Below are 72089 nucleotides of genomic sequence, written 5' to 3' on the forward strand. Positions count from 1 at the left end.
TGGAATTCCATCACCTCCACTAGCTTTGTTTGTAGTGATGCTTCCTAAGGGCCACTTGACTTCACATTCCAGGATGTCTGGCTCTAGGTGAGTGATCACACCATCATGGCTATCTGGGTTATGTAGATCTTTTTTGTACAGTTCTTCTGTGTATTCTTGCCACCTCTTCTTAATATCTTCTGCTTCTGTTATGTCCAATACCATTTCTGTCCTTTATCGTGCCCATCTTTGCAAGAAATATTCCCTTGGTATCTCTAATTTTCTTGAAGAGATCTTGAGTCTTTCCCATTCTCTTGTTTTCCTCTATTTCTTTGTTTTGATTACTGTGTTATCTAGAAGTGGATTGTTTATTTACAAATATTTGAGGATTTTCCAGAAATCTTTCTGTTATTAGTAGGTAATTTAAATTCCATTATTCATATTTTGTGTGACTTGAATCCTTTCAAATTCATTGACACTTGTTTTGTGGACTATAACATAGCCTATCCTGGTAAATACTCTTATGTACACTTGAAATACATATTCTATGTTCACTTGTGTGAAGTCGCTCAGTCGTGTCCGACTCTTTGCGATCCCATGGACTGTAGCCCGCCAGGCTCCTCTATCCATGGGATTCTCCAAGCAAGAATACTGGAGTGGGTTGCCATTTCCTTCTCCAGGGGATCTTCCCAACCCAGGGATCAAACCCGGGTCTCCTGTATTGCAAGCAGACACTTTATCCTCTGAGCCACCAGGGAAGACTTCACATTCCTCTGAGCCACCAGGGAAGCCTTCACATCCTGGTAAATATTCTATGTACACTTGAAAAGAATGTGTATTTTGTTATTATTTGGTAGAGTGTTCTATAAATGTCAACCAGGTCAATTTGGTTGATTATGTTGTTTGCTCTACTATAGCCTTGCTGATTTTATGCCTACTCACTCTATCAATTATTAAGAGGAGAGTATTGAGATATCTGACTAGAACTGTGGATTTGTCTATTTCTCCTTGCAAGTTTATCAGTTTTTGATTCATGTATTTTGTAGCTCCTATATTAGAGGCACAAACATTAGAATTATGTCTCTTCATTCACTGATTTTCCAGAGAAGGCAATGGCACCCCACTCCAGTACTCTTGCCTGGAAAATCCCATGGACCAAGGAGCCTGGTAGGCTGCAGTCCATGGGATCGCTAAGAGTTGGACACAACTGAGCGATTTCACTTTCACTTTTCACTTTCATGCATTGGAGAAGGAAATGGCACCTCACCCCAGGGTTCTTGCCTGGAGAATCCCAGGGACAGGTGAGCCTGGTGGGCTGCCGTCTATGGGGTCACACAGAGTCGGACACGAGTGAAGCGACTTAGCAGAGCAGCAGCAGCAGCATGCATTGATTCCTTTGTCATTACAAAATCACTTTCTTTATTCCTGGTATCTTTGCTCTGAAACTTACTTTGTCCAATATTAATATAGCTCCTGCAGCTTTCTTTTGACTAGTGTTATCATGATACATCTTTTTTTTACATACTTTTAAGCTATTTGTATCTTTGTATTAAGAATATTTCTTGTAGGCAGCATACGATTGGGTCTTGCTTTTTTACCCAGTCTGATCATCTTTACCCTGAAACTGGGGTCTTTAGATCATGTACATTTAACATGATTAGGTTTGAGTCTGTCATCTTGCTATTTTTTTTCATTCCTCCACTCTTCTTTGTTCTTTTTCCACCTTCTTTTGAATCAATGAATATTATTTTTATTTATTTATCTCCTTTGTTGGCTTCTTGGGCTTCCCTGGTGGCTCAGAGGTTAAAGCGTCTGCCTCCAATGTGGGAGACCCGGGTTTGATCCCTGGGTTGGGAAGATCCCCTGGAGAAGGAAATGGCAACCCACTCCAGTATTCTTGCCTGGAGAATCCCATGGACTGAGGAGCCTGGTGGGCTGCAGTCCATGGGGTCACAAAGAGTCGCACACGACTGAGCTATACCTCTTTGTTGTGTTATTTTAGTGGTTGCTTAAAGGTTGACAGTGTACATCTATAACTTATCAGTCTACCTTCAAGTGTTATTATACCACTTTACAAAAAGTATAAGAAGCTTAAATTAATATCGATCCATTTCTCTCTTCCTGGACTACTCTTGTTACACATTCTACTTGTATCTCATAAAACATGTTATTATTTTTGTTTAAACAGTTACTTTTTCAAAAAATATTTATTTGGCTTTGTTGGGTCTTTATGGTGGAATGCGGGATCTTTAGTTGTAGCACGTGGGATCTTAGTTCCCTGAACAGGGATCAAACTCTAATCCCTGTCCTCAGCATTGGAAGTGAAGTCGCTCAGTCGTGTCTGACTCTTTGTGACCCCATGGACTGTAGCCTAACAGGTTCCACCATCCATGGGGTTTTCCAGGCAAGGATACTGGAGTGGGTTGCCATTTCCTTCTCCAAGAGATCTTCTGGACCCAGGTTTTGAACCTGGGTCTCCCACATGGGCAGACGCTTTACCATCTGAGCCACCTGGGAAGATCAGCATTGGAAGGCAGATTCTTAATCACTGGACCATCAGGGAAGTCCAAAACATTTACTTTTTAGTACTTCATTTTTTAGAGCAGTTTCAGGGTCACAGCAAAGTTGAGTGGAAGGTACAGAGTTCCCATGATACATTTGTTACAATCAACATACCTACATTGACACATCAGTATTATCCAAAGTCCATAGATTACATTAGGATTTATTCTTGGAGCTGTACATTCGATGAGTTTTAACATAAGTATTCACCATAATAGTATTATACAGAATAGTTTCACTGCCCTAAAAATCCTCTGTGGCCTGTTTATGCATCCCTCCCTCCCTCCTAACCCTGGCACCCACTGATCTTTTTACTGTCTCTTAGTTTTACCTTTTCTAGAATGCTATATAATTGGAATTATACAGTATGTAGCATTTTCAGGGAATTATACAGAATGTAGCATTTTCAGATTGGCTTTTTCCACTTAGTAATATACATTTGAGGTTTTTCCATGTCTTTTCATGGCTTGATAGCTCATTCCATTTTGGTGCTGAATAATATTTCATTGTCTGGATGTATCACTATCCATTCTCCCACTGAAGGACATCTTTGTTGCTTCCAAGATTTAGCAATTATGAACAAAACAATATAAACATCTAAGTGCAGGTTTTTGTGCAGACATAAGTTTTCAACTCATTTTGATAGATATCAAGGAGCGTGGTTGCTAGTCAATTATGTTTTAAAACAGCTATACTGAAATATAATTTACATACCATAAATTCACTCATTTTAAGTGTACAATTAAATGAATTTTAGTACATTTAAAACTTTGTGCTATTATCATCACAACTTGATTTTAATATATTTCCATCACCCCAAAATATCTCTCATGCCCAGTAACTGTCACTCCCTGCTCCCAACCCCCAGGTAACAATCACTGATCTACTTGTCTCTAAAGTTGTGTTTCCTGACCATTTCACATAAATGGGATCACACAATATATTATCTTTTTGTCTTTGGCTTCTTCTACTTAGCATAATGTTCTTGAGTGTCATCCACAATGTAGCATGTATTAATACTTCATCCCTTTTTATTGCTAAATTGTATTTTTTCTTTTAAAATCAGATTTATACAGGTATAATTTATATGCCATTAAATAAGCTCATTTTATAGTTTGATGACTTTTGACAAATGTATGCACCATGTAATTACTACCACAATCAAGACATACATTTCCATTACCCCCAAATAGTTCCTTTGTATCTCTTTGCAGTCAATCCCAACCACTCCCAGTGGACCACTGTTCTGCTTGCTATCACTAAAGATTAATTATACTTTTCTAGAACCTCATATAAATGGAATCATAGAGCATTTACTCTTTTGTATCCACTTCTTTTGCTCAGCATATTTTTTAGATTTATTAATGTGGGGCATAATAGTAGTGTCTTCCTTTTTATTGCTTAGTAGCAAGAATATGCAATTTGTTTCCAGTTTGGGGCCATTATGGATAAAGCTGCTATGAATATTTGTGTATAAGTCTTACTGACAGAAATAATAAACAATAATAGGAGTAGAAAAGAGTTTTATTTGAGCCAGACTGAGACCTGTAGCCCAGAAGACAGCTCTCAGATAACCCTGAGGAACTGCTCCAGATAAGCATGGTTTTCAGCACAATTTTGTATCTTGCCAGAACAAAGAACATCAGAGAAGTCATGGATACATTCTTTTAAGGCTTTCAAAAACAAACCAAAAAAACAGATCAGCATGTACACCCTGAGTCAGTACTGGCCTTAGCACCTGGAAAAGACATCTTATCTTGAAAGGATTATCAGTATCGGCATCTCTACAAGGGAGGAATTTAATTTTTATTTTTAACAGGGACATTTTTTTACTTCTGGTCAATGCGTCCTTTTCTTTAATAATTAAGGCAGAGTTACAATGTATGCTTGATAGGCCACAAACAGGCTGTGTGTATAAAATTCAAGTTAACTCAGGTATAAACCAGAATCACTTCCCCCCACACCTCAGTGCTTGAACATTTCTTTCATCAGTCTGTTTTTAAACATATATTTTCATTTCTCTAGAGGGATACCTAAGAGTGGAATTGTTGGGTCATTGGGTAGGTGTATGTTTAACTTTGAATATTTAACATCTTGAGAAACTATCAAACAGCACACCCAAGTGGTTGTACCATTTAAGATGCTAATGTATGACAGTCTCAGTGACTCCACACCTTCACCATCACTTAGTCTTGTCTTAAGTCTTTATTTATTTATTTGATTGTGCTGGGTCATACTTTCGACACTTGGGATCTTTGTTCTTCATTGCAGCATGTGGGAGCTTCAGTTGCAGTATGTGAACTCTTAGTCGTGGCATTTGGGTTCCAGCTATTGAAACCAGGCCCCTTGCATTGGGAATGTGACATCTTAGCAACTGGACTACCAGGGAAGCTCCTATTGTCTTTAAAAAAAAAAAAATTTTTTTTGGAGGGGAGCTATGGTGGGTCTTCCTTGCTGCATGTGGATTTTCTCTAATTGCAGCAAGCGGGGGCTACTCATCCTTTTGGTATCCAGGCTGTTCACTGGAGTGGCTTTTCTTGTTGCAGAGCACAGGCTTTAGGCACATGAACTCAATAGTTGTGTCTTGCAGGCTCTAGAGCACTGGCTCAGTAGCTGTGGTGCATGGGCCTATTGACTTCACGGCATATGGGATCTTTCCAGACCAGGGATCAAACCAGCATCCCTTGCATTGGCAGGTGGATTCTTAGCCACTGGATGACCAGGGAAGTCCCATATTGTCTTTTTAATTTAGCAGTTCAGGTGGGTATATATAGTGGTATTTCATGGGGGTTTCCACTTGCATTTCCCTAATGCCCAATGATTTGAACAGCATTTCATTTACTTAATTGCTATTGATATAGCCTTCCTGTATAGTACGTGTTCAAATCTTTTAGATTCAAGGGATTAAAAGTGATAGAGTGCCTGAAGAACTATGGACAGAGGTGCATAACACTGTACAAGAAGCAGTGATCAAAACCATCTCCAAGAAAAAGAAATGCAATAAAGCAAAATGGTTGTCTGAGGAGGCCTTACAAATAGCTGAGAAAAGAAAAGTAAGAGGCAAAGGAGAAAAGGAAAGATATACCCATCTGAATGCAGAACTCCAAACAATAGCAAGGAGAGATAAGAAATGTTCTAAAGTAAATAATACAAAGAAGTAGAGGAAAACAATAGAATGGGAAAGACTAGACATCTTTTCAAGAAAGTCAGATATATCAAGGGAACATTTCATGCAAATGTGGGAACAATAAAGGACAGAAATGGCATGGACTGAACAGAAGCAGAAGATATAAAGAGGTAGCAAGAATACACAGAACTATGCAAAAAAGAGCTTAATGACCCAGATAACCATGATGGTGTGATCATTCACCTATAGCCAGACATCCTGGAGTGTGAAGTCAAGCATCACTATGCTTGATGCTTCTGAAGCATTAGGAACCATCATTATGAACAAAGCTAGTGGAGGTGATGGAATTCCAGCTGAGCTAATTCAAATTCTGAAAGATGATGATGCTAAACTGCTGCACTCAATATGCCAGCAAATTTGAAAGAGCAGTGGCCACAGGACTGGAAAAGGTCAGTTTTCATTCCAATCCCAAAGAAAAGCAATGCCAAAGAATGTTCATACTACCACACAATTGCACTCATTTCACATGCTACCAAGGTCATGCCCAAAATCATCCAAACTAGGCTTCAACAGTACGTGAACTGAGAATTTCCAGATATACATGGTAGATTAAGAAAATATAGAGGAACCAGAGATCAAATTGCCAACATCCACTGGATCATAGAAAAAGCCAAGGAATTCCAGAAAATCATCTACTTCTGCTTCACTGAATACGCTAAAGCCTTTGACAGTGTGAATCACAACCAACTGTGGAAAATTCTTAAAGAGATGGGAATACCAGACCACTTGACCTGCCTCCTGAGAAGCCTGTATGGAGGTCAAGAAGCAGCACTTAGAACCAGACATGGAACAATAGACTGGTTACAAATGGGGAAAGGAGTAAGTCAAGGCTGTATAGTGTCTCCCTGCTTATTTAACTTATATGCAGAGTATATCGTGAGAAATGCTGGGCAGGATGAAGCACAAGCTGGAATCAGGATTGCCAGGAGAAATATCAACAACCTCAGATATGCAGATGACACCACCCTTTTGGCAGAAAGCAAAGAGAAACTAAAGAGCTTCTTGATGAAGGTGAAAGAGGACAGTGACAAAGCTGGCTTAAAATTCAACTTTCAAAAAACAAAGACCTTGGCATCTGGCCCCATCACTTCATGACAAATAGATGAGGAAACAATGGAAACAGTGACAGACTTTATCTTCTAGGGCTCCAAAATCACTATGGATGGTAACTGTAGCCATGAAATGAAAAGCTGCTTGCTCCATGAAAGAAAAGCTATGACCAACCTAGACAGCATATTAAAAAGCAGAGCCACCACTTTGCTGACAAAGGTCCATCTAGTTAAAGCTATGGTTTTTCCAGTAATTATGAATGGTTGTGAGAGTTGGACCATAAGGAGTGCTGAGTGCCAAAGAATTGATGCTTTTGAACTGTGGTGTTGGAGAAGACACTGGAGATCCAACCAGTCAGTCCTAAAGGAAATCAGTCCTGAATACTCATTGGAAGGAGTGATGTTGAAGCTGAAACTCTAATACTTTGGCCACCTGATGCGAAGAACTGACTCATTTAAAAAGACCCTAATGCTGGGAAAGATTGAAGGCAGGAGGAAAAGGGGATGACAGAGGATGAGATGCTTGGATGGTATCACCGACTCAATGGACATGAGTTTGAATAAACTCCGAGAGTTGGTGATGGACAGGGATGCCTGGTGGGCTGCAGTCCATGGGGTCACAAAGAGTTGGACAGGACTGAGTGACCGAACTGACTGACTGATAAGTTTCAAGCAAAGGTGATCGTTGAAACAATAATATAGATTAGTTACCTGAAAGAAGGAAAGGTAGAGAAAAAGAGAAGAGAGTTCAACATTGGGCCTCAAGGGTGCAGGTAAAAGGAAGTACAGGAGTCAATAAAAAGGATTTAGAACAGAACATGGAAAATAGCTTTAAAAGTTATAAGAAATATACGCAATAGTGTCAAATAGGAAAAAGAGCTTAAGGAAAACAGGGAGCAGCAGTGGCAGAGCTTCCGTTGTTGTTGTTCAGTCGTGTCCTACTCTGTGATCCCATGGACTGCAGCACGCCAGGCTTCTCTGTCCACCATCTCCTGGAGCTTGCTCAAACTCATGTTTGTTGAGTCAGTGATGCCATCCAATCATCTCATCCTGTCGCCCCCTTCTCCTCCTGCCTTCAAACTTTCCCAGCATCAAGGACTTTTCCAATGAGTTGGCTCTTCCCATCAGGTGGCCAAAGTACTGGAGCTTCAGCTTTAACATCAGTCCTTCCAATGAATATTCAGGATTGATTTCCTTTAGGATTGACTGGTTTGATCTCCTTGCAGTCCAAAGGACTCTCAAGAATCTTCTCAAACACCACAGTTCAAAAGCATCAATTCTTTGGTGCTCAGCCCTCTTTATGGTCCAAATCTCACATCCATACATGACTACTGGGAAAACCATAGCTTTGACTAGATGGACCTTTATTGGCAAAGTAATGTCTCTGCTTTTTAATACACTGTCTAGGTTTGTCATAGCTTTTCTTCCAAGGAGCAAGCAGCTTTTCATTTCACGGGTGTAGTCACCATCTGCACTGATTTTGGAGCCCAAGAAAATAAAGTCACTTTTTCTGTTTTTCCCCCACATATTTGCCATGAAATGATGGGACCAGATGCCATGTTCTTCGTTTTTTGAATGTCAAATTTTAAGCCAGCTTTGTCACTCTCCTCTTTCACCTTCATCAAGAGGCTCTTTAGTTCCTCTTTGCTTTCTGCCATAAGGGTGGTGTCATCTGCATATCTGAGGTTGTTGATATTTCTCCTGGCAATCTTGATTCCAGCTTGTGCTTCATCCTGCCCAGCACTTCTCATGATGTACACTGCATATGCTTCCCTGGTGGCTCAGATGGTAAAGCATCTGCCTGCAATGCAGAAGACCCAGGTTCGATTCCTGGGTCGGGAAGATCCCCTGGAGAAGGAAATGGCAATCCACTCCAGCACTCTTGCCTGGAAAATCTCATGGACAGAGGAGCCTGATAGGCTACAGTCCATGGGGTCACAAAGAGTTGGACATGACTGAGCGACTTCACTTTCACTTTTCACTCTGCATGTAAGTTAAGTAAGCAGGGTGACACTATACAGCCTTGATGTACTCCTTTCCCAATTTGGAACCAGTCAGTTGTTCCATGTCTGGTTCTAAGTGCTGCTTCTTGACCTGCATATAGGTTTTGCAGGAGGCAGGTCAGGTGGTCTGGTATTCCCATCTCTTTCAGAATTTTCCACAGTTTATTGTGATCCACACAGTCAAAGGCTTTGGCATAGTCAATAAAGCAGAAATAGATGTTTTCCTGGAACTCTCTTGCTTTTTTGATGACCCAGCAGATGTTGGCAATTTGATCTCTGGTTCCGTTGCTTTTTCTAAAACCAGCTTGAACATCTGGAATTTCACAGTTAACGTATTGCTGAAGCCTGGCTTGCAGAATTTTGAGCATTACTTTACTAGCATGTGAAATGAGTGCAATTGTGTGGTAGTTTGAGCATTCTTTGGCATTGCCTTTCTTTGGGATTGGGATGAAAACTGACCTTTTCCAGTCCTGTGGCTACTGCTGAGTTTTCCAAATGTGCTGGCATATTGAGTGCATCACTTTCACAGCATCATCTTTCAGGATTTGAAATAGCTCAACTGGCATTCCATCACCTCCACTAGCTTTGTTCATAGTGATGCTTCCTAAGGCCCACTTGACTTCACATTCCAGGATGTCTGGCTCTGGGTGAGTGATCACACCATCGTGGTTATCTGGGTCATGAAGATCTTTTTGTACAGTTCTTCTGTGTATTCTTGCCACCTCTTCTTAATATCTTCTGCTTCTGTTAGGTCCATACCATTTCTGTCCTTTATCGAGCCCATCTTTGCATGAAATGTTCCCTTGGTATCTCTAATTTTCTTGAAGAAATCTCTAGTCTTTCCCATTCTATTGTTTTCCTCTATTTCTTTGCATTGATCGCTGAGGAAGGCTTTCTTATCTCTCCTTGCTACTCTTTGGAACTCTGCATTCAGATGCTTATATCCTTTTCTCCTCTGCTTTTTGCTTCTCTTCTTTTCACAGCTATTTGTAAGGCCTCCTCAGACAGCCATTTTGCTTTTTTGCGTTTCTTTTCCATGGGGATGGTCTTGATCCTTGTCTCCTGTACAATGTCACAAACCTCAGTCCATAGTTCATCAGGCACTCTATCTATCAGATCTAGGCCCTTAAATCTATTTCTCACTTCCACTGTATAATCATAAGGGATTTGATTTAGGTCATACCTGAATGGTCTAGTGGTTTTCCTTACTTTCTTAAATTTAAGTCTGAATTTGGCAATAAGGAGTTCATGATCTGAGCCACAGTCAGCTCCGGTCTTGTTTTTGCTGACGGTATAGAGCTTCTCCATCTTTGGCTGCAAAGAATATAATCAGTCTGATTTCGGTGTTGACCATCTGGTGATGTCCATGTGTAGAGTCTTCTCTTGCGTTGTTGCAAGAGGGTGTTTGCTATGACCAGTGCGTTCTCTTGGCAAAATTCTATTAGCCTTTGCCCTGTTTCATTTCGTATTCCAAGGCCAAATTTGCCTGTTACTCCAGGTGTTTCTTGACTTCCTACTTTTGCATTCCAGTCCCCTATAATGAAAAGGACATCTTTTTTGGGTATTAGTTCTAAAAGGTCTTGTAGGTCTTCATAGAACCATTCAATTGCAGCTTCTTCAGCATTACTGGTTGGGGCATAGACTTGGATTACTGTGATATTGAATGGTTTGCCTTGGAAACAGAGATCATTCTGTTTTTGAGATTGCATCCAAGTACTGCATTTTGGGCTCTTTTGTTGACCATGATGGCTACTCCATTTCTTCTGAGGGATTCCTGCCCACAGTAGTAGATATAATGGTCATCTGAGTTAAATTCACCCATTCCAGTCCATTTTAGTTAGCTGATTCCTAGAATGTCGACGTTCACTCTTGCCATCTCCTGTTTGACCACTTCCAATTTCCTTGATTCATGGACCTAACATTCCAGGTTCCTATGCAATATTGCTCTTTACAGCATCGGACCTTGCTTCTATTACCAGTCACATCCACAACTGTGTGTTGTTTTTGCTTTGGCTCCATCCCTTCATTCTTTCTGGAGTTAATTCTCCACTGATCTCCAGTAGCATATTGGGCACCAACTGACCTGGTGAGTTCCTCTTTCAGTATCCTATCATTTTGCCTTCCTAACCAAAGGAGTTTGGAGAGCTTCTAGGTTGGTGAACATGTGGAGGTACTAAGTGAGTATCACACCCAGAAGTCACGGAAGCTCTACACTCCTTCCCCCATAACTTTATGTATCTCTTACATCTAACTTTATGTATCTCTTACATCTGGCTGTTTCTGAGTTTTATCCTTTTATAACAAACCAATAATCTAGTAAGTAAACTGTTTTACTCAGTTCTGTAGGCCATTCTAGCAAGTTACCAAACACAAAAAGGGGGTGTTGGGAACCTCTGATATGTAGCTGATCAGTCAAAAACACAAACGACAACCTGGACTTGCAATTGGCATCTGAAGTGGGGGCACACTTGTGAGACTGAACACTTAACTTGTAGGATCTGATGCTATCCCTTGGTAGATAGTGTCAGAATTGAGTTAAATCATAGAACACCTAGTTGGTGTCCCCTGAGAACTGCAGAATTTTTTGGTGTAGAAAAAACACTCACACATTTGAAATTGGTGTAGAAAAAACACTCACACATTTGAAATACAGTAATCTATAGGTAGAAGAAATGAGTATGTCCCCTTCATAAATTACCAAAAATGGCCCATAAAGAAATAGAAAATCTGAGAAGATCTATATCTAGTAAGGATATTTAACCAGTAATTGAAGACTTCCCAACAAAGAAACGCAGGATTATGATGGTTTCATTGGTGAATTCAACCAAACATTTAAAAAAGAAGCAATACCAATTCTTCTCAGACTTTTCTCCAAAAATTGAAGAGGAAATACTTCATAATGCACTCTGTGGCCTATTACCCTGAAACCAAAGCCAGACAAAGATACGACAAGAAAACTATAGGCCAACATCCCTGATGTACATGGATGTAAAAATCCCCAACAAAATACTAGCATACTAATTTTGACAGCACATTAAAGAGATCATATACAACAACCAAGCAAGATTTAGCGCTGGGGTGCAGGGATGGTTCAGTATATGCAAATCAATCAATGTGATACATGATATTAACATAATAAAGGATTAAAAATCACATGATCATCTCAAATTTTATACACACATACACACACTAAGGGCTTCCCTGGTGGCTCAGCTGGTAAAGAATCCGCCTGCAATGCGGGAGACCTGGGTTCAATCCCTGGGTTGGAAAGATCCCCTGGAAAAGGGAAAAGCTACCTACTCCAGTATTCTGGCCTAGAGAATTCCATGGACTGTATAGCTCATGGGGTCACAAAGAGTCAGACACGACTGAGCGACTTTCACTTCACACACACATTGTAGGGGAAAAAGTGATCTAAAGATTCAGTGCAATCCTGATCAAAATTCCAATGTAATTTTTTGCAGAAATAGAAAAATCCATCCTAAAATTCATTTGGAATCTGAAGGGGCCCTGAATAGTCAAAATGGTCTTGAAAAATAATAAAACAACCAAATTCAAAGATGGGCAAAGGGATTTTTTTTCAAAGAAGGTATAATAAATGGCCAATAAACATACAAAAAGATGTACAACATATAATTAGTCATTAAGGAAATACAAGTCAAAATCACAATGTGATACAACTTTATACTATTAGGATGGCTATGACTAAAAATGAAAAATAACAAGTGTTGGTGAGGATGTGAAGAAATTAACTAGACTAAGAAACTAGACTAGAACTTAACTTGACTAAGAAATTGACTAGCACTCTAGTCAATGACAAAGGAACAAAGAATGTACTATGGAGAAAGGACCAGTCTCTTCAATAAATGGTGTTGGGAATTTGGACATTCACACTGAAAAGAATGAAACTGGACCACTATATTATATCATACACAAAATTTAACTCAAAATGGTTAAAGACTTAAATGTAAGACCTAAAACTATAAAACATCTAGAAGAAAATACAGGTAGGAAATATAGGAGGTAGATCTCCTTAACATCGGTTTTGATGATGATGACTTTTTTTAGTCTGATAGCAAAGGCAAAAGCCACAAGTGATACTACATCAAGCTAAAAATCTTGTGCACAGCAAAGGAAATCATCAACAAAATAAAAAGGCATCCTACTGAATGAGGAAAATAATTACAGAAGAGAGGCTCAAGAGGGAGGGGATATATGTATACATATAGCTGATTCGCATTGTTGTATAGCTGAAACTAACACCACATTGTAAACCAATTAACTTCAATTAAAAAGAAAGAAAATAATTACAAGTTATTTATCTGAAAAATATTTAATACAAAGAACCCATACAAGTCAACAGCAAAAGAAGTCTGATTAAAAATGGGCAAAAGATCTGAACAAGACATTTTTCCAAAGAAGACAAAAGGTGGCCAACAGGTACATGAAAAAATGTTCAACATCATTCATCATCATGGAAATGCAATTCAAAACCACAGTGGGATAGATATCACCTCACACTTGTTAAAATGACTATTATGGATATACTTCTTTTCTGGCCAGGTCTCTTTTCTCTGATAATACTCTTGCAAACATGGTGAACATTCCCAAAGCCTATCAGACTTTCTGTTAGAAGTATGGCAGGTACCAGCCTCACAAGGTGACACAGTACAAGAAGGGCAAAGATTCTCTGTATGGCCAGGAAAAGCGGCGTTTTGACAGAAAGCAGAGTGACTATGGTGGGTAGACTAAGCCGATTTTCCAGAAAAAGGCTAAAACTACAAAGTAGATTGTACTCAGGCTTGAATGCATTGAGCCCAACTGCAGATCTAAGAGAATGTTGGCTATTAAGAGATACAAGCAAAAAAAAAAAAAAAAAGAGAGAGAGATACAAGGATTTTTAGCTAGGAGAAGTTAAGAAGAAAAAGGGCCAAGTGATCCAGTTTTGAGCTTCATATTTTTCACAACAAAAATTTGAGATTCTTTACTTTAAAAAAAAGATTATTATAATCAAACAAAAAACAAGTAATAACAAGTTGTTGGCAAAGATGTGGAGAAAAGAGAACCCTCGCACTGTCGGTAGGAATGTAAATTGATGCAACCACTATGGAAAAATAGTATAGAGGTTACTCAAAAAATTAAAAATAGGACTACTATATGATCCAGCAGTTTCACTTCTGGGTATTTTAATTTTTATTTATTTAATTTTATTTTTCTGCTGCACTGCTCGGCATATGGGATCTTAGTTCCCCAACCAGTGATCAAATCAGAGGCCCCTGCACTGGAAGCACAGTCTCAACCACTGAACAGTCAGGGAAGTCTTATCTACTTCTGGGTATTTATCCAAAGAAAACAAAAACACTAATTTGAAAAGATATATGCACCCCTATGTTCACTGCAGCATTATTTACAATAGCCAAGATATGGAAACAATGTAACTATCTACTGATAGATGAAGTGATAAATAAATAAATTATGTATATTTCAGCCATAAAAGAATGAAATCTTGAAATCTGCAACAACATGGATGGACCTAGAGGGAAGTGAAACAAGTAGGACAGAGAAAGATATATAGAGTATGATCTTACTTATGTGTGTAACCTGAAAATAATAACAACAAAAATCCCCAAGCTTAGAGATACAGATATCAGACTGATGGTGGCAAGAGGCAAAGAGGGGTTTTAAGAAGTGGGGGGCAGGGGTTGGGAGAAATGCATGAACTTTTTTACATTTAAATAAATTATATAAAGTTTTTTTTAAAAAAAGGAAATGGGAACTTTTGCACATTGCTGATGGAAATGTAAAATGTTTGTAGCTGCTCTGGAAAATAGTTTGGTAGGGTCTCAGAAATTTAAACATAGAATTACCACATGATGCGAAAACTTCACTCCTAAGTATTCAGTTCAGTTCAGTCACTCAGTCATGTCCGACACTTTGCAACCCCACGGACTGCAGCACGCCAGGCATCCTTGTCCATCAGCAACTCCTGGAGTTTACCCAAAGTCATGTCCACCCAACCATCTCATCTTCTGTCATCCCTTTCTCCTCCCACCTTCAATCTTCCCCAGCATCAGGGTCTTTTCAAATGAGTCAGTTCTTCACATCAGGTGGCCAAAGTATTGGAGTTTCAGCTTCAACATCAGTCCTTCCAATGAATATTTAGGACTGATTTCCTTTAGGATTGACTGGTTGGATCTCCTTGCAGTCCAAGGGACTCTCAAGAGTCTTCTCCAATACCACAGTTCAAAATCATTAATTCTTCAGCTTTCAGCTTTCTTTATAGTCCAATTATCACATCCATACATGACCACTTGGAAAAACCATAGCCTTGACTAGACAGACCTTTGTTGGCAAAGTAATGTCTCTGCTTTTTAATATGCTGTCTAGGTTGGTCATAACTTTTCCTCTAAGGAGTAAGCGTCTTTTAATTTCATGATTGCAGTCACCATCTGCAGTGATTGTGGAGCCAAAAATAAATAAAGTCTGCCACTGTTTCCACTGTTTCCCCATCTATTTGCCATGAAGTGATGGGACCAGATGCCATGATCTTAGTTATCTGAATGTTGAGTTTTAAGCCAACTTTTTCACTCTCCTCTTTCACTTTCATAGAGTCTCTTTAGTTCTTCACTTTCTGCCATAAGGGTGGTGTCATCTGCATATCTGAGGTTATTGATATTTCTCCTAGCAATCTTGATTCCAGCTTATGCTTCATTTGCCCAGCGTTTCTCATGATGCACTCTGCATATAAGTTAAATAAGCAGGGTGACAATATACAGCCTTGACTTACTCCTTTTTCTTTTTGCAATCAGTCTGTTGTTCCATGTCCAGTTCTAACTGTTGCTTCCTGACCTGCATACAGATTTCTCAAGAGGCAGGTCAGGTGGTCTGGCATTCCCATCTCTTTAGGAGTTTTCCAGTTTATTGTGATCCATAGTCAAAGGCTTTGGCATAGTCAATAAAGCAAAAGTAGATGTTTTTCTGGAACTCTCTTGCTTTTTCGATAATCCAACGGATGTTGGTAATTTGATCTCTGGTTCCTCTGCCTTTTCTAAAACCAGCTTGAACATCTGGAAGTTCATGGTTCATGTATTGCTGAAGCCTGGCTTGGAGAATTTTGAGCATTACTTTACTAGCATGTGAGATGAGTGCAATTGTGTGGTAGTTTGAGCATTCTTTGGCATTGCCCTTCTTTGGGATTGGAATAAAAACACCTTTTCCAGTCCTGTGGCCACTGCTGAGTTTTCCAAATTTGCTAGCATATTAAGTGCAGCATATTCAGGTCAAGAAGCAACAGTTAGAGCTGCACATGGAACAACAGATTGGTTCCAAATATGGAAAGGAGCACATCAAGGCTGTATATTGCCACCCGGCTTATTTACCTTATATATAGAGTCCATCATGTGAAATGCCAGGCTGGATGAAGCAGAAGCTGGAATCAAGATTGATGGGAGAAACATCAATAACCTCAGATAGGCAGATGACACCACCCTTATGGCAGATAATAAGAAGAACTAAAGAGCCTCTGGATGAAAGTGAAACAGGAGAGTGGAAATGTTGGCTTAAAACTCAACATTTGAAAAACTAAGATCATGGCACCTGGTCACATCATTTCATGGCAAATAGATGGGGAAACAATGGAAACAGTGACAGACTTTATTTTTTGGGGCTCCAAAATCACTGCAGATGGTGACTGCAGTCATGAAATTAAAAGACTCTTGCTCTTTGGAAGAAAAGCTATGACCAACCTAGCCAGTGTATTAAAAAGCAGAGACATTACTTTGCCAACAAAGGTCTGTTTTGTCAAAGCTATGTTTTTTCCAGTAGTCATGAATGGATATGAGAGTTGGACTGTAAAGAAAGCTGAATGCTAAAGAATTGATGCTTTTGAACTGTGGTGTTGGAGAAGACTCTTGAGAGTCCCTTGGACTGCAAGATCAAACCAGTCAATCCTAAAGGAAATCAGTCCTGAATATTCATTGGAAGGACTGATGTTGAAGCTGAAGCTCCAATACTTTGGCCACCTGATTCGAAGAACTGACTTTTTTGAAAAGATCCTGATGCTGGGAAAGATTGAAGGTGGGAGGAGAAGGGGATGAGAGAGGATGAGATGGTTGGATGGCATCACCGACTCAATGGACACGAGTTTGAGTAAGCTCTGGGAGTTGGTGATCACAGGGAAGCCTGGTGTGCTGCAGTCCATGGGGTCACAAAGCATCAGACATGACTGAGCAACTGAACTGAACTGAGAAATGACTCAAGTGTCCATCAACAGATGAATAAATAAATAAAATTTGGTATATACATGGAACGGAATATTATTCAGCCATAAAAAGGAATAACATTCTGACATATGTTATAATAAATATGAATCTTGAAAATATGCTAAATGAAATACGACAGAAAAATTCAAATATTGTACAATTACACTCATATAAGTTACCTACAAATAGGCAAATTCATAGAGACAGAAATTAGAATAGAGTTTACCAGGTCTGTTGGAAGGGACAATGGAGAATTATCGTTTAATAGGAACAGAGTTTCTCTTTAGGATGAGAAAGTTCTGGAAATAAGTAGTGGTAAAGGTTATACAATATTGTGAATGTACTTAATGCCAATGAATTGTGCAGTTTAAAATGCTAAATTTTATGTTATATATATATTTGCCATAAAAATGCAAAAAGCAGGGCTTCCCTGGTGGCTCAGTAGTAAAGAATCCACCTGTCAACACAGGAGACATGGGGTTGATCCCTGGTCCAGGAAGATCCCACATGCCATGGAGCAAACAACTGAGTTCGTGCACCACAACTACTGAGCCTGTGTTCTCAAGTCCAGGAGCCACAACTACGGAAGTCTGCATACCCTAGAGTCTGTGATCCACAACAAGAGAATACCATAACTAGAGAGTAGCCCCTGCTCACAGCAACTAGAGAAAGGCCTGCACAGCAATGAAGACCCAACACGGCCAAAAATAAATAAATAAGCAAAATTTTTTTAAAATGCAGAAAGATCCTTGGTGGTCCAGTGGTTGGAAATCCGCCTGTCAATGCAGGGGATGGGGTTCAATCCCTGGTCCAGGAGAATTCCACATGCTGCAGGGCAACTAAGCCCATGTGTCACAACTACTGAGCCCTCACTCTAGAGCCCATGAGCTGCAACTACTGATGCCTGCATCCCCTAGAGCCTGTGCTCCATAACAAAAGAAGCTACTGCAATGAGAAGCCTGTGCATTGCAACAGAGAAAGCCCATAAGCAGCAATGAAGACCCAGTGCAGCCAAAAAAAAATTTTTTAATGGAAAAAGAAAATCAAAAGCCAAAGAAGAGATTCAGAAAGTACATTTCAACCCACATAACAAGAACCTGATTTACTTAGGATACAAAAAGCTTTTACAAAGCAGTAAGAAAAGAGAAATAGAAAACTAGGCAAAGGACATGAGTAGTATACCCACACACATGCAGAAAAAAAGGAAATATATGTGAATTTTAAGTACATTAGAAAGCTTAGGGAATTCTGGTGGCCCAGTGGTTAGGACTCCATGCTTCCATGCAGGGGACACAGGTTCAGTCCCTGGTCAGGGAACTAAGATCCCACATGCTGAGCAGCATGGCCAAAACATAAACAAACAAAAAGTTTAACCTTACTCAAGATAAAAAAGACTGTTAAGATACCACTCTTTTCCTATAAAAATAGCAGTAGCAGATAGTTTGATAATATATTATTTGGCAAGGCTGTGGAGAAACACTCATATTTTGTTGTTGGATTATAAATCTGTACATCTTTTGTAAGGCAACTTATCAAAAAATTTTAAAATGTGCTCACTTTGGCACACTTTACTACATTACTACAGCACATTACTACAGTTAGAATGATCTAGAGGTTAGCACAGCTCCTGAGCAAGGATGATACACAAATTCACGAAGCGTTCCACATTTTTGAATACATGTATATGTATAGCTGAATCACTTTGCTGTACACCTGAAACTAATACAGCATTGTAAATCAACTATACACCAATAAAAACCTTTCTAAAAAAGGAAAAAAAATAAAGTTTATATGTTTTTTTATTTGTAAGTAACAGAAAACTCAACTCCAATAGTCTTAAACAATAAAGATGATCTATTGGTTCCAGTAATGCAAATTCCAGGGAATGAGTGGGCTTGGAAATTGGTTTGCTTCTGTGGATCAACAATAGCACCAAGGACATAATTTCCTACCATCTGTCAGTTCAGTCATCCCAAGTGTGAGCTCCACTGTTTGACTCCATTCTTGGTAGCAAAGGGGCTGCAGCACTTGAACTCTTCACATCAGCTACAACATACTGTGCAAAAGAAGAGACAAAGCTGGCTTTTATTCTCTCTCACAACAGCAAAGGAAAAAAAAAAAAGAAAATCAACCTTCTTCCTCCCAATACATTAACAAATATCTTCTAACATTTTATTGACTTGGTATCACTGGACCATTCCTGAACTTTCCCTTTGACAGGACAGTATGCATTGATTGGCGAAGGCCTGGCTTGCCCAAACCAATAACCAAGGCATAGGGGATAGACTTACTTTGATCATGTTACACGGTGGTGCACCCACTCTTGAAGCTGGGAGTGAGATCAATTCCACTCTCTTCAAACTTTATGACTGCTGAACAATGGTGAAGACATGGCATGGATACTGGGCTGGGAATGATATCAATCACTATAATACATTGATACAACAATCATACCTCTAGGAATTTTTCCTAAAATATACTAACCCACATGAACAAATAAGTATGTTCAGATGTTTTCATCAGTAAATCAGACAGACAGATATTCAAATCCATGTGCACACACACATATACACCCATTTATTATACTTGTATATACATGGTTTACATACAAGATATCTGGAGGAATAAACAAGAAACTGACAGGGGGCATCTCTGGAAAGGGAACTGAGGGAACAGAGGTTATAATTTCAATTGTATATCCTTTTATATTGCTTGTGTTGTTTTTTGCCATGTACATGTATTTTTAGTAAAAAAAAAATTATTAGTTATAGGTTCCTAACCTATCAGATTGTCAAAGATAAAAATATTTCTTACTAGTTTCTTTATTGGTCAAAATGGCTGAGCAGGAAGACTCTAAGCTCACCTCCTCTCACTGGCACCACCAAAATCACAACTATTTGATGAGAGCAACTATTGATGAGAAAAGAACAGAATCTAGCAGAAAAGATCTCCTACAACTTAAGTCATAAAGAAGGAACCACAATGAGATGAGTAGGAGGGCCAGAGTCACGGTATAGTCGAGACCCACACCCCAGAGTGGGCAACCTATAGATGGGACAATAATTACAATTGCACAGGCTCTCCCCAAGAAGCGAGGGGTCTGAGCCCCACATCAGGCTCCCCAGTGCAAATGGCCAATATCAGGAAGATGATCCCCAGAATGTTTGGCTTTGAAGGCCAGTGGGGCTTACTTTCAGGGGAGCCAGAGGGTTATGGGAAATAGAGACTCCAGTCTTAAAGGGCATATAAAATCTCATATGCTCCAGGACCCAGGGCTGAAGCGGTAATTTGAAAGAAGCTTAGGTCAGACCCACCTGTTGATCTTGGAGAGCCTTCCAGAGAGGCAAGAGGCAACTGGACATAGACATATGTCTCATCCTGGAGACATAGACACTGGGGCTGGCAAGCACCATTTTGGAATCCTGCTTCTAGTTTATTAGCCTTGGGATGCTGCCCCACTCCTGCCCACCAGCCTGTAGGCACTCACATTGGGATGCTTCAGGCCAAGTAACTAGCCAGGCAGGAACAGCCACACACACCAGCAGGTAGGCAGTCTTAAAACCCTCTGAACCCACAGCTGTCTCTGGACATGGCCCTGTCTGCAGAGGGCCCAGGACCCAGTCCTATACACCAGAGCACAGGCACTAGACCCAGGACTCCCAAAGCCTTGCAGCCAGAGACCCCCAGGACTCAGCTCTGTCCACCAGTGGGCAGGCACCAGCCTCAGGACACCCTGTGACCTGGACTCACCCACCCATGAGCAAGCTCTAGCCTTGGAACCAGCCTCACCCACCAGTGGGCAGACACCTGCCCAAGGACCACTGTAGCACCACAGCCTGCCATGGCAGGACCCAGCCCACCCACTAGCAGGCTGGCACTAGCCCTGGAACCTACTGGGCTATGCCTTCACCCACCAGCAGGCCAACATCAGCTCTGAGACCTCTTGAGCCCCTCAGCCACCAGGATCCATCCCCAATCACCAGTGGGCTGACACAAGCTTGAGGACACCCCAGACCCTGCAGCCATGTCAAGAACTGGTCTCAACCACCAGTGGCCAGACATCAGCTCTGGGACCCCTCAAGCCCTGCAGCCAGAGACCCCAGGACCTGGTTCTACCCACAAGTGGATTGGCACTAGTGCCAGGACCCAGCTTCACCCACTGGTGAGTGGGCACCACTGGTGAGATCTCTTGGACTCCAACCCCGCCAACCAATGGATAGACACTGGCCTCAGGATCACCACAGCCCCACAGCCTGCCTTCTCAGGACCCAGTCAAAACATCAGCAGGCAGAGAGCAGCCCAGGGACACCCTAGGCTCCTTAGCCAGCAGCCCTGGGATCCAGCCCCATACACCAGTGAGCTGAAACCACCTTTGGGATGCATAGGGCCCTGAAGCCAGAGATACCAAGACCTGGCTCTGCACACCAATGAGCTGGCATTAATTAGCCTTGGGACCACCTGGGCCCTAGCCACACCTATCGGCAGGCCAATACCATCACTGAGATGCCTTGGACTCCTCAGCCAGCCACCTAGCCCTATTTACCAGTGGGCCAGTACCAGGAATGGAATACCCGGGAACATGCAGCTAGGCACATCAGGAACCAGCCTCATTCACCAGCCCCATTCAGAAGGCTGACACTAGATCCAGGAAATTCATCCTAGAAACTGATTCTGCCCACCAGTGAGCAAGCACCCAGGACCACGCCCCGCCAAACCTGGGTCCTTTAGCCAAGATCTTGTGACCTGACCCTGCTGACCAGCAGCTAGTAGCCTCTATACAATGCAGGGTCTGAAAACCAACCAAACCAGGGGTGAGCCACACCTATGAGACCACCCATAGTAGTCAACCCATCATAACAGAAGGAACCATTTCTAGAGCATATAGCTCTGGTGAAAACAGGGAAGTGTGCTGCTGGGACACATAAGATGTCTCCTACAAAAGGCTACTTCTCCAAGGTTGAGAAACATAAACAATCTACCAGATACATAGAAATAAAAACAGCAAATTAGGCAGAATGAGGTGACAGAGGAACATGTTCCAAATGAAGGAACAAGGTAAAACTCCAGAAGAAGAACTAGGTGAAGTGAAGATAGACAATCTACCCAATAAAGAGGTCAAAGTAATGATTGTAAACATATCAAAGAACTCAGGATAAGAAGAGATGAATAGACTGAGAAGTTAGAAGTTTTTAACAAAGACTTAGAATATATAAAGAACAACCAAACAGATGAAGAATACAATAAGTGAAATGAAAACTACACTAAAAGGAATTAAAAGTACACTAAATGATACAGAGGAATGGATCAGCAAGCTGGCATACAGAGTAGTGGAAATCACCAAAGTAAAACAGAAAAAAGAATGAAAAGAGGACAGTTTAAGAGACCTCTGAAACAACATCAAGTATACTAACATTCACATTACAGGGGTCCCAGGGGGAGAAGAGAGAGAAACGGACAGAGAACTTTTTGAAGACATAATAACTCAAAACTTCCCTATCCTGGATATCCAGATATCCAGGTCCAGGAAGCACAAAGTCCTAAACAGGATCAATTCAAGGAGGACCATACCAAGATACACTGTAATTAAAAGGGCAAAAATTAAAGATAAAGAGAATATAAAAAGCAGCAAGGGAAAAGCAACACATACCACACAAAGGAATTCCCATAAAACTATCACCTAACTTCAGCAGAGACTTTTCAGGTGAGAAGGAAGTGGCACAATACATATAAAGTGAAGTAAAGGAAAAAAACAAATAAAGTAAAGGAAAAACCTGCAATCAAGAATGCTCTACCCAGCAAGGCTTTCATTCAGATCTGATGAAGGAATCAAATCAAATCTATAAAAGTATTACAGACAGGCAAAAAAATGAGTTCAGCACCACCAAGCCAGCTTTATAAGAAATTTTAAAGGGAAGTAAAAAAGAAAAGGCCACAGCTATAAACATGAAAATTACTAAAGGAAAAAGCTTACTGATAAAGGCAAATATACAGTAAAGGTAGTAAATCAACCATGTACAAAGCTAGTAGGAAAGTTTTAAAATAAAAGCACTAAAAATCAATAAGCTGTTAAAGGCTACACAAGATGAAAAGATGTAAAACATGATGTCAAAAACAGTAATCATGGGGTGAGGAAAGTAAAAATGCAGGGCTGTTAAAATGCCTTTGAAATTAAGAGATTAGCAGCTTAATCACACATATGTGTATATACATTGATTTTATACACACACACACCTGATAACCACAAAATAAAAATCTATAATAGAAACACATACACAAAAAGAAAGGAATCCAAACTAACACTAAAGACAGTCATCAAATTACAAGAGAATAGAACAAAAGAATAAGAGACGATCAAAAAAATTACAAAAATGACCCCCAAGTAATTAACCAAATGGCAATAGGTATGTATCCATCAATAATGGGTAATACACTAAATGGAAATGCACTAAATGCTCCAATTAAAAGACATGGAGTGAATGAATGGATACAAAGACAAGATCCAAATATACACTGCCTACAAGAGACACACTTCAGATCCAAAGACACACACAGATTGAAAGTGAGGGTATGGAAAAAGGTATTCATGCAAATGGAAATCAAAAGAAAGCTGGGGTAGCAATACTTATATCAGACAAAATAGACTTTATTTTATAGGTTATTAAAAATTTTATTGGAATTTAGTTGGTTTACAATGTTGTTAGTTTCTGCTATAGAGCACATTGAATCAGCTATACATGTAATACATCCCCTTTGTCACCACAGAGTATGAGTAGAGTCCTCTGTGCTATATAGTAGGTTCTCACTACTTATCTATTTTATGTAAGTAGTGTATATATATCAAAACAAAGACTGTAACAAGAGACAAAGAAGGGTATTACATAATGATTAAGGGATCAATCCAAGAAAAAGATATAACAGGGATTTCCCTAACTGTCCAATGGTTAAGACTCTGTGCTTCCACTGTATGGGGCACAGGTTTGATCCTTGGTCAGGGAACTAAGATCTTGCATGCTGTGGCAAAGCTTCCTCACAAAAAGAAGATATATCAATAGGAAATATATATGCGCCCAACATAAGAGCACCTAAATACACACAGAAAATATTAACAGACATAAAGGGAGAAACTGACAGCAACAAAATCATACTAGGTGATTTTAACACCCCATTTCCATCAATGGACAGATAATCTAGATGAAAAATAAACAAGGAAACTCTGGTCTTATATAAAACATTAGTCCAAATGGACTTAATAGATAAATATAGTACATTCCATCCAATAACAGTGGAATATACACTCTTTTCTAGTGCACATGGAATGCTCGGCAGAAGAGATCAAATGCTAGGCCATTAAACTAAGTTTCAGTACATTTAAGAAAACTAGTATCAGCGTCTGGCTCCCACTCTCACAGCCATTGCAGTACACTGAGCTCCATAGAGACAGCACCAGGGCAAGTGAGAGCCGGACAGGCACTGGGTGACTCTGTGCCTCGCGGAGGAAGAATAATTAAACATGGGCAAAGAAGATCCTAAGAAGCCAAGAGGCAAAATGTCATCATATGCATTATTTGTGCAAACTTGCCAGGAGGAGCACAAAAAGAAGCACCTGGATGCTTCAGTCAACTTCTCAGAGTTTTCTAAGAAGTGCTCAGAGAGGTGCAAGACCATGTCTGCTAAAGAGAAAGGAAAATTTGAAGACATGGCAAAGGCAGACAAGGCCCGTTATAAAAGAGAAATGAAAACTTATATCCCTCCTAAAGGGGAAACAAAAAAGAAGTTCAAGGATCCCAATGCACCCAAGAGGCCTCCTTCGGCCTTTTTCTTGGTTTGTTCTGAGTATTGTCCAAAAATCAAAGGCAAACATCCTGGCCTGTCCATTGGTGATATGGCAAAGAAACTGGGAGAGATGTGGAATAACACTGCTGTGGATGATAAGCAGCCTTATGAGAAGAAGGCTGCTAAGCTGAAGGAAAAGTATGAAAAGGATATTGCTGCATACCGAGCTAAAGGGAAGCCTGATGCAGCAAAAAAGGGAGTTGTCAAGGCTGAAAAAAGCAAGAAAAAGAAGGAAGATGAGGAAGATGAAGAGGATGAGGAGGAAAAAGAAGATGATGAATAAGTTGGTTCTAGCGCAGTTTTTTTTTTTTCTTGTCTATAAAGCATTTAACCCTCCTGTACACAACTCACTCCTTTTAAAGAAAAAAAATTGAAATGTAAAAATAAAAGAAAAGAAAACTAGTATCATATCAAGTATCATATCTTTTCCAGCCACAATACTATGAGACTAGAAATCAACTACAAGAAAATAAAACTGCAAAAAAAAAAAAAAAAAAACCACAAATACGTGGAAACTAAACAAACCAAAGGATCAGTGAAGAAATCAAGGATAAAATTTTAAAAACACCTGGAGACAAAAGAAAACGAAAACACAATGATCCACAATCTATGGGACACAGCAAAAGCAGTTCTAAGAGGGAAGTTCATAGTGATACAAGGGACTTCTCTCGTGGTCCAGTGGATAAGACTCCTTGATCCCAATGCAGGGAGCCCCAGTTTGATCCCTGGTCAGAGAACTAGGGCCCATATGTTACAACTAAAGATTCTGTATGTTGAAACTGAAGATCCCACATGCTGCAACTAAGGCCTAGTGTAGCCAAATTAATAAATAAATGCAGTGATACGAGCTTACCTCAAGAAACAAGAAAAATATCAAATAAACAATCTTACACCTAAAGGAACTAGAAAAAGAAGAACAAAAGACAAAGTTAGTAGAAGGAAAGAAATCAGAGAGAAACAAATGAAATAGTGACTAAAAAACAATGGAAAATATCAATGACACTAAAAGTTAATTCTTTGAAAAGATAAATAAAATTGATAAACATGTAGCCAGATTCATCAAGAAAAAAACTAAAAACAAGGGGCTTCCCTGGTGGCTCAGTGGTAAAGAATCCATGTGCCATTGCAGGAGACTCAGGTTCAATCATTGATCTGGGAAGATCCCACATGTCACAGAGCAATTAAGCCCATGTGACACAACTATTGAGCCTGTGCTCTGGAGCCTATGAGCCACAACCACTGAAGCCCATGAGCCCTAGAGCCTGTACTCCACAACAAGGGAAGCTACCACAATAAGAAGCCTGTGCGCCTCAACTAGAGAGTAGCCCCCTCTTGCTACAACTAGAGAAAAGCCTGTGCAGTAATGAAACCCAACACAGCTAAAAATAAATAAACTTAAAAAAAAAAAAAACCAAAAGGGCCCTAATCAATAAAATCAGAAATGAAAAAGAAAGTACAACTGGTACCATAGAAATTAAAGGGATCATAAGAGACTACTACAAACAACCATATGCCAATAAAATGGACAACCTAAAAGAAATGGACACATTCCTAGAAATGCACAATCTCCCAAGACTGAACTAAGAAGAAACAGAAAATACGAACAGACTAATCGCCAGTAATGAAACTGAATCAGTGATAATAATAAAAAATCTCCCAACAAACAAAAGACCAAGACCAGATGGCTTCACAGGGGAATTCTACCAAACAAACATTTAAAGATGAGTTAACACCCATCTTTCTCAAGCTATTAAAAAAATTTGCAGTGGAAGGAACACTTTGGAACTCATTCTATGAGGCCAACATCACCTTGATACCAAAACCAGACAAGGATATCACAAAAAAAGAAAATTGTAGTCCAATTATCATTGATGAACTTAGATGCAAATATCCTCAACAAAATATTAGCTAACCAAATTCAATAATACATTAGAGGATCATACACCATGATCAAGTGGGATTTACCCCAGGTATGTGAGAATGGTTCAATATCTACAAATCAATCAATGTCATACATCACATTAACAAATCGAAGAATGAAAATCTTATGATCATCTCAATAGATGCAGAAAAAGCTTTTGACAAAATTCAGCATTCATCTATGATTAAAAAACTTTCTACAAAAGTGGTATAGAAAAAAAGGGAATTCCCTGGCAGTCCAGAGGTTAGGACTCTGTGCTTCCTCCTACAAGCCACGCAGCATAGCCAAAGAGTAAAAAACAAAGTGACTATAAAGGGAACATGTGTGCATGCGTGCTCAGTCACCCAGTCATGTCCAGCTCTTTACAACCCCATGGACTGTAGCTCACCAGGCTCCTCTGTCCATGGAATTTTCCAGACAGGAATACTGGAGTGGTTTGCCATTTCCTATTCCAGTGGATCTTCCTGACACAGGGATCAAACCTGCGTCTCTTGCATTGGCAGGCAGATTCTTTACCACTGTGCCACCTGTGAAGCCCACAGAGGGAACATACCTCAACATAATAAAGGCCATATATGATGAGCCCACACCTAACATCATACTCAATGGTTAAATGCAGGAAGCGTTTCCTCTAAAATCAGGAACAAGACAAGGATGCCCACTCTTGCCACTTTTATTCAGCATAATAGTGGAAGTCTTATCCATGGCAGTTGGACAAGAAGAAGAAATAAAAGGCATTCAAATTGGAAAGGAAAGAAAATTGTTATTTTTTGCAGACCACCTAATACTATACATCGAAAATTCTAAAGACACCACCAAAAAAAGAGTAGAGCTCATCATTTGGTAAAGTGCAGGATACAAAATTAATATACAGAAATCTATTGCATTTCTATACACTAACAATAAACTACTAGAAAGAAAAATTAGGGAAACAATTTCATTTACAATCACACCAAAAGGAATAAAATACTTAGGAATAAATCTAACTAAGGAAATAAAAGACTGGTACTCAGAAAACTATAATATACTGATGAAAGAAATTAAAGATGACACAAACAGGTAGAAAGATATACTGTGTTAATGGATTGGAAGACTTAGTAGTTAAAATACTACCCAAGGTGATGTACAGATTCAATGCAATCCCTAGCAAAACACCCATAGTATTTTTCACAGAACTAGAACATATAATTTTAAAATTTGCATGGAAACACAGAAGATCCCAAATAACCAAAACAATTTTGAGAAAGAACAGAACTCAAGAATGATGCTCTCTGACTTCAGACTATACCTCAAAGCTATAATAATCAAAGTAGTATGGTACTGGCACAAAAACAGACACATAAATCAGTGGAACAGAATAAATAAATAAAATCACACACCTAGGTCAATTAATCACAATGGAAAAAAGACAGTCTCTTCAATAAATGGTACCAGGAATGTTGGACAGCTACATGTAAAAACTGAAATTAGAACATTATATAATACCATATACAAAAATAAACTTTAAAACTCCTAAAACAGAGCACAGGCAGAACTCTCTTTGACATAAACCATAGCAATATTTCTTTGGATCTGTCAATTAAGGCAAAGGAAATAAAAGCAATAATAACCAAATGGGACCTCATTAAACATAAAAGCTTTTGCTCAACAAAGAAATGATCAAGAAAATGGAAAGGCAGCCTACTGAATGGGAAAAAAAATATATTTGCAAATTATATGACTGACTAGGGGTTAATATCCAAAATATATAAATACTACATACAGCTCAATATAAAAAAAAAATCTGATTTTAAAATGGGCAGAAGATCTAAATAAATATTATTCCAAAGAAGACACACAGATGGTCAACAGATGCTCAACACTGCTAGTCATCAGAGAAATGCAAATCAAAACCACAATGAGATATCACCTCACACCTGTCAGAATGGCTATCATCAAAGAGACAACAAATAACAAGTGTTGGTGAGGATATGGAGAAAACGGAACCCCAGTACACTGTTGGTGGGAATGTAAATTGGTGCAGCCACAGTGGAAAACAGTATGGAGATTCTACAAAAAAACTGAAAACAGAATTACCATATGATCCAGCAATTCCACACTTGGGCATATATTCAAAGAAAATGAAAACACTAATTTGAAAACAGAAGGTTCGATACAGGATACAGGATGCTTGGGGCTGGTGCACTGGGATGACTCACAGGGATGGTATGGGGACGGAGGTGGGAGGGGGGTTCAGGATGGGGAACATGTGTACACCCATGGCAGATTCATACTGATGTATGGCAAAACCAATACAATATTGTAAAGTAATTAACCTCCAATTAAAATAAATAAATTTATATTAAAAAAAAGAAAATAGAAATAAACACACACACGTGCAAAGAAAACAGATGTACCCCAAAGTTCATCAGTTCAGTTCAGTTGCTCAGTGTGTCCGACTCTTGCGACTCCATGGACTGCAGCACACCAGGCCTCCCTGTCCATCACCAACTCCTGGAGTTTATTCAAACTCATGTCCATTGAGTCGGTGATGCCATACAACCATCTCATCTTCTGTTGTCCCCTTCTCTTCCTGCCTTCAATCTTTTCCAGCATCAGCGTCTTTTCAAATGAGTCAGCTCTTTGCATCAGGTGGCCAAAGTATTGGAGCTTCAGCTTCAGCTTCAGCATCAATAATTCTAATGAATATTCAGGACTGATGTCCTTTAGGATGGACTGGTTGGATCTCTTTGCAGTCCAAGGGACTTACAAGAGTCTTCTCCAACCCCACAGTTCAAAAGCATCAATTCTTCAGTGTTCAGCTTTCTTTATAGTCCAATTCTCACATCCATACATGACCACTGGAAAAACCATAACCTTGACTAGATGGACCTTTGTTGGCAAAGTAATGTCTCTGGCTTTTTAATATGCTGTCTAGGCTGGTCATAACTTTTCTTCCAAGGAGCAAGGGTCTTTTAATTTCATGGCTGCAGTCACCATCTGCAGTGAGTTTGAAGCCCCCCAAAATAAAGTCTGCCACTGTTTCTACTGTTTCCCCATCTATTTGCCGTGAAGTGATGGGACGAGAGGCCATGATCTTCGTTTTCTGAATGTTGAGTTTTAAGCCAACTTTTTCACTCTCCTCTTTCACTTTCATCAAGAGGCTCTTTAGTTCTTCTTCGCTTTCTGCCATAAGGGTGGTATCATCTGCATATCAGACATTATTGATATTTCTCCCAGCAAGCCTGATTCCAGCTTGTGCTTCATCCAGCCCAGCATTTATCATGATGTACTCGGCATAGAAGTTAAACAAGCAGGGTGACAATATACAGCCTTGACATACTCCTTTCCCTATTTGGAAACAGTCTGTTGTTCCATGTCCAGTTCTAGCTGTTGCTTCCTGACCTGCATACAGATTTCTCAAGAGGCAGGTCAGGTGGTCTGGTATTCCCATGTCTTTCAGAATTTTCCACAGTTTCTTGTGATCCACACAGTCAAAGGCTTTGGCATAGTCAATAAAGTAGAAGTAGATGTTTTTCTGGAACTCTTGCTTTTTCGATGATCCAGTGGATATTGGCAATTTGATCTCTGGTTCCTCTGCCTTTTCTAAATCCAGCTTGAACATCTGGAAGTTCACAGTTCACATACTGTTGAAGTTTGGCTTGGAGAATTTTGAGCATTACTTTACTAGCATGTGAGATGAGTGCAAGTGTGTGGTAGTTTGAACATTCTTTGGCATTGCCCTTCTTTGGAATTGGAATGAACACTGACCTTTTCTAGTCCTGTGGCCACTGCTGAGTTTTCCAAATTTGCTGGCATATTGAGTGCAGCACTTTCACAGCATCATCTTTTAGGATTTGAAATAGTTCAACTGGAATTCCATCACCTCCACTAGCTTTGTTTGTAGTGATACTTCCTAAGGCCCTTCCTAAGGCCTTGACTTCACATTCCAGGATGTCTGGCTTTAAGTGAGTGATCATACCATCATGGTTATCTGGGTCATGAAGATCTTTTTTGTATAGTTCTTCTGTGTATTCTTGCCAACTCTTATTAATATCTTCCACTTCTGTTAGGTCCGGTTTCTGTCCTTTATTGTGCCCATCTTTGCATGAAATGTTCCCTTGGTATCTCTAATTTTCTTGAAGAGATCTCTACTCTTTCCCATTCTATTGTTTTCCTCTATTTCTTTGCACTGATCACTGAGGGAGGCTTTCTTACTGGAACTCTGCATTCAAATGGGTATATCTTTCCTTCTCTCCTTTGCCTTTTGCTTTTCTTCTTTTCACAGCTATTTGTAAGGCCTCCTCAGATAACCATTTTGCCTTTTTGCATTTCTTTTTCTTAGAGATGGTTTTGATCCCTGCCTCCTGTACCATGTCACGAACCTCCATTCATAGTTCTTCAGGCACTCTCTATCAGATCTAATCCCTTGAATCTATTTCTCACTCCTACTGTATAATCAAAAGGGATTTGATTTAGGTCATACCTGAATGGTCCAGTGGTTTTCCATACTTTCTTCAATTTAAGCCTGAATTTGACAATAAGGAGTTCATGATGTTCATAGCAGCATTATTTACAATAGCCATGATATAGAAGCAAAGTAAGTGTACATTAACAAATGAATGGATAAATGAGATGTGTTAAAGAATAAAATTTTGCCATTTACAACAACATGGATGGACCTGTAGGTATTATGCTTAGTGAAATAAGGCAGAGAAAATAATTTATGTTGCCACTTATATGTGAAGTCTAAAATATAAAATTTTGTATAAAATAAATAAGCTACGTGGACTTCCATGGTGGTCCAGTGGTTAAGAATCCACCTGCCAGTGTAGGGGACACGAGTCAGATCCCTGGTTAGGAAGATACCACACGCAGCGGGGCAACTAAGCCTGTGTGCCACAACTATTGAAGCCTGCATGCCCTGGAGCCTGTGCTCCGCAACAAGTTACTGCAATGAGAAGCCTGCATACCAGAACTAGAGAGTAGCCTCAGCTCTCTGCAACCAGAGAAAGCCCACGTGCGGCAATGAAGACCCAGTGCAGCCAGAAACAAATAAATAAGCTACAAGGATATACTATACAACACATGGAATATAGCCAATATTTTATAATAATTTAATTTTTTCAAGTTCTGCTTATTCATTTATGTATTTATTTGGCTCTGCTAGGTCTTAGTTGTAGCACACAGAATCTCCAGTCTTTGTTGTGGCAAGCAGGATCTTTAGTTGCAGCATGCAAACCCTCAGTTGTGGCATGTGGGATCTAGTTCCTCGACCAGGGATCAAACCGAGAAGCATGAGTTTTTAGCCACTGGACCAGCAGGGAAGTCCCTATAATTTAAATGCTATATAATCTATAAAAATTTTGAATCATTATGTTACATACCTGAAACTAGTGTAGTATTATAAATCAACTATACCTCAATTTATAAATTGTTAATAGTTAGCACGGGTGATGAGAATCAGACTCATATATATACTGCTGATGGATTTATAAATTAATATATCCTCTTTGGAAGACAATCTGGTAAAATCTATTAAAATTAATAATGCACAGAATATTTCACCTAGCATATACATATCTAGGATTTTATCCTATTGATATACATATTGGCAAGGGTGCATGAATAAACATATGTACTGCAGTAGTGTTTGTACCAAGGTGAAAACCATTAATATATCCATCAATAGAGGATTTGTTATCTACATTATGATATATCCACAAAATGAAAGTTAATTTTTTTAATTGGAGGAAAGTTGCTTTATAATGTTGTGTTGGTTTCTGCCATACAACAACATGAGTCAGTCATAATTATAGATATAATCCCCTCCCTCTTGAGCTTCCTTCCCCTCTCCCCATCCCATCCTTCTAGGTCATCACTGCTGCTGCTGCTGCTGCTGCTAAGTCGCTTCAGTCATGTCCGACTCTGTGAGACCCCATAGACGGCAGCCCACCAGGCTCCCCCATCCCTGGGATTCTCCAGGCAAGAACACTGGAGTGGGTTGCCATTTCCTTCTCCAATGCATGAAATTGAAAAGCAAAAGTGAAGTTGCTCAGTCGTGTCTGACTCTTAGTGACTCCATGGACTGCAGCCTACTAGGCTCCTCCATCCATGGGATTTTCTAGGCAAGAGTACTAGAGTGGGGTGCCATTGACTTCTCTGTAGGTCATCACAGAGAAAGTTAATTTTAAGAAAGAATTCTACACAGCAATGAAAAAGGACAAATTATTATTATTATTGTTGTTGTTGTTGTTGTTGTTGGCAGCGCTGCATGGCTTGCAGGGATTTTAGTTCCCTGACCAGGAATCGAACCCAGGCCTCTGGTAGTGAAAGCTTGGAATCTTAACCACTGGACAATTAGGGAATTCCCAAGAACAAATTATTGATACTTTGAAAATAGACAAAGCTCACAGACAATGCTGAAAGAAGTCAGATTCAAAAGAGTTCATACTCTGTATGATTCCATGTATATGAAATTCAAATATAGGCAAAACTAATCTATGACTATAGAAGTCAGAAAGCGGTTAATCTTGGAACTGGATAATGACTGAAAGAGGTCACGAGGAGCTAGCCTCTGTAGTGGTAGAAATGTTCTGTTTTGAGCTGGGGGTTGTTTCATAGATGTATTCATACACAAAAATGTATACTTCAGATTTGAACATTTTACTGGATGTAAGTTATACCTCAGTGGAAAAAATGAGGTGAATTATATACTGCTAGGAATGAATTTCAAGATATATTTTAACTGTGTGTGGAGATACATGTGTATCTCTGTCCATATAAACATATATGGTACATTGGCAGTAAAGCAGAGGAAACAATGAATAACCACAACTCTAGTGGGTAATTGCTGCAGCCAACTCTGAAGTCGTCTGACCCCTGGTGGCCAACAACGTAAGTTTTAAAAGCCCTATGCTTACAGGTGTTGTCTAATTGGAGTTCAGGCCAAGAATAGAGAAAACAGTAGAACAATAATATTTGAAGGGAAATAGCTGAGAACTGATTTTTTTTTTAAATGCCAATCTTAAAACTCAGGAATCCCAAACAGGAAAAAGAAAACAAAGAAAGGAATCTCCACTCGGACATTTTTAATGAAACTTCAGAACATCAAAAAGATTGTAAAAGGAACAAGATAATGTGTGTCTACTTATAGTATACAATACTACCTATGACATATTCTTGTCCCTCAATAGAGTAAAAAATAGAACGGAAATGTAAATCTAATCAAGTCTCTAGCCCTCATCAGTATTTAGGAAATATAAAGAATAGGAAAATATCACCACAGAGATACAATTACTAAAATGTCTCTTATGGAAAGTGCTATGAGACAAATCACTTAGTTTCTTCAACTAATAAATCTCATGGGAGCTAAAAAAAGTGGTGGGAGAAGGAACGGGCACCTATAGATTCAGAGACTTAAGAAACAGGGACTTCCCTGGTAGTCCAGTGGTTAAGAATCTGCCTTTCACTACAGAGGACATGGGTTTGATCCCTGGTCAGGGAACTAAGATTCCCACATGCTGTGGGGCAAGTAAGCCCCAATGCCACAACTACTGAGCCAGTGTGCCACAACTAGAGAGCCTGTGCATTGCAACTACCGAGCTCATACCCCACAACTTGAGAGAAGCCTGCAAGTCACAATGAAGAGCCCGAGCAATGCAACAAAAGATCCCTCATGCCACAACTAAGATTCAATGTAGCCCAAAATAAATAAATAATTTTTTTAAAAGAAACATATCAACCAATTGCAGCATATAACCTGTGCTTGGATCATGATTCAAACAAACTAAAAATAAACACACAAACATTTATGAGACAATCAGGAAAATTTGAACAATGACTATACACTTGATGAATATTAGAATTTTTTAGAGGTGATGGTTTTGTTGTCATGTTTAAGAAAAGTTCTTACGTCTTAGAGATACATACCAAAATATTTATGGATGAGATGAAATAATATATCTGATATTTGCTTCAGAATAATCTTACATGGGCAGAGAAGCAGGAGCTAGCAAAATATAGATGAAACAAAATTGGCCATGAGAGCCAAAGCAATCTTGAGGAAGAAAAATGGAGCTGGAGGAATCAGGCACCACCCCAACCTCAGACTATACTACAAAGCTACAGTAATCAAGATAGTATGATACTGGCACAGAACACAGAAATATACATCAATGGAAGGATAGAAAGCCCAGAGATAAACCCACACACCTATGATCACCTAATCTATGACAAAGGAGGCAAGAATATACAATAGAGAAAATACAGTCTCTTCGATAAGTGGTACTGGGAAAACTGGACAGCTATATATGTTTGTTTGTTTATTTGGCTGTGTTGGGTCTTAGTCGTGGCATGCCCTATATTCAGTTTCCATTGCAGCACACAGGATCTTTTAGTTGTGGCATGCAGAATCTTTAGGACTTTCCTGTAGTTCAAATGGTAAAGAATCTGCCTGCAATGCAGGAGACCAGCGTTCCATCCCTGGGTCAGGAAGATCCTCTGGAAAAGGGAATAGCAATCCACCCCAGTATTCTTGACTGGAGAATCCCATGGACAGAGAAGCCTGGTGGGCTACAGTCCGTGGGATTGCAAAGAGTCAGACACGACTGAGTGACTAAACCACTTGCAGGATCTTTAGCTGTGGCATGTGCGGGATCTCTTTTTTACCTGCAGCATGAAAACTCTTAGTTGCAGCATGTGAACTCTTACTTGGGACATGTGGGATCTAATTACCTGATCAGGGATTGAACCTGGGACCCCTGCACTGGGAGCTTGGAGTCTTAGCTACAGGACCACCAGGGAAATCCCCTGGACAGCTACATGTAAAAGAATGAAATCAGAACACTCTCTAACGTTATATATAAAAATAAGCTCAAAATGGATTAAAGGCCTAAATGTAAGGCTGGGCAATATAAAACTCTTCCAGGAAAATACAGACAGCACACCCTTTGACGTAAATTGAAGAAAGATTCTCTCTGACCCACCTCTTAGATTAACTGAAATAAAAACAAAAATAAACAAATGGGACCTAATTAAACTTAAAAGGGTTTTTACAGCAGAGGAAACTATAAACAGGATGAAAAGAAGCCCTCAGAATGGTAGAAAATATTTGCAAATGAAGCAACTGACAAGGGATTAATCTCCAAATATAAAACAGTTAATGCAGCTCAATATTGAAAAAACAAATGAGACTGTCATATAGAATGAAGTAAGTCAGAAAGAGAAAAACAAATATCACATAATATCACTTATATGGAAAATCTAGAAAAATGGTACAGGTGAATTTATTTGCAAAGCAGAAATAGAGACACAGGGATTTCTCTGGTGGTCCAATGGCTAAGATTTCGAGCTCCCAGTGCAGGGGGCCTGGGTTCAATCCCTAGTCAGGAAACTAGATCTCACAGGCTGCAACTAAGAGTTCGCATGCCAGAACTAAAGACCCTGCATGCTGCAATGAAGATTGGAGATCCCACATGGTGCAACTAAGACCCAGTGCAGCCAAAGAAAGAGAATATAGAAAACAACTGCAGGGCTTCCCTGGTGGCTCAATGATAAAGAATCCGCCTGCTAAGGCAGGAGACCTGGGTATAATCCCTGGTCTGGGAAGATCCCACATGCTGCAGATCAACTAAACCCATGCACCACAACTACTGAGCCTGTGCTACAATTTCTGAAGTCCATGTGCCCTAGAGGCTGTGCTCTGCAACAAGAGGAGCCACCACAATGAGAAGCCTGTGCACCACAACTAGAGAGTAGTCCCTGCTCGCTACAACTAGAGAAAAGCCTTCACAGCAATGAAGACCCAGCACAGCCATAAATAAAATTTTTTTAATTAAAAAAAGAAGAAAACAACTGCAAGCATCATAATAGTGAAATACTAGTGGCATTCACCTTAAAGTCAGAACAAAATCAAGAATATTCACCTGTTTTCTCAACTAATACTGAATGTTGCTCTGCAGGTTCTAGCCAAAGCATGAAGACAAAAGTTAAAATGCTGTAAAGGAAGAATCCTTGTTTATATATGATATATAGACAATATAAGAGAATGAACTGAAATACTATTAAAATTAAGTAGAAATAGAGTTTAAGTTTTAAATCAATAACTTTTCTCTATAAAAACAATATCCAATTAGAAAATGCAATGGGGGGAAGATCTCATTCACAGCAGTGAAAAAAATGATAGGAATAAACCTAACAAGAAACATACAAAACACTAACATGAATAAAATTACAAAATATTACTGAAGGCTATAAGTATGAATATTTGACAAACAGATGGATGTACAATATTCCTGAATGAGAAATTTCATTATTTAAAAACTTTTCAAGTAAGTGTAAATTTCTATAACAATCTCATTGGGATTTGTGAGGACAGGGATAAGAGTACTAAAGAAGTTGGTTCTGAAGTTCATCTGGAAGAACATATAAAAACAGCCAAGAAACTTTTAAAAGATAGAAGAAGTGAGGGAAGCTTTGCCTACCAAATATCAAATTATTATATCAAGTTGTGAAATAGTTCAAGAATAGACAAATATATCAATGGAACTGAATAGAGAAGCAGTTATGTGTGAGAATTTAGTTTATGACAAGTATTGCATTTCAAATCTCTTCTGAGGGACCACTAAAAGTAAACCAAAACAATATACAAAATATGTACAAGCCCGAAAGGATAAAGTTCTTGGGGTTTTCTCGATGCAGGAATGTCATTTGAGAAATTGTAGCTGAAATATTAATAGTAGCTGGGAAGAAATTTTGATCTACTACAGAGGATACAGATAAGAAGGAGCCATTTCACCAGAAAAACTATGCAGAGATCCAAGACACCAGGTACAGCAGAGGATGCACAAGGCATATGGGGCTGGAAACAGAGTTTACCATAAATTTGGTACACAGAAACAGTGATCCCCCCTTAATTGCAGGGGATACTTTCTAAGACCCCCAGGGGATGCCTGACACCACAGATAGTACCAAAACATATATACTGTTTTTTCCCATACATATTAGTATCTATGATAAAGCCTATTTTATAAATTAGGTACAGTAAGAGAATATCTGAATTGCCAGCATCTACTCTTACACTTTGGGGCCATTACTAAATAAAATAAGGGTTATTTGAACACAAGCACTGTGACACTGAGACAGTTGATCTGATAACTTCTAGGAGGTTCAGTTCAGTTCAGTTGCTCAGTCGTGTCCGACTCTGCGACGCCATGAATCGCAGCACGCCAGGCCTCCCTGTCCATTACTATCTCCCGGAGTTCACTCAGACTCACGTCCATCGAGTCAGTGATGCCATCCAGCCCTCTCATCCTCTGTCATCCCCTTCTCCTCCTGCCCCCAATCCCTCCCTAAGTGATTAATAGGAGGGTAGTGTATACAGCATGGATGTGCTGGACAAAGGCATGATTTACATCCTAGAGTGGGATGTCACAAGATTTCATCTTGCTATTCAGAACTGTGTTCAAGTTAAAACTAATAATCCCTCCCTAAGTGTTTAATAGGAGGGTAGTGTATACAGTGGGAGAAGGCAATGGCATCCCACTCCAGTACTCTTGCCTGGAGAGTCCCATGGGCGGAGGAGCCTGGTGGGCTGCCGTCTATGGGGTAGCACAGAGTCGGACACGACTGAAGTGACTTAGCAGCAGTAGCAGCAGCAGCAGTGTATACAGCATGAATGCGCTGGACAAAGGCATGATTTACATCCTAGAGTGGGATGTCACAAGATTTCATCTTGCTATTCAGAACTGTGTTCAATTTAAAACTAACAATCCAATTGAAAAATGGACAGAAGATTGAAACAGACATTTCTCCGAACAAAACATACAGATGGCAATAGGCACATGAAAAGATGCTCATCATTGCTTAATTATTCAAGAAATGCAAATTAAAACTATAATGAGGTACTACCTCACACCAGTCAGAATGGCCATCACTAAAAAGTCTAAGTGCCTGGCAGAATTCCAGTGGTTAGGACTCAGCGTTTTCATTGTCAGGTCCCAGGTCTGACCCTTGGCTGGGGAATTAAGATTCCGCAAGCCACTCAGTATGGTAAAAAAAAATGTCTACTAGTAATAAATGCTGGAGAGTGTGTGGAGAAAAGGGAACCCTCCTATATGGTTGGTGGGAATGTAAATTGTATAGTCACTAGAGAAAACAATATGGATGTTTCTCAAAAAACTAAAAATAGACCTATCTATCATATGATCCTACAATCCCATTGTTGGCATATACCCAGACAAAACTATAATTTGAAAAGATACATTTACCCTTATGTTCACAGCAGCACTATTCACAATAGTCAAGACTTGGAAACAACCTAAATGCCCATCGACAGATGAATGGATAAAGAAGATGTGGTATGTATGTATACACAATGGAATATTAGCCATTAAAAAGAATGAAATAATGCCACTTGCAGTAACATGGATGGACCTAGAGATTATCATACTAAGCAAAGTCTGTCAGAAAGAGAAAGACAAATACTAAATGAACATAATCTATGAAACAAAAACTGACTTACAGATACTGAGAACAGACTTGTGGTTGCCAAGAGAGAGAGGGTAGAGGTGGGAAGGACTAAGAGTTTGAGATTAGCAGATGCAAACTATTATATATAGGATGGATAAACAATAAGGTCACACTGTATAGTACAGAGAACAATATTCAATATCTTGTGACAAACCATAATGGAAAAGAATATGAAGAGAATATATATATATATGTATAACTGAGTTACTTTGCTATACAGCAGAAATTAAATACAACATTGCAAATCAACTATACTTCAATAAAATATTTTTTAAAAACTTATGAGTTGCTTATCTCTGTAATTGTCCATTTAATATTTTCAGACTACATTTGACTGAGGGTAACTAAAATTATGTGATGTGAAACCATGGATAAAGAGGACTACTATATTCAGTAAAGAATGCTTACTGTTTTCTGAGACCAGAAGAAATGCAAAATAAAAATGAGATACCATTATTTGCATATCTTGTTGATAAAAATTTTAATTCATAACAAAATATTGAAGAGGGTTTTGGGTAAACTGGTACCTCACACACTGCTGGGTGGCCATGTAAACTGAAACAGCCTTTGTGGAGGGAAATTGAGCAGTATATATTAACACTTCAAATGTGAAAGGATATTTATACCTCCTTTCCAGCAATCCCACTTCTAGGACTCTATCCTCAAAAAATATTAGTATAAATATTCAAAGATATGTGTATAATGATTTTAATTGCTGCATAATTTGTAATATTTGGAGAAGGCAATGGCAACCCACTCTAGTACTCTTGCCTGGAAAACCCCATGGACGGAGGAGCCTGGTAGGCTGCAGTCCATGGGGTCGCGAAGAGTCGGACACGACTGAGAGACTTCACTTTCATGCATTGGAGAAGGAAATAGCAACACACTCCAGTGTTCTTGCCTGGAGAACCCCAGGGATGGGGGAGCCTGGTGGGCTGCTGTCTATGGGGTCGCACAGAGTCAGAAATGACTGAAGTGACTTAGCAGCAGCAGCAGCAATTTGTAATATTAAAAAACTGTCAACAACTTAAGTGTTCACCAATAGCAGAATAGTTAAATAAATCATGGCATATCCATACTATGCAGCACAAAAAAGAATGTCAGAGATCTATATATATTGATGTGGAAATATTTTAAAGGACAATAAAGTGATATGCTTAACAATTAAGCTACAGAAAAATATTTATAGAATAATTCCAAATTGGCCAAAAAGAAAAACCAAACGCTTGGGGTGGGTGCACTGGGATGACCCGGAGGGATGGTGTGGTGGGGGAGGTGGGACCGGGGTTCGGGATTGGGAACACGTGTACACCCATGGCAGATTCATGTTGATGTGTGGCAAAACCAATACAATATTGTAAAGTAAAAAAAAACAATAATAGTAATTAAAAAAAATGTAGGTATCATTCATATTTTTACTATGTCTCTACATGCTGTATGCCAATATGCTTATAAATGTTTGTAAGAATACACACCAAATTTCTTATGGTGACTTCTTCTGAGAACAATTTAAGAGTTCAAATACTGTGTTTTCCACTTTATTCACATCTGCATGTTTTTGTTTTTTAAAGATGAAGGAAGCTCATACTAGTAAGTTAAATGTTTATGTCATATTGATGCAGATACTGAAATCTATCTTCAGTACTGATTTTTCTCATGAACTCTAATTTTGCATTTCTAATTAACTGCCTGCTAGCATTTCCATTCACATGCTTTGCCATCATTTTCAAAGTCGTGTCATATCTAAAATAAAATTCACTATTGGAATATTCAAAGATATTAGTTCTAGTTCCCAGTTTTCCTGTTTCTGTTAAAAGCACTAACCTATCTGTTACTTAAGTTTGAAGCCTTGGAGTAATTATCTTATACCATTCCCTCTTTATCAGAAAAAAAATCAAGCCCAAGGTTCTTTTTGCCTTCTTTTTAAATAATATATTACATATCTCCTTTCTACTTTCTTTATCACCCTAACTCAGGCCTTTCATTCAACAAACATATATTAAGCGCAGGCAGTTTTAGATGCTGCATATAGTGCAGAAAGACGTATATGCTAGTGAATGAGAGAATAATGTACAAGAAAAAAATAATTATGCAATATTGTTAGCATTTATAATGCTTATCCTGTACTAGGTACTATGATAAGCTATGAGGTAGATATTAAATTAGATAGACTTATCTCATTTAATACTCCTAATGACCCTATGATATAGGCACTGTTATTAATCCCATTTTATAGTTGGGGAAACTGAGGTCTATAGCTCTTAAGTACTTTAAGGTCACATAACTAGTAAGTAGTCAAGATTTGAACCCAGGCAGCCTGATGTTACATTAATAGTTTGTCCTCTTAACTGTTATGCTATATTGCTTCTCATGTAAGGAAACCTCAGCAGATGATAATGGATATGGGGAAAATCAAACAGGGTAATGTGATAGTACCTTGGCAAGTAGGTGCTAATTTAGAGAAGATGGTCAAGAAAGGCCTCACTGAGGGGTGTGATTTTTTTTGTTTAATGGAAGAATTCAAATTTGATCTATGAAGCTTCTCACTCTGCTAATTGCATAGGCATTATGTGGTTTCTATGTATTTGGCACCTGGATCCAAAGACTAGATCAAACTCGGATCCCATCCCTTTCATATGACTATAGGATAGACATAATGTCTAATATCTTTGCTCAATATTTATCAAGGATTGCAAAACAGTGATATTCTAATTTTATTTCTTTTTATTAATTGGAATGGTTTTGGAAAAAGACATGTCCCTTCATCTACCCAGTTCATCCAGGAAAGGCAGGATAAATACTTGATTATCTCCCTTTATTGATTAATTTTTGAGATAATGAATTGTTTCCCTATCATGAGTGGTGATAGTTGAGCTGTGAATGTTAAGAAACGATCACCTATTCAAAGACCTGGAGAAAGACTATTCCAGGTAGGGGAAACAGGTAGTACAGAGGCACTGAGGAAGGAGTAAGTTACATTAAGTTTAAGGAACACAGAGACTAGCAATGGCCAATATATTACTTTCACTCCTTCTGATGTTGTGGACTCAGTGTTGTGTCCTCTAAAATTCATACATTAAAATCCTACCCTTCAATGTGATGGTATTAGGAGATGGGGCTTTGGGAAGGTAACTAGGATTAGAAGAGATCATGAATGGGATTAGTGGGATTGCTTGCTCTCTTTCCTCTCCACTTGGTAGAGGTCCCTCATCAGAATGTGACTATGTTGGTACCCTGATCTCAGACTTCCAGCCTCCAGAACTGTAAGAAATAAATTTATTTGTTTATGAACCACCTAGTCCATGGTACTTTGTTAGAGCAGCATGAATCGACTAAGACATATCTCTTACATACATTATCCTCTCCTCCATTCTTACTACCACACCCACTTAAGTTTGAGGTCTCATCTTTCTCTCTTGGACTACTGCAACTATCTTCAATTGGTTTCACAGTCTCTAAGAATCTCTTTCTTCCACCCTAGTCAATTAACTTCTTACTCACCAAAAGCTTTCAATTCAGTGTATAAATCTTTTTGGTGAGAATGAATCTAAAGTTTTAATAATGTATGTCATTGGCAAAATAACACTGATTTAATGGATGGAGGTATTTGCTGAAAAGTAGTGTTAGAAACGAAAGACTACAGGCTTTGTACTCAAACCTGGATTTGAGTCCCAGTTCTGACACTTGATAGATGTGTGACCTAGAGAAAATTATGCAAAGCCCAGTTTCATCATCTATTAGAAAAATAATAAACATGCTTTTAATACACTATTGTGAGAAGTAAAGGAGAATATATATTCTCATTTGAGATATATGTATATATAATATATACAAAGAGAAATAACAGATAAAGTGTGCATGTACACATGCACATATTTTATTACAGTACTTAGATCACAGTAAAGGCTCAATGAAGAGCTTTTTTAAAATTACCCTTCCCATCATGTATCTTGCAGAAGTTCCAGTTTCAGTGATGACTGCCACATGTTTAAACTTCAGTCATTGCTAAGAGTTGTCCAAGAGTCATCTAAGAATATCTAAAACCTAAGGACCCAACTGGGATTTTAGAAGACGATTTTAGAAGATAATCACACTACTCTAGCCTAACAGCATCCCTTTGACAAGCCTATGTGGGAATCAATGAGGTCCTTAGTTCATCAGTGATATCTCATATTGATACAACACTTTTCCAAATCACTTTTCATCTCTGATCACCTCTTCCCTAACCTAAGTGGAACACAACCCCCCCCCCCCCCGCCGGGTACTTTACCTGTCACTTTATCCAGATCAGTAATTATCTCCCAATTACGTCAGATTCAGTGTTACTGACTCTAGGACCCCTGCCTCTACTGTCCTCTCTGTCTCTTTCTGCTCCCAAAGTCCCAGAACACTGCCAGAGGGAGAACCAAGCAGACCAACAAAAATTCATGCTGTCCAATTTCAACTTGGCCCTTGCAGCTGCTCAGCAACCCTTTTATTTGTCTCATATGTTCCCTGGCACTCTCCCCACAGAGGCTGTTTCAGACCTTCCTCTTTCTCCTCAAATTATAAACTCCAATCTCCCTCCTTCTACTTCCACAGATTTCATATTAGACACTTTCATCAGATTAACTGTCCCTTCTGCAGCAAATCAGTAATATCTTTCTCCCTTCCAGCCTTGTCCTCTAGCCATCCAGTTTCCTTCCCAGGACAGCAATCAATGTTCTTGATCTCTTGTTTATCCTTTCAGAGATATTTTATGACTCTACAAGCTAAAGTACAGAGAAGAGGGAACTTGCACTGGTCGTTAAAGGTAAGTAGAATTTGGATGGGTAGAGAGAAAGGAGATGCTATTCCAGCAGAGGAAACATCCAGGGCAAAGGCACAGAGGTGGAAATGAATAAGATATATTTAGAAAACAGGGTATAGCAAGAAGAGTAATCCCCTGAGAAATAATCCCAGCTGCTGCCTCAAGAGCTACCTCTCCTTTTCTAGTTCTGACTTCAGCCTGATCATTTCTTTCCTGACTGTCCTGCTCTACATACCAGCAGAGTAGAAATCTGACACTGAATGGCCCCTCACCCATCTTATCTTGCCTGGATCTCCGTTACTATTTATTGAACCATCTGTTTCATTCCTGCTAAAGAGGTCCTAGCTTCTTCCTGAGTCAGTCTCTAGGCCAGACACCCTCCATTTCTTTGGTCACGTAGACAATTTCCCCACACCGCTGAAAATAGGACAATGAATATAGAATATGCATTGTACAGATATTATTGATCTTACCAATATATACAATAGAGAACCTATACAACAGAGATGGAATTGGCAAAACCCAGACTATGAAATTCTACTGGAAAACAATCCAACTTCCTCAACAAAAAGTTGCAAGGAAAAAAGTGACATATAATATATATTCAATCACATGTGTGGATCTTATTTAGATACTGATTCAAACCAAAAAAGCTGTAAAATTCTTTTGACATTTATGAAACTATTGGAAATTTAAATGCTGACTTGATATTTAATGATAGTAAGGAAATACTGCTTATTTTATGTATGCTAATGGTACTACAATTATGATTTTTAAAAAATAATCCTTACCTTTTAAAGATACATAATGAAATATTTAGGTATGGGATGACATCATATCTGGAATTTGCTGCAAAATATTATGGGACAGAGGAAACAGATGAAACAAGAGTGCCCAAGAGTTGATACTAGTTGAAGCTGAGTGTTTAGTAAGGGATTCATTACAGTATTCAGTCTACTTTTATATATGTTTTACATTCTCCATTAAAATGCTTTTTAAAATGTTATTGAATTATCAAGCGTCTGATGAAAGTGTGTATATTAATCTGAAGGAGTGGAACAGGAGGAGCTGGAATATGAGAAGAGGAAGGTCTGGAACAGCCTCTGTGGGGAGAGTGCCAGGGAATGTATGAGACAAATAAAAGGGTTGCTGGGCAGCTGCAAGGGCCAAGTTGAAACTGGACAGCATGAATTTACACTGGCCTGCTTGGTTCTCCCTCTAGCAGTATTCTGGGACTTCGGGAGCAGACAGAGAGGGGACAGTGGAGGCAGGGGTCCCAGAATCAGTAACACTGAATCTGGTGTAACTGAGAGAGAATTACTGATCCAGATGAAGTGACAGGTAAAGTACCTAAGGGTCCCACTTAGGTTAGAGATGAGGTGATCAGAGGTGACAAGTTGTTTGGGACACTGGTCCCCAACCTTTTGGGCATGAGGGACTGGTTTCGTGGAAGACAATTTTTCCATGGACCAGGGGGTTTGGGGATGGTTTCAGGATTATTCAAACACATTACATTTATTGTGCACTTTATTTCTATTATTATTACATCAGCTCTACCTCAGATCATTAGACATTAGATCCCAGAGGTTGGGGATCCCTAGTTTAGGAGAGCATTATATCAATGTGAGATATTACTAACTAAGAGCCTTGCTGTTTCCCAGAGAGGCTTATCAAAGGGACTCTGTTAGGCTAGAGGGGTGTGATATCAAGCTCCTCTTCTAAGATTTTAATTGGATTTTAGATATTTGGATATTCTCAGATGGCTCTTGAACAATGACTGAGGTTTTAATCAGTAGCCATGTGACCTCAAGCAAGCTATGTCCTTCTCTGAGCTTTGGTTTCCTCATCTATAAAAACTGGGGATAATAATCCTCAGAGATCAGGTGTGAGGATTAAGTAAAATAATGTGGGTAGAAGCATCCTACACAGTGGCATTTTACTATATATGATGTTTACTCCCTCAGGAGGTGAGTACAATCATACATAATGCTGAAGTTGATGCAATTGTATGGTAAATATGTTATCACTTTATAGACTAGCAAAGTCTGACTGTCAAGGAAAATTCTATTTTCTGGGAATTCCCTGGTAGTCCATGCTTATGAGTCTAGGTTCAATCCTTGGTTGGAGAACTAAGATCCTACAAGTCATGAGGTACAGCTAAAAGAATCCTATTTTCTTACTGAAACATTAGAAAATTGGATATTGGAAATGTGTCCTTCTTCTCCAAGGGAAAAAAAAAAAAGAAACACCTCAACCTACCCAATAGGCCAAGGTGAAAGTTTTTGGTGAAAACAAAGAATAGTAGTGGCACTAATCATAGGTACTTACTATATGTCAGATACTGATCTAAATCTGCATTAGCTATTATTATTATAATACACAGATCTAGACCTCAAAGGGAAAATATGGTCTAGAGAGAAAAATGCATGAGTCATTTGCCTGTGGGTGGTATTTGAAGTCATGGGTGTAATTGAGAGTGTTTAGAAGAGAGTTATATATATCAATATATGAAGAGACCTAGATAGCATATTAAAAAGAAGAGACATCACTTTATGGGCAAAGATTCATATAGTCAAAGTCATGGCTTTTCCAGTAGTCTTATACAGATGTGGAGTTGGAACATAAAGAAGGCTGAGTGCCAAAGAATTGATTGCTTTCGAATTGTGGTGCTGGAGAAGACTCTTGAGAGTCCCTTGGGCTGCAAGGAGATCAAATCAGTCAATTCTAAAGGAAATATTCATTGAATATTCATGAATATTCATTGGAAGGACTGATGCTAAAGCTCTAAAACTTTAGCCACCTGATGCAAAGAGCCAACTCATTGGAAAAGATCCTGATGCTGGAAAAGATTCAAGGCAAAAGGAGAAAGGGGAAGCAGAAGTTGAAATGGTTAGATAGCATCACCGACTCAGTGGAGATGAATTTGAACAAACTCCGGGAGATAGCGGAGAATAGAGGAGCCTGGCGTGCTATAGTCCATGGGGTCACAAAGAGTTGGACACAACTTAGCAACTGAACAACAACAATGAAGAGACTGAGATTAGGACCAAGTCCTGAGGAACTTCATCACTGAATGGCCAGTAAGAAGAGGAGGAGCCTGTAAAAGAGACTGAAAGAAATGGCCAGAGAAGTAGGAAGACAACCAAGAGGAGTGATGGGTCATAGAAGCCAATGTATGAAATGTACTTCAAGGGAGAAACCATCATTTATGTCAAATTTTGCTTGAAGTTCAAGTAAGATGGGGACTAAAGTATCCATTGGATTTAGTGACTTGGTGGCCCGGTCAATGGTAACCTTATCACCCCAGACTGAGGGAGTTAGAAGACATATTGAAGTGTGTTGTGAATGGACTAGGAAGAAGGAAATGAAAAAAGAGTAGTTATTTTAAGAAGTTTGGTTACAAAGGAGAGAAAGGAATTAATAGTAGCTAGAGAGGAGTATGAAGTCAAGGGAAATTGTTTTTGTAAGACTGGGGAGACTTGCACATGTTTAAATGTCAACGAAAATATCCAAAGACAGAGAAAGGCTGAACAAACAGGGGAGAGAGAGGATAATTAATGATGTAAGGTTTCCAGAGAGGTGTGAGGGAATACGATACAATGCACAGTGGAAAGAAATGAGAACTATAAAAGGAGGCAGGGAGAGTATTTGTGCTATTATGAATAAATATGTAGATGTTGCCGGGAGCCAGTGTGAGGAATCCCGCCCGTGACAAGGTCATGAGGAAGGAAGCTGACATACGCAAGGCGTGCTCAGACTTCAGGGACCCCTCTGGAAATTCCTAAGCATGTACCCCAACAAAAATCTGCCGGCTTTTGTGCTCTGCTTTTCCACTCTTCTGACATTTTCTGGAAAAAGTCAATTCAGGGCTTTAGTCTTCTACATTTGAAAGAGTGTTTCAATCCAAAAAACCCCTCTGATGGCTTTCTAACCTGCCTGCAGGACTCGTACAGCTGCGCATGTGGTTGTTTGAGGCCTCCTGACCGCAGGAGGCACAGGAAGCTTAAAACATCCTAGGAATGTAGGGGCTTCCGAAGAGTCAAAATCTTTAGAATAGGACTGATTAAAAGTTTCATTTGTTGAGTCAATGCTTGCTGCCAAATTTTCATATCCTTTGTTTTTAGATATAGTTGGTATATAAAAAAAACAAGTAGTAGACCTGGTATTAGCAACATTAGACCTTTGAGTTAAGTACCTTCTTTGTTATAACCCACTGCGCCTTTGTTCTATAGAGATGCAACTTTAATGCTTTAAGGAGATGCAGATCAAAGAAAAACACTTCAGGGGAAACAAAATTAACATTCATTAAGGAAGAGAGCCAAAAAGTGTTAACAAGCCTCTTGGCCAGAAGATAATGTAAATCACCTGAGACCTTTTGTATACAAAATGATGTATAGAAAGAGTCTGGGCTGCGACATAATTTTGTGTTGCCCATTGATCTCCATGTTTTATCAAAAGTATAAAAGGCCTTTTGAACAATAAAGGACGGGACCAGGTTCTCAGACCAGTTTCTCGGACCAGCTTCTCGGACCAGTTTCTTGAACTAGTCTCTCGGCCTGGTTTCTGGGGAATCTGGCTCCCCCCGTGTCTCTCTCTCTCTCTCTCATTTTCTCTCCCTTTCCCTCTCTCTGCTCTTTACTTTAATTTCAGGCTGAATTTCCATCTGGGGCGCGGAGGCTCGCCAGGTCTACTTACTTGCCGTGGTTATTAAGATCCGCGCGAAAGGGAGCTTAAGGCGAGGCACCCTTAGATATTCAAGCGGGCACCGGTGGCCCAACGAAGATGGTGCAAATTCCTTGTCTGGAATTTTATTGGTCTTCCGCGTAAACCAAGCTATTCAGCCCTCTTTCTCCACTTAATCTTCCTACTGCACTACAGTTTCTTAATCTAATCTTATATTAATAAATAAACAAGTCTTTCCACGCCAACGCCGTCCACCCTTCGAATTCCCTGGATCCACCGGGGCTGGACCCCGGCAAGATGTGATGGTGGGAAGTAGATGATTAAATGAAATAATACATGCAAAGCACTTAGTATAATGGTTGGCAGGTTAGTTTGTATCAGAAATGGTAGCTATGATTGTTGTTGTAGTGGTGGTTAATAATGTTATACACCTGCTTGAAACTCATATTTTGGGTTTGGGGCTATGTAAAAGGATCTAGTATACTACTTTATTAATGCTGCAAATTTTAAGCTTTATATATCAAGTTTATATACAAGGGTTACTTGAAATTTTTGATTCCTCACCTCCATCCTCTCCAGGAATTCTGAGTAGTTGCTGGTCCCCTGATTTTGATAAGATAGAAAAAAGTTGTACATTTAAGATTAGTGTACTTTATACACTCTTCTATATATATTTTACATCTCTAAATTTAAAAAAATACATCCTCTAAAGCCCCTTTTGATGTTTCACCCACAGAAAAATGACATTAAAAGTAAACTTGGACTTCCCTGGTGGCTCACTGGATAAGAATCCATGTGCTGATACAGAGGACATGGGTTTGATCCCTGCTCCAGGAAGATTCCACATGCTGCAGAGCAACTAAGCCTATGCACCACAACTTCTGAGCCCACAAGTCACAACTACTAAAGCCTACACCCCCTAGAGCCTGTGCTTCACAACAAGAGAAGCCACCACAATGAGAAGCCCAAGCACTGCAATAAAGAGTAGCTCCTGCTTGCTGCAACCTAGAGAAAGTCCATTCACCAAAACAAAGACCCAGTGTAACCAAAATAAATAAATAATAATAAAGTGTTCCTACTTTAAAAAAAAATAGTAAACTTTTGAGCTCATTTTGCATGCTAGGAAGGTGATGCTCAAAATCCTTCAAGACAGACTTTAGCAGTACATGAACCAAGAACTTCCAGATGTGCAAGCTGGATTTAGAAAAGGCAGAGGAACCAGAGATCAAATTGCCAGCATTTGCTGGATCACAGAGAAAGCAAGAGAATTCCAGAAGAACATCTACTTCTGCTTCATTGACTATGCCAAAGCCTTTGACTGTGTGGATCACAACAAACCATGGAAAATCCTTAGATGGAAATACTAGACCACTTAACCTGTCTCCTGAGAAACTTATACATGGGTCAAGAAGCAACAGTTAGAACTGGACATGGAACAACTGACTGGTCCAAAACTGAGAAAGGAATATGACAAGGCTGTATACTGTCACTCTATTTAACTTACATGCAGAGTACCAAAATGCAGAGTATTTAACTTACATGCAAAGTATTCAAAAGGCCGGGCTGGATTAATCACAAGATGGAATCAAGATTGCCGGGAGATAAGATGATTAGATAGCATCACAGACTCAATGGACATGAGTTTGAGCAAACTCCTGGAAATAGTGAAGGACAGGGAAGCCTGATGTGCTACAGTCCATAGGGTCACAAAGAGTCGGACATGACAGCAACTGAACAACAACAAACTTCTGGGATTTCCCTGGTGGCGCAAGTGGATAAGAATTTGCCTGCCAATGCAGGGTTCGATCTCTGCTCCAGGAAGATTCCACATGCCTTAGGTCAACTAAGCCTGTGCACCACAAACACTGAGCCTGAGTTCTACAGCTACTAAGACCACGTGCTGCAACTACTGAAGTCCATGTGCCTAGAGCCTGTACAACAACAAAAGAAGCCACCTCAATGAGAAGCCCACATACTGCAACAAAGAGTAGCCTCCACTTGCCACAACTAGAGAAAGCCCATGAACAGCAACAAAGACCCAGTGCAGACAAAAATAAATAAAATTATTTTAAAAGAATTTTTTTTTAAAGTAAACTTCTAGACTTCCCTAGTGGTTGAGTTGTTAAGACTCCAAGCTTCCATAGCAGAGGGCACAGGTTTGATCCCTGGTTGGATAACTAAGATCCCGCATGCCACCTAGTTAGAAAGGATCTGAAAGGTTCAGTTCAAGGGGAAAACTTTATTTGTACTTGAATGAGAGCAGAGAGCTAAGCCAGAATTATTGAATATCCTGGAGGTCCAGGAATCCCCTTTATTTCTGCTCAAACTTTCCTGCAAGGTAGAGGAAAGGTAGAGGAAACTTTCTTGATGCATTCTCTAACATCCCCTAATCTTGCCTCAGTTTCTAAATCCTCAGCCATGCTATGCTGCAATCCCTCACCTTTGCTGCCCATGTCCATTCTCCCACCCCCATCTTACTCCTAGCTACTAATGAAACCTTATGTTCCTTGAATCTGAACTGAGATAAAAGGGTGCTATGAAAAATACTTGAGATCACCTGAGGTTTGGTAAGCTTCCTAGTTTGATGTTTCTAAGAATCTGAAATCCCAGATTCTTGGCCACGCTGTTGAGGGAGTAAATCTGATTGAAGAGAGACTCTAAAAAAGAGATATCATTCCTCTAATTAAGATCTACATTTAAGGGAATTCCCTGATGGTCCAGTGGTTAGTGCTTTCACTGCCATGGTTCTGGGTTCAATCCCTGGTCAGGGAACTAAGATGCCACAAGCTGTGAGGTGCAGCCAAAAAAAAACACAAAAAACTACATTTAAAAAGAAAAGGCTGAACTTCCCTGGTTGTACAGTGGATAAAAATCCACCTGCCAATGCAGGGGACACAGGTTTGATCCCTGGTCCTATGCTACGGGGCAACTAAGACTGTGCACCACAACCGAGCCCATGTGCACCTAGGGCCTGTGCTCCGCAACAAGAGAAGCCACCACAACAAGAAGTTGGTGCACTGCAACAAAGAATAGCCCCCACTCGCTGCAACTAGAGAAATCCTGCATGCAGCAGCTAGAGAAATCCTGCATGCAGCAACAAGGACCCAGTGTAACCAAATAAATAGAATAAAATTTTTTTAAAAGAAAATGTCTATAATGCCTTTTTAACTCTCTTTTAAAATCATATTCAAAATCCTTGATCCAGAATTTTAGGCTCTTCCCAATCTAGCCACACTTCACTTGACCCTTTTGTTCCCTCACTTAAACCTTCTGAGGGAATTACCTGGTGGTCCAGTGGTTAGGGCACCATGGTTTCACTCCAGGGAGCACGGGTTGGATCCCTGGTCAAGGAACTAAGATCCTGCATACCAAGTGGCCAAAAAAAAAATCCTCTGATATGTTAGCAGTGGTTACAAACAGCAAAAGGATTAAGTTTGGAGAGAATCCAAAGAGGAGTTCTTAATTCTTACTCTACACATTTTTGCGTTGTCTTTTACAATGACAATGTATTGCTTTACCCTCTGAGCCACGAGGGAAGCCCTTTGGAATTTATAATAAAACATAAAAAGTAAAATAGAACACCTTCTTACCCAAGCCTGGCTTTCCCTACTCTTCCATAGCTATCCAAATTTCTTACTCTTCAAATTTCCACTCAAAATATATTTCTTAACCCTCACATTTATGGTTAATTGATTTCCAACTAGGGTGCCAGGACAATTCAGTGGGGACAGAATAGTCTTTCCCACAAACAATGCTGGGATAACTGGATAGCTATAGGCAAAAATATAAAGTTGGACCCCTACCTCATACCACATACAAAAACTTTTAAGAATTCACCTGGCAACGCAGGGGACGCAGGTTTGATCCCTAGTAGGGGAAATAAGATCCCACGTGGCATGGAACAACTAAGCCCATGTGCCACAACTACTGAAGTCTCTGTGCTCTGGAGCCCACGTGCCATAACCAGAGTCTGTGCACTACAATGGAAGATCCCACATAACACAATGAAGATCCCAAGTGTAGCCAAATAAATAAGTATTTTTTAAAAGATGGATCAAAGATCAAAATGAAAGAGCTGAAACTATAAAACTCTTAGAAAACACAGGAATGAATTTTCATGACCATGTATTAGGCAATGGTTTCTAGGATATGACCTCAAAAGCATAAGCAACCAAAGGAAAGATGGATAAATTAGAATTCCTAAGAATTTACAGCTTTTGTGTATCAAAAGACACCAAGGAAGTAAAAAGACAACACAGGGAATGGAGAAAATATTTATAAATGTTTCTGACAAGAGATTTATCTCTAGAACATATTTTTTAAAAACCTCACTAAAAAGACAAACAATCCTATTAACAAATGGGCAAAGGTTTGGTTTAACCATTTCTCCAAATAAGATATAAAAATGGTCAACAAGCACGTGTAAAGATGCTCAGCATCATTGGTCATCAGGAAAAGGCAAATTAAAACCACAATGAGATTCTACTTCACACCCACTAGGATGGCTGTAATTTAAATAAGAAAAGTAACAAGTGATATCTAAGATGTAGAGAACTGGAACCCTCATACACAGCTGATGAGAATGTAAAATGGTGCAGCCTCTTTGGAAAACAGTCTGGCAATTCCTCAAAAGGTTAAAAGTTATCATTTGACCCAGAAATTACACTCCAATTATACTTGGTATATATCTAAGAGAAATGAAAACATAGGTCCACATAAAAACTTGAACATGAATGCTCATGGGAGCATTATTACAGGAGCATTACTCATAATAGCCAAAAAGTAGAAACAACCCAAATATACCTCAAGTGATGAAGAGATAAACAAGTGTTATATCCACACAGTGAAATATCATTTGGTCATTAAAAGGAACAAAGTACTGATGTCGGATGAGCATCATGTTGGATGAACATGGATGAACCTTGAAAACATTATCCTAAGTGAAAGAAGTCTGTCACAAAAAACCACATATTGTATGAAATATCCAGAATAGGTAAATCCATAGAGGCAGAAAGTAGATCAGTGGTTGTATCAGTTTGGGGGGAAATTGGGAGTGACTGCTAATGGGTATAGGGTTTCTTTTGGGAATGGCAAAAACTTTTAGAATTGACTGTGGTTGGGACTTCCCTGGTGGTCTAGTGATTAACACTCTGCGCTCTACTACAGGGGCATGGGTTCAATCTCTGGTTGGGGAACTAAGATCCCACATGCTGCAGTGTGGCCAAAAAATAAAAATAAAATTGATTGTGGCTGCACAACTCTGAGTATACTAAAAAAAAAAACCCCTGAATTTTACACTTACGCTTGGGTAAATTGTATACGATGTGTACTATATTTAATTAAAGCTGTAAAAAATGTACTTGTTCCATGGTGTTTTCCCTTTCTACTACAGTCCACATGAATCACTCCATTCTCTCAACTCCTATAGCTTTTAAAATTGTACTGCACAATTTAGCACTCAGTTAAATTACTTGATAGTGTTTATTATTATCTCATATAGATTAGCCTTGACTTGGCAACCACACTATAATTTTCCTAACAGGAATGAATAAGCCTACTGCTTCTCAGATACCTCTAAACCACCTAACATGTAACTGGGCACGTAGTAAGTACTCAGTAAATACTTGGTGGTTGTGAAGAATTGATTGTATGTGCTTGTATTCACACATGTGTGTTACACACACACACAGAAGCTGGAGGGAATGAATGCAATCTTAGATAGTGAGGTGAGAGAACAACACTATGTGAAACTGCAGAATACAAGATTTATTTAAGGGAAAAAACAGCATGGTTTGGACACTTTTGTTCTCCCCTCCTTCTGCCTCCTGTTGCTCAGTGACACTCCACGGCCAACCATATCCTGGTCTCTGAAATTCTAAGGGAGTCACTGAGATCCTATCTAGACTTGACTATCTGGTGTCACTATTCTCCCATTGCTTCCTCCTCTTCCTCCTCCTCTGTCCAGCTCAAGTCATCATCTGAATCCTCAGACTCTTCCTCATCCATCTCTAACCCAACCTCTGCCTTAGCCTTCTCAGCCAGTGCATCGGGGTGCTCCAGCTGGGCCCAGGATCCTGGGTCAGCCTTGACCAGGGAAATTTCAACCCGAGATGGCATCAAGGAGACAGAGCTCTGCTCCACGTCTATGACCTGAGAAGGAGGGAAAGATAGAGGAACACAGAAGAGAAAATGAGGAAACCAAAGGGATTGGGGTCAGGGCAGGGTGGTGATGAATGACAGGGAGAAAAATAAAAAATGAAAGATGGGGAAAAATATAGGGAAGGAATAAGTAAGGGAGAGAGAGAAAGAGGAAAGAAAGGGGAGTTGGGGGGAAGGGGAGAAAATAGGGAGAAGAGGGAGAGAGAGAGAGAATATCAAAGCAAATGAAGAGAAAACCTCCACTTTCCCACTACAACTTCGTCCCTCAAGACACCCTCTATTCATTCCAGTCCAGCCCTTCTTTTTACCCCATCTGCCTCCCCCTCTTGTGCCCCTTTCTCTTCACTTACCCCCCAGAGCTTCATCTGTGCTTGGAACACACGGTTACCATCAAAGACAGTGTGGACATGAAGCTGAGAGAAAAGAATTACAGGGGTAGGAACAATCCCAGAAGGTCAGAACACATTATTATGACACAGAAGCAGGCCAGTGGTGTATTTCCTACATCCACAGGCCAGTCAGATAACTGTGACCTTAGAGCTCTACCAGAGGACTATGGAGCCTACATATTAACTGCACACGACGACTCAGCCTGTAAGATGATAATATCACCCAATTCACTGGCCTCCCATCCAGCATCAGACATTCCTCACCTCAGTTTGACTGGCCTTCACCCAGTTGAATGCAGGAAGTGGAATCTGGCCATATATAGTCACCACTACTAAGGAATCTGTCTGATGCCAATCATGACGGCAAGATGCTGGCAGCTAAAAAGAAGATGTGAAATGTGGATGGTAAGAATGGACTCTTATCCCAAGGGGCGTTCTCATGGTGTATGTGGAGAAGAAACAAGGGAGTGTCAGAAAGATTAACACGACCTCATATTGCAAAACCACTGGGAGCAGAAATCTTATTTGGTCCATGCAAAAGGGAGAAGATACAGAGCTTGGCCATGAGGTACAAGGAGGAGAAATTATTTGGGAACTGGGTTCTAATCAAGGGTTCATTAAAGTCAGGACTTACCTGCTTCCCCCAATCATGTCTACCAACTCTGCATCCTGGCTGTGCCAGGAATGCCCCAAAATCCAGGGTCTGGATGCCACAACAGCTCCAAGATTTCACCCTGAGGTAGGAATAGAATTCACTTAATCTCCTTTCCCCTCTCCACAAGCACTCCAATCTTAAGGTCAATATTGGGAAAAACCTGTCTCACAGCCCACCCAGTCCCCTCCATCACCCCTCATGGAATTGAGGTGCTCCAGGGTGGTAGGTACACGGAGTAGCATCACTCTCTAGGCTTTGGTATATCTAAGACAGATAAAGGAGAATCAGGAAAAGAATCAGATCAGAATGAATAAAAATGTATGCAGCCTCACATCTATACCCAGCCATCCCTCAGGCATCACATCTCTCAAACACACGCTTGAGTCCTCCAGAAACTCTCACTCACAGCATCACATCCTGGGTTCTGGCAGCTGGCCCCAATCCGGATCAGGCTACTGTCAACTCCTGGGCAAAGAAAACAAGAGTCAGGAACACTATTCATTTCTTCCACCCAACTGCCACTTTCACTAAATTCCAGCCTGTGAAACCTGTCCTACTAAGGACCCACTTACCTGCTCCAGGTTCTTGGTCTAATTCCTTCTGTTCCAGTGCCATTTCCAGGGCTTGGGATATATTTAGTGGAAGCAACTTTGGAAGCAACTCTGACCTAGGGAGTATGGGTGCGGTGATTTAGTCCTGACCCACTAACTGTGACCAACAGTGCCAACCTTCCCACCAGTGGTATTGGAATTGAAGAAGTCTGGTGAAAGTAGGGCAGAGTTAGAGAAGATGGATAGCAATCCCATTGCCAATCTTCTTCTCTGTGGATATGCCAAATCCTTGAACCCTGGGGAATTCCCCAGGGCTTCTCTTGCCAATCTACTCAGTTACTCTGAATCCATATTTTTCTATACAACTGCATCATTCCCTTTTCTCCATCTAATTAACTGTAGACTTTCTTCTGTTGCTCATATTATTGCCACAAAATTGATTTATTCTTCTTGGCAACCTCCTGGCTGCCAATACTACTACATTCTTAATATATAAAACATATTTTAAAACTCTCCCCAAAAGAAAAAAACCCAATTCATTCAACAATCACCCTTGTATTATAACTAAGTATGTATTTGTGAGAGGCTATCTACTCTGTTGATTCAAAATACCTACCCCATCATACCCCATACCAATCTTAAGAGCAAAGGACATTATTTCTGGACAAATTTCCCCTAAGGCACAAAACATACATCAAGCCCTGACACTTGGGTCTCCTCATATCTCTGGTCTCTAGCTTCCAAACCTCAATGACCTATTAATCACTCCTAAAAAGCTCAATGAATGTACGAAAAACCCAGGGACCTCCTCTTTACTTGGGCCTCTCCCGACGCAAAGTCTCTGCTGACTTTGGAGTCACATTTGGAGGTCTTTGCTCCTGAAGTGAACTGCTTGTACCAGGGCCCTCAGGGAGCTTCTCAGCACAGTGTGGTCCAACAGTACAGCCCTAGTATAGATAGGAAAGAAGATTAGGGATGGAATCCTTCTATTGGGGGCAGAATACCCGAAAGTAAAGAATTTACCTTGATGTTTAGAAACTCAGAGAAATCTACAGTTCGCTTCCGGCAGCAGGACCAACCCTGGTAACAAAAGACCCAGCTCAGCTTAGATTCCTGGCTGCATTTCTTTTGCAAAATGGTTTTGCTATTCCCCCCTTCCCTATTCCTCACCTTAAGTGCATCATGGAAGATTGGGACCCCAGGGTGATGGTAACAGGAATCTGTGGATACCAGTAACAAGATCAAGGAAGGAAAGGAATTCTTACTTTTCCAGGTTTATATGCTGACAATCTTTCCATATGGTATAAATATATATATACATATATCAGTAAAGACTGAAGAACACCCAGACCAATTAAACTAAGGCAGGTACACACTAAATTTCTGTTCCCTTAACAGACTGCCTACAGCTGACTACTCCCTTAGCACCCACAGAGCTCCTGGCAAGGTCAGGATTACTCACCAGGAAGGTTGGTTTGGGGGTCAAAATGCTGCCCACAGCCTTTGTTATGGCAGAGTAGAGACATGGAGGCGTTGGTAGAATTACTGAAAGGGTATTTCAAGGAGTCTGGCTGCCGAGTGGGGAACACCTCTTAGTCTGGAGGCTTTTAGCTGCCTGGAAAGGCCAGCTGTTTCTATCTTTAGTTCAGGAGGCGTACACCTCCTAACATGGGCAAGGGAACTTCACTTGGTCTTCCCAGCCAATAGGAAAGAACTCAGGAACATTTCAGCTCTGAGGCTTAAGAAAAAAGTATCAGGCAGAGTAGGGCTTGGAACCTGGGTGAGGTCAGCTAACCATTGCTGAGACTTGTTTTAGATTTACCATGCCAAGTTCAAGCCTGCTCAGAAACAACCAATTTTAAGCCCCCTCCCAGTTTGCTGAAGGTACCCCAATTCCTCCAGCCCATTTTCTTCCTCTTTCAAAGCAGCAGCTTTCCTCCCATCCTCGTTACTTCTGTGTACCACCAATAGCACCGGATCTTCAACCACTTTGACCATAGTATACATCTAACTTTCCCATGTTTGCCTAGATAATTAATATTTTAAGCAAAAGGTCATAAAGGATTATTCTTATAGCCTTGCACTCATCTGAGACAGAACTTCCCTTCCTCCCCCCTTCAAAAACAGCACAGAAAATTAAAAGGCTTAAAATGTATTTTAATAAGTTCATGTTGCATTATTTCATTTCTCAGAAAAACTTCAAAGGTATTAGGGACAAATCAAACATGGTACACCAATAAAAAATGCACAGCATAACTACCTAAGATAGGCAAAGCTAAGAGCTACCGTCTGACATTCAGCATACAGCAACCCTGTTCTCAAGATTGTACTAGGCCTATCAAAGCTGTGAATGGCAACATCACAGACACAAAAGGGCCATTTCTGGGTTGTCCTTACCCAAGAAAAAGATGGAGGCAAGTTTAACACAAGATTTTTTAAAGATACACTAAATGAAAATCTCTAAGAGAAAATGTCTTCCTTGGGACATGAAAGGGTAATATATGGGACATAACAGAACCGTATGTATGTTGTCTGTGACCTCTGTGGACATGTGCCTGAATTCCCACCTGGGAGTGATTGGAACAGTGAGGCCAAGGTCATTGGGGGATGTTTGGTTTTTGTGGTATATGTGGCAGGATCTCTGGGGTAAGACAGTGCACTAAGTCATGTCCAACTCTTATGACCCCATGGACTGTAGCCTGCCAGGCTCCTCTGTCTACAGGATTCTCCAGGCAAGAATACTGGAGTGGGTTGCCATTTCCTTCTCCAGGGGATCTTCCTGACCCAGGAATCGAAATCAGGTCTCCATCACTGCAGGCAGATTCTTTACCGACTGGGGTGGGGGGGCTCAAGAAAGCAAATAGAACAGGGTGGACAAAAAGTGGAATGATTAAGATTAATGGGGGCTCTAATTGGATCCATTCTGCCATGGCTCCCTGGCCCTCGCAGGCTCTCAACAATCACATGAGATTTTAGGAATGCACCACACAGAACTGATTAGTGAAAGGATATACCACATAGAACTGATTTGTTAAATATCACCCCTCCCTTACCCTCTGCCTCCAACATACTCCCTAGAGTATTACAGGCAGGGAAGACCTAAACTATTGGGAGGAATCCCTAACACTTTTCCAGAGTAGAATTCGGCTAAGTCCAAAAAGGGTCCTTCTTTTAAGGGTTTTGGGAAACTAGACACTGCAATTTTATTAGTATCGGCGACGTTTGTTTGGAGCAAATTCAGCTCCAGGAGCTGCACGGTTGAATGCAGGAGGGGTTCCACCAATTGCTCCAATTCCTTCCATTGTAGCAGCTTGGCCAAACCGTTCAGTTGTTGGTGGGGTCTTAAGGAGAAAAGAGAATGATGTTATAATAGAACCTGTGCCCTAGCTTCCCACCCATCCATAGTCCCTCCCCTGGAGGCCATTTCCATTCAACATTCCTGATGGTAGGGGAGACTAAGCCTGTTTAAACTATAGTGGATAACCCTAAAAAGGAAGTTGCTGACAGGTCCACCCAACCATCTTTAACTTTTTATCCTGATTCCTACAGGCTAAGTAACATTATATACTAAATTCCTGGGCTGGATAAATGTTAGCCAAGTCCTTTTTCCTGAACTAGGTATATGGACAAGGGCAGGCCATCACTCTTCAGCAAATTTAACCCTATTCAAAGTAAACATTCTGACACTACAACTAAACCACCTCAGGACTGCATGAGCCATAAATCTTTTGGACTCACACATGTTTCATATAATGCCTAACCTTTGTTGCCTTCCCTCCAAAAAGGAACCTATTTACCCAGGGTAGCAAAAAATGTCAATCAAGACTAGCCAGTCAGAGGATAAAATATAATTTAAGATTGGGTTTGCACAAGACTCAAAGAGCTTGAGGTTAACATTTTATAGATAACAGTGATCCTAAAAACTATTTAATTTGTAGCAGGCCCAAGGACCATGAAGGCAAAGTCCTTCCTCCTATCACCGTTTAGCTACTATAAAGCTCTGCAGTTTACCAATCCCAAGGTTCCATCTGGCATCATAGTGGCTGGTCCTGGAGGAGCTGGGGTACCAGCTGGCACAGGAGCAGGGGGCATGGCGCCTCTGTTGTTTATGCCCATAGCACCTAAAGCAGAGTAGTGATCAGTAGAGGAGACAGACATTGACATTCTTTATCTACGCCAAAGGAAACAAGCCAAGACCTCTGGGCTAAGACATGTTACCCTCCCACCAAAATTTGCTTCCAGAAATGTCAAGCCCCTTAAATCTGGACTAGGTAGGAGAAGCTACATAGTTCACCAGAGATGAGACAAAAAAAGAAATCTGTACCATTAATCTCCTAAGCCCTTACCTCCCATAGCCATCTGACCCATCCGTATCTCTTGCTCTCTCTGGAAAACAAAAAAACACTCAAGACAGATCAAGACAGCACTGCATTCATTCTACCACAATCCACTAAGGACCACATACTAAAGAACATCTGCAACAGCTCCTTAAATTAACTCACTGTAGTTGTACAATGAACTCAAGTTTAGAGCTACTAGGACACAAGTTGAGTTTCCTATTAGGAACAAATTGAGAGATGAAAGGAGAGACACATGATTTCTTTCAGGGCTCCAACCTGTACAACTGCTGAGGACATCAGAAGACCAGGCAAGGCTGCTACAGGACTGAATCTATCTGATCCTGCAGTCACTGAGATTAAACAGCACAAACTAGCCCCAGCTTTTCATCCTAAATTGCCCGTGAGGCAAAAAGAGCTCCTCTTCAAACCTTACCTTTCCTTCCTATGACTGCTTCTTTCTAAAAGAAGTGTCACAGAATGGAAAAATTGGTCATAGCCTATTGTTTCCTAATCCTAGTGGTGAGTTTGTCGTATCATGGGCACATGAGAGATATACCGCATCAGGGAAGGTTCCCTTGAATCCTTCCTGCTGTCGTCGCATCATTTCTTCTTGTTGCCGCCGCATCTCTTCCTCTCGGCGCCTGCGCTCCTCCTCCTGCCTGCACAGAGTCACCGAGATATTTAAGCACAGGCATTCCAGAACTTGAACAGATTATCTGTCTTAATAGGGGACTCAGCCAAGGAGATCCAAGAGCCCACTGAAAACTACCTTAGTTCTCCAGGCAACTGTTAAGTGGGCCCAGCCCTAAAACAACCCCGATGTGTCCTTTAGGGGAAAAAGTTCTTTCCCAAAGGAGCCAGCCTCATGAGACCAATCACTCAGGTGCTTTCCTCTTTAGTGCAGTCCCAAGAATTCACAGAACCATGGGCAGTCAAAACATCTACCTAAAGGGAGAACTTGAGAAGCAGCCAGGAAATATTTGCCAACATATTTACAAATGCATGAGATAGCATGGTGGTTAAGAAGCAGGAGTAAGACATTACCTTTTAGAGTTGTCAGAGAAAAAGGGTTGGAGGAAAAAAAAGTTACCTGAGCTCCAGCTGCTTTCGTTTTTGCACTTCTTGATTGTGCAGCTCTTCCATCCTCCGAAGTTCTTCTTGGCGCCTCATCAAATCTAGAACAACAACAGACTGATTCAGAGTATTCTTCACCCTCCTCATATAGGCCCATTAATTTTCCACAAATAAAGATCCAGAAAGCAAAGGGGATATTTAATCCCTGAGTGGCCATCCGAGGTATCCAGATTCCAAAAATGAAGTCAAACCTATTATTTCCTTCTCCACAGAATCCAGTATCCTCTGCCACATCTCCAAGCTCATTTGCCTACCAAGATCAACAAAATATTTCAGAGAATAAAAGCTGAAGTTTAGGCCTTTCTCTGTTGATTGATACAAAGAAACTCCTGAAAAAAAGTTATTTTGTCCTTCTTCTAGTTTTAAGCCTTAGGTAGATACTCACCCTGCCTCATCAGCATGACCTGGTGCTCATGGCGAGCAGCCTCCATTTCCATCTCCAGCTTCTCACGAGCTTCCTTGATGTTTCGGTCCACTTGGTCCTGCTGCTGCTTTTCCATCTCAATAAGTGCCTTCCAGCGCATGGCATACTCATACTCAAAGGAGCCAGGCTGTGCAAATCTGGGTGGCTGTTCTCGCTCTCTATTGACAAGGTTTCTGGGTTACTAAAACTCTGTCCAAGATTCTCCCAACTAAATACTACATTCCTCCCAAGGGCCAAGACAATGGCTGCCACTGAACACATACAGCAAAGACTTGCCTCTTTTACACAACCCATTACAAGCTTCCTTAAGAATAAATAGGCAAACAACTAACAGGGAATCTGTCAGGATCACATACTTGTGAAATTGCTGATTCTTTATAACCAGCTTCTCTGGGAGTCCCTCTTCATCATCTAACTGGTCCATGGGCTCCACAGTCACAGGTCGAGGAAATCTGGGAGAAAGAAAAACACTCAGTGTTAGTCAAAGTATAACCTTCGTTAGGCTTCCCTCTCTACGAGTCAGTGGCACAATGAACTAATTAAGGGTCAGCACTAAACAATTAAACATACTTCTGAAGGTGCTTTTACACCTAGTCCCAAGTAACCAAGTTCTTTAAACAGAACTCTGTGGAATCTGCGGTTGACAGGATGGGGTCAGGGTTCAGATCTCTGAACACAGCCTTTAAGTAGGTAAAGTACTGAAGTGTGGGGCTGCCCCATTGCAGCCATCATTCGCCTGCCATGCAGGAGATGCTGCAGGTTCCACAGGCTTGAGCCCTGGGTCGGGAAGATCCCCTGGAAAGGAAACAGCAACCCACTCCAGTATTCTTGCCTGGGAAAGTACACGGACAGAGAAGCCTGGTGAGCTACAGTCTATGAGTTCACAAAAATGTCGGATACAACTGAGCAAGCTCAGAACTCAACTTAGCTCAGATACAACAACTCAGAACTCAAAATAATGACTTGGAATAAATACTAAGAGAGATGTTGCATGCACAAAACAATTTACGAGTTCTAAAACTTCATAGTAAGGGGAGATTTAACAACTGACTAAATGACAACTTACTGAAAATGTCTATCTTTTAATCCTCATACCATTTCCATTAATTTAAGATTATACTGAAAACCCTACCAGAGAGCTGGATAGTATCTAGTCTTCTAAATGAACACAAGAACATGGTTCTTAGAGGCTAACTCCCCAGACCACAGAAGGAAGTAGCATTTAAGGTATGTTTCTGAAAATGACCCCTGACTCACGTGGTTAGCAGGAAGGAGCCTTCACTGCATCTGTCCAGAGCTTTTCGAGCAGCTGGCTTCCCTGAGAATTCAACAATGCCTTTTCCTGAGGGCCTGCCTCGATCATCCACAATGACTACAGCCCTCTCCACCTGGCCGAACACAGAAAAGGCCTCCTCCAGCAGTTCATTGGACACATACTGAGGAAGGTTTCGGACTGTAAGGGATGCACTATGGCAGGCAAAGCGCACACGCAGCTGCTTTCCACGGAGTGGCATGTTGTCCAGTTCTACTTTGGCAATCTCCGCTAGGGTTCGTGTTTCCTAGGAAGCAGAGAAAAGTCAGAATAACTCAACAGCTCAACAATGACCACCTACACAGCCATCAAGAGTCTAAAGTACCATAGCTCAATACCTCAGTGTCTCAAAAAAAGAAAAAACCAAACTCAAAACCCTTGGAAACAAGCATACAAAAACAAAACAAACAAAAAAAAAGGATGGAACTGGAAGAACGGATTCATGTGTTTCAGATAATTCTTTGGTTAACCTAACTGTTCTGATGGCCTTGTAATAAATCAATTGGAAATTCTAGAGTTAACATCACTTACATGGTCATCAGTATGACAAGCTATTCTCTTAAGTGTTAAATCTGGACAATGACCAGCATAAAACCTACTCTTACAATACAGAAGTCAGAATTATTTTAGTTTCAGCTAGCTATGTACCAGAGTAATCAGAATCACTACACCCTCCAAGAGGCCTCTTTAGAACCACAGACCTTGATGGGACCCTCCCCTCCACATTCTTAAAGAGGAACCTGAGCCCCAGAAAAAATGACTTGCCCATACAGTTTTGAGTTAGTGGTAGATCTGGAATGAAGACTGGTTCTGACTATAACATCCAGTGATCTTACTAGCACATTATGTTCCTCATTTATGGAGATAGATAATGCCCAAAAAGGTTTCCCCCACACACTTAAACACATTTCCTAAATCAAATCAGACATCTACACTTAAAAATGGTTATGATAAATGTTATATTATGTGGATTTTAGCAATTAAAATTTTTCTTTCAAAGTAGATTTAAAAAAAGGATATAAAACTGTCCCCTCATGGTTTTGAGGACTCTTAAGTGAGATAATACATGCATAAAGGCTTTGGAAATAAATTATATAAATCTTGATCATTACTAAAAGTCTTTTCCTATTTTTTCAGGAAAAAATCTTAACTTACTAAAAGTATTTGTAGGGGACAGTAAACAGGGGAAAGGTACAGAAAAAACAAGATTAACTATGACTTGATAGTTATTGAAGCTGGGTAACAAGTATGTACAGGTTCACTGCACTATTCTCTCCACTTCTATATGCTTGAAATTTCCCAATTAAAAAAAGTTCCAAAGGGCATACTTAAGCCCCAGAGTCCTAGGCAAATAAACCTATGTTGTCTTGAAACAAAAACCTATCAGGAAAAATTAAAATAAAATCTGCATTTTGTCCTGTTCTACCAACTATAAGCTTTTACAAACATCATCTGAGAATTATTTCTACTGCCTAATTTTCCATAGCCATCATTTCCTAGCTTCACCACCTTTTAGAGCACATGCTCTAAAAGCCCACAGCTGCTTACCAAGCGGATAAAGCCAAAGCCCTTGTCCTTATGAATGAAGACTTCGCCTGCCTTCCCATATTTCTCAAACAGTTTCCTCATCTCCTCCTCAGTGATGTCAGGAGGAAGATTGCCCACAAAGAGCCGACTACGCTGGGTGAAGGTCTTCTCTCCTGGTTTCCTAAAATTCTTCAGGTCAATAGTCAAGCCTTCATCTGAGAGAAGAAACATAGTCACTTAAAAGATTGGGGAGAGATTTACAGTCATATCCTCAAAGAGTTACAACTGCTGTTAGATAAGAAATGTAATTGCTATAAAGAAGTCAACACCATTTCCCAATGGAATCTATCCACTAACCACTTATCAGTAAATTGCACTTAGAATGTGAAAGCAGTATGCAGAGATCTGGGGGTGGAGGGAGGGAGGACGGACTTCTCAACAGCTCTACTATGGTCCAGGAGCCAACCTAGACTAACTCAAGAGACAGGAAGACAATACAAGAGCTACTGTCAAAGAGAAAACCAAGCAAGTCAAGGAGCTCTATGTCAGAAGTGACTGGATTTTTACATTTAAAACATAATTACAAAAAAAAAAAAAAAAAAACACACACACACAAAAACTGCCCTATTTCCCAATCCCAAATCAATCTTCATAACCTTAACAGTTCCCATTCTTTCAGGCTTGGGGTAATGTAATGAAAAGAAATGAGTTAGGAAAGAGTATTCTTTGTAGGAATTTTTGGAAATAAGGAAGATGAGGTTGTTTGTAGTTTTAGACGCATACAAGAGGTGCTCAAAGTTAGTGGAATGGATGAGAACATATCTTTAAAGATCTTTTACTCTGATTAAAACTAGGGAGGCAGAGGCCCTAGGCTCAAGTGTAATACTCAATATCAGATTTCTTCTCCATTAAGTCTTAAAAACCTTCTTTATATTTTCTCTACCTACTAGTCATACAATTACCACAGTGTTTAGCAAAACGATGTGCCAATGCAGCAAAGCAACCTGTATTCAACTGCTATCCTACATATCTGCTCCTTTTCAGAGAATCAGCCTTTTTCTATCCTAAGTATTGAGGTAAATAGGGAAAAGAACAACAAAGGTGTGCCACAAAAGCCCATTCCTTTATAATCCCAAGAGTCGAATCTAAAAATCAAGAAACTATTCCCAAGACAACCTATTTCTACTTCATTACCTAGCATGTACTTACTCTGGCTGCTGGCTTGCTGCCCATTTGCAGGCATTGGTGGAGGTGGTGGCTGCTGCTGTTGCTGCTGGTGGTGCTGCTGATGGTGATGTTGATGATGCTTCCTTGGAGTGTGGTTTTGTTTCTCCAAGTTAAAAGTTTTATTGCTCTGCATCTTTGTACCCTAAAAATAAACTGGAATGTCAGACACATTCAGTGCTTAGAACATATTCAGTCACTAATTTCCTGGTGACTTACATGTCAATTAATCACCTATGGTACTATTTCAAACAGGTATGGTGAAGGAGTACAATTCAACCATCTAAAACCACCAGCACTAGCAGTTATATTGCACACAGAAACTAGACAAGCACTAAATAAGAACAGCTTGCAAAAGAATGACTTGAGGAACCCTCCAGTTCAATAACTACATGCATTGAAGTGACTTTCCCAAAATAATCTACTCCCTAAAAAATGGCCCTATCATAATATTAAAGCACACTTTAAAAATACAATGATTGAAATAGATTCTCGTTATCTCGAGGACTAGTAAGTCTTGTTCTTTGGCACCTTGCAGCCCTAGCCTATAGTTGATACTGTGGAAAAGTATGGGCTGTATAGATTTAGACATACTTATATTTGAAACATGGTCCTAACACTTACTAGTAAATTACTTTTGAACCAGTTCCTTAAGTTGTTATAAAAGGGATAATAAAAACACCTACCTCTCAAGGTAGCTATGAAGATGAATATGTGAAAATACTAGTTCTGTACTAGCATATATTGTTATTATTAAATATCATTGTTAACCATAATAGAAAGATAAATGACTATCAAAGTAATGAAAGCATCCAATACAAACATATACAATCATAAAATCTTAAATTTTGTCGTTTAAAATCAACATAAGGGAGTTCCCTGGTTGCCTAGTGGTTAGGATTCCAAGCCACTGTTGTGGCTGGGCTTCAATCCCTGACTGGGGAATAGAGATCCTGTAAGCCACTAGGCATGGCCAAAAACCCGTAAGATTAAAATGAAAATTCCTGGTATAATCCAGGCTGAATACAAAAGTTGATGGTTTTAAGATGGAAATTTCCTAATGGATCAGCTGAGGACTATCTCCCTTATCCAAGGGCAGTTTTCCAGTAAATTAAAGGACAAAAATCAATCATGAATCTTTTACCCTAAACATAAGACCCTCCAGTCAGATTTAACTGAAAGATGCAGAAAATGATCTTTTCTCCAAAAACTGTATTATTAACATCATGATTCCCTTAAAATAAATTATATTCCTCAGATTAAAAAAATGTGACAAAGGCTTGGTAGCTATTGATTCTGGATGAGGAATATACAAGACACTTATGTGTATAAAACTTTAACATTGATACATTTTGTATATCATATCCTACCAAAACTGAAAATATCAATGCAGTTAAGTTCTGTATAAAGTTGTTTTATAAGACAACAGGTAACAAGAGGTATCAAGATGTTCATATTTTTTAACTCAGGAATTCTACTTCTAATAATTTATTCTAAGAATATAATTTAAGATTTAAAAACTACATCCATGAAATAGTCTCTATAACTGGCTTTCCAGTAAGAAAATGATAAAAATGACTTTTTCTTTTTTACTAATTTTTTACATTAATTCAACAACTATTCACCAAATGCTTATTTGCTAGACACTATTCTAGGTGCTTGGGATGAATCAATGAACAGTCTTGCCTTCAGCAGTGATAACCTTCCAGTGAGAGAAAATATACATAATAATTAAATTACATAGTACTTAAGAGGTTTAGTGCTAGGAGAAAATAAAAGTTGAGAGGAGGGGAAAGTGGACAGGGAGTGGAAGGGGAAGATTTCCAATTTTAAATAGTTGTGAGTTTGGCCTCACTAGAAATCTGACATTCAAGCCAAAACTTGAATTCTCATGTATATCATTTCATCAGTCTTTTGTTCTTCATTAATAAAGTACAAACTACATCTTTAACATAGAAAACAATAAAACAAAAACCCAAAGACTGACCACTGAAAAAGTCACTGTTGACATTCTGATATGCCATTTCAGTCACTTATTTACATATTTGTATGTACTCTAAATGGTATACTCCATGTCCCTAAATCTTCTACATTTATTGTTAATGGACTCTGTATTCTGCTGTCAACCAAACCCTTATAGTGCCAGGACACTTAGGTTATTTATAATTTGTCACTATTATAAACCAATGCTCTCAGCTAAGTCTTGGGGCACCTCCATGAACAGATATTCCTCCCACAATTTCCATTTTCGCTTCTTAACCTTTAAAAACATATATTGTCATTTCAAAACTGCAACCATTAATGCACTATTTTATATTCACCCTTTTCTCATTCCTAGTGTCAACTTAATTATAATTTTTAATGGTTACATAAAGTCCAACTGGATGTACACTAATTTACTAAACTACTCCCTATGAGACATTTAGGCTGTTTTCAGCTTTTTCCTATTATAATGCTGCAATAAATATCTCCATAGGATAAATTCTTATTAAACACCTTTGTGACTTTTGCCACATAGTTTATAGTTTAACAACTTTATTTTTTTTAGTTTAACAACTTTAAATACTGTGAATAAGTGCAACAGTTTCAGAGCAAATTTGATACCTTAAAAAAAAGAGAAAATGTTTTTAAAAATAAGATACAAGAAATTAAACCATAAAAATAGAACTGGGGATAGGTAAGGTGGGCATTAGCATCAGATGTTTTCCCCTATGAGTCCTACATATTAAACACCCCCATTCCCCTGATCCCAAAAGCCTATAGCAGAAACGTGAATTATTTTCATAGCCATTTCTCCAACTATTTCTTCTTACCTCTGGCTAGAATCCAAAGAGTCTTTCTCGCTTTTTTTTTTAAATCTCCAGCCTTTAATTTAGGAGTCAGTGGCCCCAGCCTCAATATCTTGCATCCCATTCAGGAACCCACAATGTTATATGTTAACAGAAATCCTTACAGAGATCCACTCAAAACTGAAATATTAAAAACTCTATATTTACATCCTAATCACACCTCACCACTCCATTCAAAAAGGCCATTTTATAATTTCTTAGTAGAAATTATCTCTTTGATCATAGGGATGTTTTAAACTATTTAGGATTACTTCAATGGAAGTTATTTTTTATTTTAGAAAGTGCAATGTGGTAGTTAAGATGTTAATACCAGATATTAACTGATCACTGAATGTCAGGCACTGTGCTAAGCCTATATTATCTCATTTAATACTCACAACTATCTTCTGAATAAGAAAACTGATGTACATCCAAGGTCACACAAATGTGATGAAGCATGGAGTAGAACTCAGGTCTGCTGAACTCTAAAGCTCATGCTCATTGCTATGGTCTAAACTGAGTAATTGAACTCACCTTGATTTTAGACTTTAGAATTCAAAACACTTACTAAAATGTCACCTAACCTCTGAGTCTTAGTTTCCTCACTTGTAAGATGGGGGTAACATCTATCTCACAGGACTGGTTATTTTGACCAAACCAGATAATGGACATTACAGCTACTTGTTCCTGCTGACAATCACCACCCCTATTTCCACATATGCGGTGCTCCAGTTAGACAAATTTCATCAATTACATTCTTCCCTTGCTCTTCTGGATTCTAGCAAAAATTATTTTTACAACCAAACTGCCTACCTTTGTGTCGAGTAAATGTCTCCATAATGCCAATCATCACTCTTTCCCTTCAGTTTATTTCCCAAGAAGTCATTCAACAGTGAACACAAAATAATACTGTATAAATCACCTAAAACAGTGCCCACAAAGTAGCAAGTATTCAGTAAGCATTTGTCCCTGTAATGTACTTCTGATGATGACCACCAATATAATTTGGAAATATGTGCAAATATCTGGGTAATAAATTCACTGCCCCTAGCCACTGGGGCCTCTGAGAAGGGAATAAATCATACAGTCAACAGTAAGGATTTATGTCTACTTATTTGCCCCAAAGACTAACCCTGATGGACTTTCTTGAGAGCAAATACATATTGCTGTTAGAAAAACTGGGGCTATCTGCAACACAACTGCACAAACCAAACACTACACCACGTATCTGAAACCTAAATAAAATGTCCCCTTAATTTTCAGGAAAAGGATCAACTTTTAAGTGGAAACTGTGTGTGGGGGAAACCTGGTAAAAATCTACCAGATGGAAATGGCTGCCTGGATGTGGACCAGCCTGAAAGCTGCAGGAGGCACTGGCCAGGTAAGGCCCTTTTCCAAGAATCTCTTAGGACCTTTCATTTAGTAATAAGGAACATGGACAAAGACACAATATAAATCTAGCCAGGATCCCCCTATTAAGAGTGGCCAGATGTATCAAATAAAAACACATTACAGTTAAATTTGAATTTCAGATTTTGAAAAATAAATCTCTTTAGTGTTCCATTCCATGTATACTAAAAAAATTTGTTGTTTACGTGAAATTCAAATCTAACAGGGTGTCCTGTATTTTCTCTGACAACCCTACCCCTACCTCAACTTTGACTGAAGATAACAAAGTGCCTCCCAGTCCTCTTTAACCTCGACTTCTGTTAAGAACACAAAGCGGCAGCTTACGAGAACAGTTTTTCCAAAGGTAAAATACCCGATAGGAAACCCATAAAATTAATTTTCTTTTTTTAAAAAGTGATGTCATAAACAGGTCGAGTAGACAGGCAACAGGACAAAAAAAGTCTTCAGGAATCTGCCTAGGAAAACAGCAAGGGCTGGACTAGCAGATGAACTTCCCAGCTCAGAGTTTTGACAAAGAAGCATCGCTGGGGTAGGGGAGGGGGCCCCCTTTCTCCTCCGGAACTAACGGCCTCACGAGGTCGAGAGGAGGAGCGCCCGACAAAGCGCCTCCTCCTGCAGCCGCGACTTCAGCGCTCTCGGATAATAGACCCCACACCCTCAGGCCCAGGGCGGCTCAACGATTGGGGAACTTACTGACAAGATTCAGCTTCCAAGATGTGTTGCCAAAAAAAAAAACGGCAAGGGAAGGGAAACGGGAATCAGGTTAAAGCAGAAGGCGAGACCAGCGGAGAGCGATGGGCCTCCGCGGGTGGGATGAGGAGACCGTGTGGCCGCGGAGACAAGGCCTCAAGGGGCCTCAGAACGAACGGCCCACCTTCCTTCAAACCCAGCCTCGCCGTCATCTCTTCCTTCACCGATTGTCGCTAGAAATCCTACTCTTCTCTCGAACAAGAACTAAGTCGACCCCATACTCACCCTCACCGACTGTTTTCTGCTCAGAGTAACGGCGACGCTACACGGCCTTTACCGTCCCGAGAAAAGAGCGCGCGACCGCCGGAAACGAGACGGCGGAGATCGGTGCCTCCCAAGGGGTACAAAGTGGCGTTCCCTATTGGTTATCTGATATGCCAATCAACATTTATCTCCAGAGGTGGAATCGGTTTTCCACCATTTCTTCGATCTTATTGGCTACTGAATGTGAAAGACTGGAGTTCGTGTGAACGACAGATGGGGACAAAGAGCGAGGCTTTGTAGCGAGTGCGCTTGCGCAAGTTCCGTCCGCTAGAGGCGGAAAAGGAAAGGGGGAGGGGGATAAACGGGTAGGGAGTAGAGGGTCGAAAGGAGAGACGTCAACTAAGT

General features: G+C 39.9%; 2 protein-coding genes, 2 non-coding genes and 2 pseudogenes across 5 annotated transcripts; 4 read left to right on the forward strand and 2 right to left on the reverse strand.

Moving 5' to 3' along the window:
- The first annotated feature begins 8547 nt into the window (after window positions 1–8547).
- Window positions 8548–8619, forward strand: TRNAC-GCA (transfer RNA cysteine (anticodon GCA)). Its single transcript has one exon. It is a non-coding gene; the product is annotated as a tRNA-Cys (tRNA).
- A 4755-nt stretch (window positions 8620–13374) lies between these two features.
- LOC138071312 (large ribosomal subunit protein eL42-like) lies at window positions 13375–13729 on the forward strand (annotated as a pseudogene).
- A 4881-nt stretch (window positions 13730–18610) lies between these two features.
- Window positions 18611–18713, forward strand: LOC138072068 (U6 spliceosomal RNA). The gene has a single exon (XR_011144219.1). It is a non-coding gene; the product is annotated as a U6 spliceosomal RNA (small nuclear RNA).
- Window positions 18714–24551: 5838 nt separating this feature from the next.
- On the forward strand, window positions 24552–25157 carry LOC138071269 (high mobility group protein B1 pseudogene; annotated as a pseudogene).
- Window positions 25158–54699: 29542 nt separating this feature from the next.
- Window positions 54700–58057, reverse strand: ITGB1BP2 (integrin subunit beta 1 binding protein 2). Its single transcript, XM_068962852.1, has 11 exons — window positions 57994–58057; window positions 57702–57751; window positions 57555–57611; window positions 57348–57478; window positions 56553–56647; window positions 56387–56445; window positions 56174–56244; window positions 55960–56059; window positions 55590–55703; window positions 55287–55349; window positions 54700–54927 (listed from the first exon to the last, which is right to left on the reverse strand). The coding sequence occupies exons 1-11, from the start codon at window positions 58055–58057 to the stop codon at window positions 54700–54702; spliced, it is 1032 nt and encodes a 343-aa protein (XP_068818953.1).
- A 631-nt stretch (window positions 58058–58688) lies between these two features.
- NONO (non-POU domain containing octamer binding) lies at window positions 58689–71785 on the reverse strand. Of its 2 annotated transcripts, none has more exons than XM_068961936.1 (11): window positions 71706–71785; window positions 66478–66637; window positions 65290–65483; window positions 63687–63988; window positions 62786–62881; window positions 62391–62587; window positions 61962–62046; window positions 61428–61530; window positions 60878–60917; window positions 60543–60652; window positions 58689–59872 (listed from the first exon to the last, which is right to left on the reverse strand). In XM_068961936.1, exons 2-11 carry the CDS (start codon window positions 66626–66628, stop codon window positions 59738–59740), a joined length of 1413 nt encoding a protein of 470 aa, XP_068818037.1. In that variant the 5' UTR covers window positions 66629–66637; window positions 71706–71785; the 3' UTR covers window positions 58689–59737. The 2 variants fall into 2 exon arrangements, with proteins under 2 accessions (XP_068818037.1, XP_068818038.1); XM_068961937.1 differs by having other exon boundaries at window positions 66478–66648.
- Between the last annotated feature and the right edge of the window lie 304 nt (window positions 71786–72089).

The sequence above is a fragment of the Capricornis sumatraensis genome, chromosome X, assembly GCF_032405125.1.
Source record: "Capricornis sumatraensis isolate serow.1 chromosome X, serow.2, whole genome shotgun sequence".
Taxonomy (NCBI): domain Eukaryota; kingdom Metazoa; phylum Chordata; class Mammalia; order Artiodactyla; family Bovidae; genus Capricornis; species Capricornis sumatraensis.

Excerpts from the sequence above, each read along its gene's own strand:
- ITGB1BP2 (XM_068962852.1), bottom strand. The coding sequence starts at position 58,057 with ATGTCTCTACTCTGCCATAACAAAGGCTGTGGGCAGCATTTTGACCCC. Across the intron at positions 56,648-57,347 it reads TTGCGTCGGGAGAGGCCCAA|GTCAGAGTTGCTTCCAAAGT; the intron begins GTAAAGAGGAGG and ends CATACTCCCTAG. Across the intron at positions 55,704-55,959 it reads GACATGATTGGGGGAAGCAG|CTGCCAGCATCTTGCCGTCA; the intron begins GTAAGTCCTGAC and ends TCTTCTTTTTAG.
- NONO (XM_068961936.1), bottom strand. The coding sequence starts at position 66,628 with ATGCAGAGCAATAAAACTTTTAACTTGGAGAAACAAAACCACACTCCA. Across the intron at positions 62,882-63,686 it reads GGCTCCTTCCTGCTAACCAC|ATTTCCTCGACCTGTGACTG; the intron begins GTGAGTCAGGGG and ends TCTTTCTCCCAG. Across the intron at positions 61,531-61,961 it reads CGAAAGCAGCTGGAGCTCAG|GCAGGAGGAGGAGCGCAGGC; the intron begins GTAACTTTTTTT and ends GACTCTGTGCAG.